The 60,948-nt window shown below is 45.2% G+C and overlaps 3 protein-coding genes and 1 long non-coding RNA gene across 12 annotated transcripts in view; 2 read left to right on the top strand and 2 right to left on the bottom strand.

Annotated features, from left to right (window-relative positions):
- Positions 1 to 1,957: 1,957 nt before the first annotated feature.
- Positions 1,958 to 27,253, bottom strand: PTPN11 (protein tyrosine phosphatase, non-receptor type 11). The gene is made up of 16 exons (XM_017814390.1): positions 27,162 to 27,253; positions 22,631 to 22,753; positions 21,349 to 21,543; positions 20,063 to 20,255; positions 19,193 to 19,309; positions 18,600 to 18,713; positions 15,154 to 15,250; positions 14,528 to 14,607; positions 14,234 to 14,392; positions 11,097 to 11,228; positions 10,273 to 10,427; positions 9,601 to 9,668; positions 9,305 to 9,456; positions 5,998 to 6,110; positions 5,673 to 5,774; positions 1,958 to 5,378 (listed from the first exon to the last, which is right to left on the bottom strand). Exons 1-15 carry the CDS (start codon positions 27,173 to 27,175, stop codon positions 5,705 to 5,707), a joined length of 1,782 nt encoding a protein of 593 aa, XP_017669879.1. The 5' UTR covers positions 27,176 to 27,253; the 3' UTR covers positions 1,958 to 5,378; positions 5,673 to 5,704.
- A 950-nt stretch (positions 27,254 to 28,203) lies between these two features.
- On the top strand, positions 28,204 to 31,617 carry RPL6 (ribosomal protein L6). Its single transcript, XM_017814449.1, has 6 exons — positions 28,204 to 28,484; positions 28,568 to 28,666; positions 29,112 to 29,255; positions 30,160 to 30,208; positions 30,756 to 30,940; positions 31,417 to 31,617. Exons 1-6 carry the CDS (start codon positions 28,251 to 28,253, stop codon positions 31,567 to 31,569), a joined length of 864 nt encoding a protein of 287 aa, XP_017669938.1. The 5' UTR covers positions 28,204 to 28,250; the 3' UTR covers positions 31,570 to 31,617.
- Positions 31,618 to 35,011: 3,394 nt separating this feature from the next.
- On the bottom strand, positions 35,012 to 47,212 carry LOC108496838. 5 transcript variants are annotated; one of them, XR_001874611.1, is made up of 5 exons: positions 46,995 to 47,212; positions 46,481 to 46,543; positions 42,194 to 45,527; positions 38,950 to 39,060; positions 35,012 to 35,155 (listed from the first exon to the last, which is right to left on the bottom strand). It is a non-coding gene; the product is annotated as an uncharacterized LOC108496838 (long non-coding RNA). The 5 variants fall into 5 exon arrangements; XR_001874610.1 differs by having other exon boundaries at positions 42,194 to 46,543; XR_001874609.1 differs by lacking the exon at positions 46,995 to 47,212 and having other exon boundaries at positions 46,481 to 46,978.
- A 553-nt stretch (positions 47,213 to 47,765) lies between these two features.
- The window catches only part of HECTD4 (HECT domain E3 ubiquitin protein ligase 4), a 70,306-nt gene continuing 57,123 nt past the window's right edge, over positions 47,766 to 60,948 (top strand). For 3 of the 5 annotated variants that reach the window (XM_017814248.1, XM_017814247.1, XM_017814244.1), the window contains exons 1-3: positions 47,766 to 47,899; positions 57,820 to 58,337; positions 60,627 to 60,716. In XM_017814248.1, the coding sequence (XP_017669737.1) occupies positions 58,075 to 58,337; positions 60,627 to 60,716 (353 nt within the window). In that variant the 5' untranslated portion in view covers positions 47,766 to 47,899; positions 57,820 to 58,074. Of the gene's footprint in view, positions 47,900 to 57,819; positions 58,338 to 60,626; positions 60,717 to 60,948 lie in introns of those variants that run through there. The other 2 variants (XM_017814246.1, XM_017814245.1) reach the window with 1 other exon arrangement.

The following is a 60,948-nucleotide window of genomic DNA, read 5'->3' as shown; positions in this document are numbered from 1 at the left end:
TTGGAGCAGTCCCCCTTCCTCCCTCCCTCCCCAGGCCTGGAAGGGATTATAAACCACCCAGAGATGGATGCAAACTGTTAGATGCATTCATAAAAAAAAAAAAAAATAAATCTTACTCCACAGGATAATCGCCTTAAACCCAAGCTGCTCCACATAGCTCCCGGCCTCGTTTGGATTCCGCTCGGACGTGGCTCCCGACCACGGGGCTCTGCCTCCTTCCTGGCATTTCCCTGGATTATCTCTGTGCTGTGCCATTGCCTTGAGATTAAGCTTGTTTTACTCCAAATTCAGCTGCTCTTTGCTCGGTGTTTGACCAGCACTGCTCATGTTGCCTTTATTCCCTAAAAAGTGGCAGGAGGGCTCAGTTCCATTTGCAATGCTCGGCCCCCAAAGTGGGATCGAATGGAGACAACGCTTTGTGGAACATTCCTTGAATAAAAACCTTCATGTCCCCAGTGGGAACATTCCCAATGGCTTTAAGAAGGATGAACCAGTATTGGTGGACCTAAAATGAGACTGATATGCAAATCCTGGGGGCAGGTGTTTGCTCCTCTGCTCCAGCCCAGAGAACAGGTAGCATTTCCCATTTGGGGAAGTGTCTTGTTCCAAGTGCTGGAGAGTCAGGAATGCTGAAAGCTTTTGAAGTATGGCAGGAGCAGCTGGCAGAGAGGAGCCTGGGGTGAATCCAACTCCAGTTCAAAGCACCAATCCCTCCTCCAAGTCACTGCACGGGGCTGGAATAAAAGGATCTCAGGAAACAGCAGAGCCCCAAAGACAAACAGTGCAAGACATGAAAGACTGAAGGAAGGAGCAGCAGGAGTGAGAGCAAAGCTTCTCTCCCTCACCCCAGAAGGACTGGTTGTAGTTCAGTGGGATGCGGATCAAGAAAGAACAGGATTGTCCTTTCTTTCCAGTTAAAACTGACTGATTATATGCCAACAGCAAAAAGAGAGGCCAATCCTTCCACATCCAGCTTTGAGTATGGAATCACAGGATGGTTTGGGTTGGAGGGATCATAAAGCTCATCCAGTTCCACCACCTGCCATAGGCAGGGACACCTTCCACTAGCCCAAGTTGCTCCAAGCCCCATCCAACCTGGCCTTGGACACTTCCAGGGATGAGGCAGCCACAGCTTCTCTGGGCCTCACCACCCTCACAGGGAAGAATTTCTTCCCAGTATCTCCTCTAAATCTCCACTTTTCTGGTGGGAAGCCATTCCCCCTTGTCCTGTCCCTCCAGGCCCTTGTCCAAAGTCCCTCTCCAGCTCTCCTGGAGACCCTTTAGGCACTGGAAGGGGCTCTAAGGTCTCCCTGGAGCCTCTCCCAGCCTGTCTCGAGAGCTGAGGGGCTCCAGCTCTCGGAGCATCTCTGTGGCCCTCCTGTTCCACATCATGTTCCACAGCCAGCTCCAAAGCAAGGAAAGGGAGGAAGATGACAGATGTGAAGGTGGAGCAGGAGCAGGAGGGAGCAGGGACACCCCTGACAGGGCTGGACACCCCCAGGGCTCCCAGGACAGGGAGGGCTGTACCTGGAGAATCTCCCAGGGCTGGCAGCAGATGGAGGAACATGGAGAGAAAAGCTCAAACACATCCTATTTCACAGGACTTTTGCTCCAGTGGCTCTCAGGAAACCCAGCTGCTCTCCTGCAGCTTCTCCTCCCGCAGGGGCTCCGCTCCCAACACTGATCCAGGCTGGAAAATCCAGGCCTAAACACCACATCCCTTGTGCCTGCAGCTGGAGAACACAGGAACTGACAAACCAGCTTAAGAAAATGATTTTTATTTCTTTTTTTTTAATTATTTCTTTTTTCTCCTTTTTTTTTTTTTGAATTTCTGCTGTTTACAGATATGTTTTATTTCTCATAATACAGCTTGGCAGCAATAAAAAAAAAAAATCCCACTGCAGCTGAACTAAACCCCATAAATACCAGCCCAGAAAACAATGGACAACCACCAATATTTCTATACAGGAACTATTATTTTAATGTCACATTTTGACAATGGTAAATGATCTACAGACTGTACGTGGGCAAAAGGCAAGAAGTGAGTCTTTTGAAACACCAGATGGAGAATAAACAGCTCATTATCAACATTTACATGATTCACATCAAATTGATGACATCCTAAATGTATTCCTTTTAAAGGATAGAAATTTTTCAATAAAATATTACATTTCATTTAATACTCTGGTACAATACTTCATACATTGCAGGAAAAAAAAAATAAATGCAAGGTCTACTCCACCTAATAAGAGGATCCTTTTTCATTAGTCTTTAGTACTGTAATAAAAAAAATCACAATAATGTCATAAATAAACAGGCTTGAAATTATTAATTATGTTTCACTATTTAAAAGGGAGAAATTACAAATTAATTTGCAATAATGAAGTTATGGGTAGAAAAATCAAAACCTGACAACACATTCTAGTACCAGCTGTGAATTCTCTCATCCCTACAACAAAAAAAGGAAACAGGTTTTGTATCTTTGTTAGCTGTGTCCTAGTTAATTGTGTTTCCAACACATATTTTAAGAGGGAAAAGTAAAGTTTGGTCAGGATTAATAGGAGAACGAATCAGGCCTAACAACAGTTAGCTGAAATTAAAGTTTATGCTCTAAAACATTCAGTAAATGAAGTTTGCAGCAAATTCATGCTGGCATAAATTATTGTGCCTTAGGAGTTGGGGTAAATTTCCCTTGTGGAATAAAGTCTTCTCCAAGAGAACACTTCAGCCCTGCATCCCTTTTCCATTCATTGATACAGAACAGGCTTGGAAATCAATGCTTAAAATGGAATTCTCTAAAAACCTCACTAGAAATACACAAACCCCACATTCACTGATCCCCCCTGAACCAAAGGACATTGCTCTTTGTTGCTTCATCTGCCAGAAAGCCCAGCTTGAAATTTATTTGCTTAAAATAATTTAAATTATTTCTCTTAATTATGCTTAATTTCTTAATTATTTTCCTTTAAGAACCCTCCATCTCTCACTGGTGTGGGGAAGGGGACAGATTTTCTGGTGCATTTTATGGTCTCCCCTCTGGTGTCACCAGGGCCCAACACTCCAGGGCAGAGAGGAGAATTTATTTATTCCCAACCTTTCAGATTCTGCTCCCCCCTCGCTGACATTCTCCCACCATATGCTCCCCAGGATTAATACACATTCTGCAGCAAGAATTCCCTGCTTCTAAAGACAAAAATTCAAAATAAACCCCTAAACAGCTCAAATGAGGTCATGAGGCAACTTCATGTTGGCCATGAACTGATTGCTGCTTACACAGGTCAATCTTTTAAGACACAACACGTGAACTGAGCTCAGCCAGTGGACATTGCCTCAGGATCCTTCTCTCCCTTCTCCTGACTTCCCCCCTGACTTCCCAGTTTGGAGCAGAGCAGCTCCAAACCCAAGCCTGGGTCCCACCTAGCTCTAACCTATGAAGTGCAGGATTTGTCTAACTCTGCACCAAGTTTGAGGCAAATATTCAATTGCTCTCTACAAATACCAGCACTTCTGTCTGATCCCTGTTCAGCAGGAGGCAGCTGGAAATAGGGACACAGAGGAAGGAGGTGATGGAGAACAGGCATCTCCCACCAAAATTAACAGATTCCTCTCTCATCATCATCTATTCAGACCTAGAAAGGGCACAAGTATTTATGACTAGAGTATAAGGCTATGCCAGTAAAACACATCTTATGGTATGCTGGTGACAGGAGTTCCAAAAATAAATCCCAAAGTCCCAAAAGACAAAAAGGACAAGAGGCAAAGTAACAAAATTCTGCTTAACATTAACGAAGCACCTTCATTCAGTTCAAACAAACTGTTCAAATATTTGAATTTGCAAAGCACTCTCAGGAAAAGGTAATGTAATCTCACACTTAACCTTTCACAAAGCTGTATTAATTACATTCCAGGCTTCAGCAGAATTCCGCCAGGAAGGCCAATAACACAATTCCATCGGCCCCGTTTCCCTGCACACGGCAGTTTGTGCAGTGTCACCCTGTGCACGGAAATGGAAATCATTCCTGAACACCCCTAAAGTCACAGAACTCCCCCAAAACCATGGGAAAAGGTGCTGGTGACACACCAGTCCCCACTCTTTGGGTTCCAAGGGGACTGCTGGTCCAGGGAACTGGACAGGGCGAAGTGAAGGAACCCAAACAAGTGGCAGCTCAGCAGACCTTCCTTCTGGAGTCTCTAAAGAGGCTTTTGGCTCATTGACAATCAGAAGTGGTTTCAGATTAACGTGATTTTTAATAGGGACAGCAAGTTCCAGGCAGCTCCAAAAGGCACTTGGGGTGGGAGGGTGACAAAGTCCTGCCTGGTGACACCCGGCGTGGCCTCGCTGCTGCTCCTGCTGCCCTGTCCCACTAAGGCAATTCCAGAGGATTCTTCCATGCACTGCCTTCCCCACACAACTGCAGTTTAGCCTTTTAGACCAGCACAAAGCCTTCCTAAAAATCCAGAAGGCTGCCCAGCTCCCACCTCCCCTGCAGAAGGGAAGGGGGTACTGACCCCAAGGGAACACTGGGTTACTGGTTTCACGGGTTTGATGTGCTGCCAAGGTATCATCATGCAACTTTTTAAACTATCTTAACTCTACAAGTTCAGTCTCTTGTTTAATAGATGAACACAGACTAATTAACACAGACAGTGTCCTCACAAACCACTCAGGTCTCCTGAGAGAAACAGCAACTTTCTATTCTGGGTGGAGAGATCATGGAAAAGAAACTTTGATGTAAAAGCAAGAATTACTCAAAAACAGCCCATCCAGCCACTCAGCTAAGTCAGAATCAAGCCACCAGTTATCACAAAAAGCACCTTCATATCAATAACTGCTCACCCCAGGAAGCTCAGTCTGAGTTTGAAATGTATCAGGACTAATTTGATCATGCAGTTGATTCATTCCCGCTGGTGATCCACTGTTTCCCAACAATCAAGTATTGTTCCCATCAGTATTTTACATTAGTGTAACGGATTTATCCACGTCATTGCTCTCCCCTCACCCACCCCCCCAACCCCTCCCCCCCCAAAAAACCCCACAACTGCTCAAATAAGGAAAAAACCCCCCACTAATAACCATACTGTGAAACAAAAATACTATTTAAAAAACACATGGATGACAGTCCAACAGTTTGCAGGATTCAAAACTGACTCTACAAAGTAGTTGTCTACATTGTAGAAGGGATTTCCTTTTATTTGGAAAATGAGCAAATCAAGTATTGGAGAGAAGAGATAAAAACCAATCTTTAGATGGTCTGAAGTTTTGCCTACTGTTGAAGGATTAAAACCGTAAATAAAAAGGTACCAAGCCCTCAGAGTTCACTGTTCATGTGAAGCTTCTTCCATCTCTTTCTTGACCTTTTTAAAAACCAGATTAATTTCTGGGAAAGAAAAAAAAAAGGAATTATTTAGGAAAAACCCAGCAGTTATTTCTTATTCTGACATTATACAGAAATGCTCAATTTTGACTTGAAAAAGGCTTAAACTAAACCCAAAGTTTCAAACCTGGCTTAGAAACTGTGTGAAGCCTTGGCAGTAGAAGGTGAGATTATTAAAATTAAATTGAAATTAGCTTCTAGAATTTAGGCAGGGATAAATCAGAAGCATTTTGGGCATTATTGTGTGTATTTTCCCCAAAGTCCAGGCTGGACACCCCCCACCCTGACCATACACACCTGCCTTGGCATGGGAGGCTCCGAACATCTTCTCATCTGAAACTCTTCTGCTGTTGCATCAGCCCCACATTTTCATATACTCTAGCACTATCTTCTCTCATTCTGAAATGAAACAAAGATTTAGAGTCCCAAGAATCCAGTTTGAGGAAATAAATGTATTGCCCACACAATGTAATTCAGTGACAATTATTTTGCTCAATTTGTTTTCAGAGCAAAGCCCAAGGCAACAGCCCAGGGCAGGTTCTGGGAGAGCTCAGCCTCATTTGAGGTCCCTGATGAGTCAGTAGAGCTCAAAACTTCCACATGAGAGCAGAGATGAACTTACTCTGGACAGGTTGGGGTCGGGGTGCAGGGTGGGAGAGGGCTCTGATCCCCACTCGTCTGGTCCGATAAAGAATATTTAATGTTTGTGTACTCGTGACCTTTCCTCTTGCTCTTCTGTGAAGCAAAACACACCAAAAAGCCAGGTTTGGAATTAATCATGGAAAACAGTCATTGAAGCAGTGAAGCAATTACATGAGTAACTAAGCAAGGATGGTTTTAGAGGGAAGGTTTGTGAGGAGACAGCTCAGTTTGCAGATACCCAAACATGGAGAAGACCTAAAGGTTGTCTTGAGCTATGGATTACAAGACCTGAAAATCCTCATTTTTCCACATTCCCCTTTCCACCACAACATCCCAACCCTATGAACCAGCACTTGTACTCAACCTTCATCTTCCTTGGCAGAAGAAACCCCACTTTCATTCTTTAGCAGCCAGTGGGCTCCCCACTGACCTCATTTCCAGCTTGGAGATGTGGCCAACGGAGTAACAACGCTGTTTGCAGGATCTCTAATAAAATAATACCTGAGCCCATTAGGTTTGATATAAAAAGCAGCCAAGCTGTTATTTGGATGGTGCAGCATATGCTCCAGGCTGCAGCCAATTGTGCTGGCACTGAGCTCCAGATCCCGACGCTCCACACGGGAACTACGCTGGGAAAGGGAGGGAATGTGGAGCTTTCCTTTTCCACACAAATATTCACAAGATGAATATACTACAGCATGGGAATTAAAGCTTTACAGGGTACTAGGTTTGATTTTTTTGTGTGGATTTGAGTTCCTTTACTGCTCCACCAAGTCCTGAGTAACTGGCCTGGCCCAATCTCACGACAGCAGAGGCTGTCGGAGCCTGGGAGTTCTGGCTCCTGAATTCCCATTAAGAACATTCCTATGGCAATGCAGGTTGAAGCTTTTCCAAGATGCTCTTCTGAAACATGCTCAGAACTTGATAAATTTGTTCTAGTGTTTCACTGAACTTCTCCCCTCTCTGCTTTTTCTCGCTTTCAAACAGACCCCCAACTCCCAATTGATTGCCTGCTAAAAAATAACATTTAAAGAAACACCAAAGGTTCAAACTCTCTGTATTTTACAGTGTTATGGCTACAAACCATAAATAATGCCAAAAATACTCTGGAGCCCCAAAGTAGGGCTGGATTTCTACCCAAACTGCACAATGAAGGGTAGTTCAACTACAGGTGTGCTGGGCAGTAAAAGCAATCTAAAAAAACCCTGTCAGATCTATTCCTTAAACTGACTGAAACAGATAAAAAAAGCCAAGAAAAAGTAGATATCTGGCTTCTCTTCCTTCCACTTAATTCACTGTAATCATCCTTCCTAATTCAGAGTAACAGAAATGTGGTGAGAACTTGTTTCCTGGATGCAAGAGAATATACATTTTCACAGGGAAAAAGCCCCAACCTAAACCAAATTCCCTTTGTTTTTCTACTATGCCTGTGGGAAGACAAGCAATATTTAACACAGCACTTAACTCCAGGAAAACTGAAGGCTCTCAGCATTGCAACGCTGGCAGAGCAGGGAAAGTCTGTCCTGAACACTAAGGAAAAGCAGGAATATCTCTGGGGAGGGATGCAGCTCCTCACAGATCCAGCTGGTTGTAAATCCTCCAGGACACGACACGTAATGTGACTTCCCAATTCCTTTTCAGAGCTGCCTGAGCTCATCCAGATGGGAAGCAGAGGGGGAACAGGACCCCACGCTGGTCCCTACAAAGGGGCTCTAATTGTTGGGTTTTCCCTCTTTGCAATTAAAGCAAGTGTAGAGAAGAAGGTTCCAGAAATTCAAGTTTCTCAAAACACAGTGTTTCATTCCCAAATGGAGTGAAATTTCCAACATTGTATCAATGAGACATTTCTTCTGTGCTCTCTCAAAACGTGCTCTGGAGCATTCCCAGTTCACCACATTCCTGCACACACCACAAGCTTTGGGCTGAGAAGCTTTACATTGTTTTGTTCCTGCCACCAGTCATAGGTCAAGACCTCCTGAACTAAAGTAATGTTTTATTTCCAGTTCCTTCAATACCTGAGCCTTCTGAGTTGGTAATGGATGAACCACAACAGAGCCTCATCACTGCTCCACTTGATACCAAAACAGCACTCAAACCTCATCACAGCAAAAAAGGCAGAGTTAAAGCTCTGCTTTGTAACTGCTACAGCAGAAAGGGGCTCAAAAGCTGAGGATGCAGAGCTTGTGGAACTACACACAGACACCAGGCAGCTCCAAGGAGAGGGGAGACAACAAAGCCACGGAAAAAAATCCACCTGAGGGATTTCTTGTTCTTCACTTCGTGTCTAATCACCACCAGAGCTCACAAGAGTGTCCTGGGGAGAGCAGTCAAGGCTCCATCCTCTCAGTGAACAGGGCAAATAATCATGTAGGGAAACACAACCTCAGCTCTGCCACACTCCAGAGAGCCAAGGCTGGGCTGGGACACTCCAGCCCTGAGCTGGGATTAACACCTCACACTGGCACTAAGCTGGGCTGGGGGTTTATCTCCTGAGCAGCAAAGCAGCAGCAGAGACAAAGATATTGAAATTCTGAAACAAAAAGGTAAAAATCCCAGATGACCAGAGGTCAGGGCACAGAACAGAGACAGAATAATGTCAGTTCTTTATTCCAAACCAGGTAACTCCTGTAAAACACTGTGTAATTTGAGTGAAGGAATTACTTTAACAGGAAGGGTGAGGTGAAGGTCTTGTGGTTGTCACCACTTATTCCAAAGCCTTTCCCATCTTATCACACCAAATCACTCCTGTAACTGCTTTTTATTGGACACTGCACTGCAAAATCACCACTCATCCCTCAACCTTTCAGTCCAATGTACTGGTTTCTTACTAATAAACTCCAAAACTGGAATTAGAGTGACCAGCATTTGATTATCTTGTCTTAGAAACACAGTTAACAGATTTGAAATCTCTTTAAAACAAAACAGATCACAAGGTTCTGTATTAATTAACAGACCTTTATCTTTTATTCTTCTTGCACAAGAAATTAGATAACATTAAGGAAATTAGAGATCTGGGTGCAGGGGCTGGGGACAGGGAGGATAGGAGAGGATTCCATTTAGTAATTTAAGGAAAGGATTCCACCTAATAAACTTAAGTCATTCTTAAGCACAATGAGTTGAAATGTAGAAGAGGGTTCCCAGGTCCAGCCTTTCCACCACACATTGGCTATAAAGTCAGCAGCCAAGCCTCCAAAAATCACAGGCAGCAAACAAGCAACTCTGCTCCCTGTTGAAATGCAATTTTATATTTGTTATAGTAAACAATTTGATACTCAGGACAAACAGACCTGCTCCTCCTCGATCCTGCGCTGGAGGGTTTCGATGTAGTGCTGCACTGCCATGTAAATAAACCTGTACTGGGCCTCTGTCTGCACCATTCCTGACCTCTGGGATCTCACCATCTGGATGGTCTTTGGAACATCAATATCACAGTCCACACCTGGGGAGAATCATCACAACATTAAAACAGGAAAATAAACACGCCAAGGTTGTAAATCACCGGAATCCTCTGTCAACAACACTCCTGTGGTTTTATCTGATGTTTCTGTCAAAGTCCCACAGGAAAATAAAAGGGGTGACCCACCTTTTTCTCTGATGATGTCAATAAGAATATCAATCACAATGAACGTTCCTGTTCGTCCGATCCCAGCACTGGAAAAAGAGAAAAAAAGGTTATTTGTTCTGCTCTTTCTGAACAGACCCCAAAACACCAATCCAAGGAAGAATCTCATATTAGGCTTCCAAATTATAGCCAGACTTAAACCACACAGCCAAAAGTGACCAGAGACCTCCTCAGTCTAACATGGAAGAGACAGAATTCATTAGGATTTTTGTACCTCAGCACTTTTAAACATCCCTGAATCAGAAAAAAAAACAACAAAAAACATAAGGTCAGATCTAAGATTTCCTTGCCTTATAAAACATCTCTCATTTATAAGCCCAGACTGAGGAGAGCCCTCCCAGATGGGATGGGATACTAGCATTTCCCTGATCCCACACCTGAAATGTGCCAGCCAAGGTTCCACCTTCTCATTCAACACCAGAAATCCTTATTTATACAAACAAGCTCACTCTGAAAGTCAACTGCTTCATGTGACACCCCTCCAGAACGTGACATTGTGCAAAACAGAAAGCAAAAACACCTGGACAGATGGAATTCCAAGCAGTTCCAAGGGAAAGTTGTCCTTTTTTTAGAGGTTTCAGTTCCCCAGGCCAAAGAGAGGAGCAGCAGGAGAAGCTCAGCCCATCACCTCACCTGCAGTGGACCACGACTGGTCCGGCATCAGGAATACTCTCCTGCTTGTGGTGCACCTCCTCCAGGAAGTCCAGGACACCGCCAGGATCGCTGGGAACGCCGTGGTCGGGCCAGGTCCTGAAGTGGTACTGCCAGACTGTTCTCTCTGTGTTCCCCTGGGAGGGACAAGGCATGAAAACAAAACCCTTCAGAACAAATCCAGCTAAAGGAGCATTTATGGGGCAAAGCTGAGTCAGATGGGAAGGTGGCACTTCCAAATCCAACCTGCTGCTCAGTATCCACAACTCCTAAAGGAGGGAATAAGCCAGAGCCCTCCTGGCCTGACAAGTCAGTCACCAAATCCTGATTATTTGCTTCTCACATGGTTTGTTCTGCTCCCTGATCCAAATTGTTCCTTAACAACTCTAATTCCACACTAACTGTTTCCTTCCTCACCTTTTTATCCTTCCTTTAAGTGAACTTCCTACACACTGGACCCACACACAACCTTTTCTTCTGGTGCAACCACCTCCATGAGGGGGAACAAATTCCTGGCTGGATTGAAGTGTGATCAGTTAAAAGCATCGTCCCTCTTTACACATTCCCTCCAAGCTCTGCAGCAGAGCATCTCCTGCCAAAAACTGCTTAGGTAGAAGAATCCTCAATTATCCCAAGGACAAAGAGAAAGATGGATGGAACTAAACGTGGAGCTTCAAAGAAAGATAGGGCTCAATTTATTAATCTCTTGGTGCTTTTATTGATTCCAAAGAAAGGGTCGATTTGTGCCAATTTTGGGGGGGGATCTGCAACCTAAACTGAAAGGACAGAGTTACTCTCACACTTACCTGCCCAACTTTAGAAAGTTTAAGTTCTCTTAGTGTGTAATCATGTGCTGCGCTCTCCTTAACGTTCCGGACACGCATCACCCCGTATTCCTTCAGGGAATATTCATCAGGCCAGTACTTGACACATTTACTCTGCAAGATTTAAAACCAAAAAAAAGCAGCACAAAAGGAATAATCAGCCAGAAAAAAACCGGCTGTTTTGCAAACTGCTTAACATATTTCTGGAGCTTTAATTTCAGAACACACAGAGGACAATTCCTCCCACCAACTGCTGACAAGGTAAAGTGCATTTAAGTGTCTCTTCTCCATAACAACCACTGGATGATTTCAAACAGGTACAGGCAATTTCTCCTCTTATCAGCTTTTGTGATCATATTAGGACCTGCTGTGCCTGGATAATTTCAAAACCCGAAGATTAAAATATTGTATCTCCAGGTTTCAAAACACTGAATTCCCAGCAGAAAGCTGCAGCCTTACAGGTTATCCTACAACCAAAACCCACCAGGCTGAAAAATAAATACAAGTAAACCATTTTTAGCAGAAATTCAACTTGGATGCTTGCTTTTCCATGCCTGCTTTTCCATGCCTTGGAGCAGGAAGGACTAACACAGGTCTAATTCAATCCCCAGGGAACTGCTCCCTGGGCAGGGCACTGAAGCCTCGTGTGCCTGTGGCTTCTGGAATGTAAAGCTTTTGGTGTTCTGCTTCTCCATCCAGATTATCTGTGGCCAGGGATATATTCCATCCACTGAGGGATGGATTCACCTATGGCCACTTGGATTTGGTTCCTGTGACAGGTCAGGAAAGAGCAACTCCAGGGAATGCAGCATGAAATGAGAAATTACAGCAGGTGCAGCTTCCAGCAATGGCAAACACAGCCCAAACACCAAGTCCCACAAAGAAATATTGTCTATTTGCAGCTCCTCCTGCATATTTATGAGAAAACACGGCACAAGGAAGTTTCTTCTGCCAACCCAAGATAGAGGAAGATGGTTGAAAACACAATTTGCAGCCTATTTAGGCAACAAGCTGCTTTTGTGTTATTTTTGCCCTTCTTTCCCTGTCATAAGGGTAGAAACTAAAGAAAAGATGTTGGTCTTGGTGGGTTCCAACATAAATAACTTGCAGTTTCAACACAGAGCTCTGAACACGAGAGCAGTTGGTAGAGCAAGTCTGAACAGTGACATGATGTTAAAATTAGCTTTATTCTGCCAGAGGGGTTGCATTTATTACTGACTCCATGGATTGGCTCCAAAACCCCACTATTTTAATTTGTAAGTATTTGCTGTTTCTGCAGAACTTGCTGCAGAGCTGAGATGCCTCTCAGTTCCTCCTTTCCTTGGGCAATGTGCTCCTGAATTTCAGCTCTGGTGCAGAGAGTTCTCCTTCCTGCAGGTCTGAAATCTTGGCCTGAGATAAAAAAGCTTTGCTTTTCTGTCAGGACTGTTATTTGCAATTCTTTAAGAAGTGAAATATGCAGCAAAAAACAAAGGGTAGAGAAAAAATCATCAATGCAGCACTGATGGAGTGATCAGGCATTGAAGTGTTTTCTCCAGCAAACTTTGGGAAGAATAATGGAGAAACTGCAGAGGAGAAAAGGCCATTCAGGAGGTTATTGAAAAAATAATAAATGACTTGAAGAAAAGAGAGGTGTACTGAAGGTAACTCTTCCAAAACAACCCCATAATTTATTTATTTTCTTCCCAAACAAAGAACTAAGAGGGATGTCACTGGAAAGGGGGAGCTTCTCCCTCCTTCAGTGCATTCTCAGGAAGGAAACACAAATCCTGTCCCTTTATAAGGGGATGAATGGGCAGAAGTTTAAAAGGCTAAAAAAAGGATTCACAAGACAAAGTCTAAACCAAATAAAGGCAGCTTTGACATCTCAATTGGGGGGAGAAGCCAATAAAATCCACTATTTGTCTTCAGTCCATACACACAAAGCTTGTTCTTGTAACGGGGGTGAGGAACCCCTGCAATTATCACTCACCCCTAGAAAAACTTCTCTGCACTTTTAATTTGGCTTTTTTCCCAAGTGATGCTCCCCTAACAAGGTACCAGCTTTCCATTCAGAACCAAATCAGGAAATAGTGAAAAAGGTAAAAAGCTGGACAATGGTGATGGCAGAAGCATAGAAAATTAAAAAAAAAAAAAAAGGAGAGAGAGCAGAAAGTGTTTATCAAACAGAAAAAGGATCAGAAGCACCAAATTCCAAAGATAAATCCATACAATACACAGGAAGCTGTGTGTGAGTGCTGCCAGGATATCAGTGTTCAACTATTTCCTATTCTTTCCTGCCACATGTCTTTAGGAGCCAGAGGACAGGGAGCAAGAGGAGATCAAAGGTAAAGGGAGGTTCTTGGGATAAACCACCGCAGGTAAGTTTTGGTTTTGAGAGCATTAAATCCTGCCAGAGCAGCTCCCAGGGGGTGGACAGGAAGCTGTGTCCATGCAGAACAGGGCAGGCAAAGCACCTGACTCAGGAATAAAAGTGCTAAATCCCACCTGGCTGGGGATTCCAACCAGGCATTTCCAGCTGGAATCACCAGCTCAGCACAGAGTAATAAGGTTTTCCAGCCTAGAAAGTTGAGTCAGAAGAGGGAACAGCACTGGAGTAACGTGACCTGAATAAGATGAATGTGGGGCAACAACTCTCACATGATAATGTGGTTTTTAGGTAAGAAACATCATCTCTGTTCATCTTGTAATACAAAAGCCCCATAATTCTGCTTTTCCAGTGAAGTCTATCCAGGCTTGATCAGCTGAAATAAATGGCAAGACCTCTGTTACAGGAAGAGGGAGTTTACCCCTCCAAGCACACAGAATTCCTGCCTGGCTCCATCTCACATTCCAGTGCCTCATTCCCTGAACAAGTTTAAAATACACAGATTCACATTCAGTAGACAAAATTAAATCAGTCAACCCTTAGAAAAGGGAGGCCTGATGGTATGACAGGAGGATATCCTCAATTCCCACAGGCACCAATAGAAGAAGGACACTCAGCACCTTCCAGAGCTCCAATGAATCTGGTGGCACACCAGATTCCAGCTATAAATCAATTTATCCCAGTCACTTTAGTCCTTACTTGCCCTCAAATGCCATGACCTTTCCCAAGGCCAGTTTGAGCCTGATTTTACCTTTCCTCTTTCCACTTCTTTTGTGGTCATAACAATAACTCTGGAATTCTCCTGGAACACCATCCTCCAGAAATCATTCACTGTGTTCTGTAGGCAACCTTGAGTAGCAATGTAGCTTTTTTTTGGCTTTGAGTTGTTGCACTTGGTTTCAAACTCAGGCTAGAGAGAAAAAAAAAAAACAAACAAACAACAGTTCAGCAAGTGGTGACAAGACTCACCTGAATTTAGGTGAATATGATAAAGAGGAGACATGGGATGTGCCAAGAAGGCTCCTGGAGGTGGGGATATACTCACCATAATAATATTAGCATTGATATAGTCTGAAACAGGTTCATTGGGATCCCCATCATGGAGAACAACTCTGGTGTGATCAACTGGAAGAATATATACGGATGTCAAGCACTTGCATCCTACACTTGTGAACACACAGAAGCCTTGAAGTTGTCAAACTCGGTAAATTAGTGATTAGAATATTCCAGACTTCCTCTTTTGCCATTTCTTGCCATGACAAGCTCAACCAAAACAAGGCTCCACGTCCCCTGGTAACTCAGGAGCACGTGGACAGTCAAACAAACAGCCTCTGGATTTGCACACTGCAGTTTTGTCCAACAAATTAATCCTCTTAAATTTAAGTATTTCAGCTTGTTGAATAACAGTTTAGGGGATGGGAGGCTTTGAAATGAAAGCTGAAGATAAAAGAAAACAACAATTGGGGATGGAAATACGGGTATCTACAAAGTGCAAGTGTTGGAACACAAACTGGAAATCACACGGGCTCCTTCTGACAACATAAAGGGGGAAATTATCATTAAAGAGAAGCAAAAGCCCAGTGGTGCTTAATGAACCCTGTGTTTGGGAGTTAAGAAAATAAAGCCTAGAAGGGCAGCAGGCTGAGGTGACAAAGACAAATCAATACTTACAGGGTAGGATGTTTTTGTATCTATTTTTGTTCTTGTTCTCCTGGCGCTGCCCTTCCTTACGGCTGTAGAGGAGTTTGCATTCCTGCTGCTGCAGAGTCTGAAGGGAAACAGCACAAAGACCTGGCTCAATAAAAGCAGGATGGACTGTTCACTACCATCCCAGCAATCCCTTCTCCCAGAGAAAGGGGGAATTAGGTAAGTACAAACAGGGTTATCCATAAATCCTTCTAGTCCAGAAACACACCCAAGTGAGGATTTCTCCCGCTGGGAAGGAGCTCGTTTCTCAGTTCCTGGTGCACAATTAATGTGACAGGGACAACAGCAATTCCATACTTTTCCAGCCATGCTCCTTAGTGGCATTTCTCCCTATTTCAGTGAAGCTTTGCTCCAGGTTTTAATCCCAAAGCAGCACTGGCCTGACTTAAAGGAACATTCAGGCTCTAGAAGCTGCTCCCCCTGATTATTCCCACCCTTAAGACTCTCCCAGGCATTTCTTTTACTAAAAGCTTGGCTATGTCAGGCACATTTGCTCACTCCTGTTTCAGTCCCTGTTATTGTTGCTGCCTCACTTAATGACCTTGGACAATTAGGCTCATCCTAAAGGCAAAGGAATATCAGAGATGCAAAATTTTACGCTTGTGAAGCAAAAGACTGAAAGCACATCCCTCTAAAGCATTTGTTGTGGAATCCAAGCAAAAGTTAAACTTTTCAGCAGTTAAAAAATTGAAGCAATTAAGTGTGTGGAAACCACAGTTTCAAACCCATCTTCCTTCACAGAGTTAATTATTATTGCTTGGAGCCTCCCTGAGGAGAGATCCATGAGCAGCAGCGACTCCTAACAAGCCCATTAAGGGATGTACACAATGCAGCCATCAATCTGCAACATCCTCCTCGATTCCACTGCAACACCCAAGCACAAAGCTCCCCAAATAACCATTTTTCAGAAGGAAAAACATTACAAGGACTGTCAACATTTCTGTCTGCTGGTTCACGGGACAAGAGGTACATTCTTGCCTGAAGACAAGTAATTTATAACCACCATCTGGGCTGGCAGCTCATAAACAGCACAGACAGAGATCCATGGGCAACCTGGAGTTTGCTCCCTGCCTCCAGCCACCAAGGTGGACAGCTGGAGCTTCCCTGAGGTGAGAGGAAAAGGATGGCACTAAAACTGCCAGGAGATTGTTTCATTTCCAAAAAAACCCAAGGTTTAGTGCTGACCTCACTAACAGCAGTTAGTTAGCTAGAAGGGGAAAGGGGAGAGCAAAGTCTCACAGGTAAAAGCTTTAATTTCTTCCATTTACTTTTCCTATAAGACTTTTCCTGGCTTTTAAGGACCCACTGATAGATCCATTACAAGACAAAGTTATTCAACACCAGAGGTCAGGAAAGTCCTAACTGTGAATTAATAGCTCAGTTATATTTAATAGAGCAGCAATCCCTTCCTGAACTCATCACACAAGAGAACCCCTCTCATTAATTCAGAGCTCCCAGCACCAACTACAAGGAGAAGACAACTGGGCACATTTTTTCCTTTTTTATGCCCTCTGAATAAGAGCAAGACATGCTTAAGACTTCAGGAAAGCCAACAGACACCCTTTGCTTGGCTAATTTGGAAATGCTGGGCTAAATCCCACAGCAACCACAGGCACAATGTCTGTGCCTGTGTCATGATACAACAGAACACACACTAATAACTTGGCCAAAGCAGGTAATTCCCATATGGAAGTCCACTCAATCTTCCCAACCCTCCAGGCCCCAGGTCCAAGTTCATGTGTTGAATTCTGCAAGGAAAGCAACTCAGAGGTTGAGGCCAATTTACCTCCAGTCAAAGCTCACAAGCAGTGGATGAGAACTGCTCCCATGGGATCCCCCATCCCACTGTCAGGGGAAAGCAGATGCTCAGGGCCCAGCAGTGGCCAGAGCAGGGATTGTGACCATTCAGCAGCCCTGGCTCAAGGACTGTCCCTCCACACTGGGCACATGGGGAGAGGAGAAAGCCTAATCCTCATTTTATCATTTCCCAGTGCCACAAGTTCACCTTCTGATATTCCACCCACACTCGTAGTGAAATGTGTTACCCCTTTGGTAACTCTTCACTTTTCATGGATTTCTTTCTCCCTTCCTGACAATAATCTCAGAGCACACTGGTCAGCACATTCAGCTGATGGATATCTCTGATCCAAAAGGAGTTTCTCCAAACAGCATCACAGACCAAACCAGCCTCTGGCACAGCCCAGCACTTCCCAGTTTCCTGTTGCCATCTGCTGGTGGAATTCCAGACTCCACCGGTGGTTTCCTTATGTGTGTGTGTGGTATAAACCAGTCCATGATACAGACCCTGGAGTGTTCCAGGACGGGTTGGACGGGGCTTGCAGTAACCAGGGCTAGTGGAAGGTGTCCTTGCCCATGGCAGGGATGACATGAACTCATTGGAAGGGACCTTAAAGCTCATGTCATTCCACCCTCTGCCATGGGCAGGGACACCTTCCACTAGCCCAGGTTGCTCCAAGCCCCATCCAACCTGGCCTGGAACACTTCCAGGGATGGGCCAGCCACAGCTTCTCTGGGCAACCTGTGCCAGGGCCTCACCACCCTCACAGGGAGGAATTTCTTCCCAACATCCCATCTAAACCTGCTCTCTTTCAATTTGAAGCCATTCCCCCCTTCCATTTACACTCTTTCTGGGAGGAAATTGGAATTTGGAATTGGAAACTGGAATTTTGGCTGCAGGGCAGAAATAAAACACCAAAACAAATCAAAAACAGATCTCTAGAAGTCCAAGAAATAAATTTAATCAATGCTGCTTCCTCTCAGAGCTTGTTACCACTACACAACAGCTTTAAGATCCCCAAAAATGACCATCAAAAGGCCAGAATGTCCATCAAAAAGCCACAAGGAAAGGGCGTTTACTGACTGAAAAATCCCATGGGATTTAAAGCCATGGCCCCCAACTTGCCAAAGGAGGAAGGAACCCAATGGATTGTCCTGGTGGGCCAGTGGCACAGGAGGCTCCCTCCTGGTGCAGTTGGGAGGATACCCAGGAGGGATTGTGCCAGGTACTGGATGAATAGCACTGAAGAACATCATTAACTCTCAGACTGAGGGAAAAAGGCAAATATTTCCCTCCCCAGGGGTGAAGCTGGTAAAATTTAAACACGTGGAGATGGGAGCTAGACCAAGGATCTGAAGTGATGAAAGTAGCATTGAAGAACATCATTAACTCTCAAACTCAGGGAAAAAGGCAAATATTTCTCTCCCCAGGAGTGGAGCTGGTAAAATCTAAACACATGGAGATGGGAGAAGAACAGGGATGTGAGGTGGCAGAGGGGGAGAGGGAAGTTTGTTACTGCCAGGAAGACAGTAACAAACCTAAAAACCCTAAAAAATCTTAGCTTTTAGTAGTGTGGATTTAATCCCACAACCCTTGGAATGCACTGAAGTACCTCAAACTCCTCCCAGAAGCCCTGCTTGACTTTGTCCGTGGTCTCGGCCAGTTTGCTGAGCTCCCGCACCCGGCTCTCGATCTCGGCGGCGTTAATTCGGGTCGTGTTCAGGGGCTGAGAGACACAGACAGCAGAGGCTGAACAAACAACTACTGTGAAAAGACAACTAAAACACAGTCCTCTAAGCTAAGGATGTTTTATCCAGGAATTCTTGGATCCAAGCACCTCTTTGACTTCAAAACTTCGGAGTTCACGCAACGAGGGGCAGCGAGGAAGGGACAGTGAGCAAGTGCTTTTAGAATCATAGTTTTTACTTAATACATTAAATCCCTCATTTCTGGACTCTCCCTGCAATCCCTGTGGACCACAATGACACTGGGAAGTTCTGACACGTCAGAGACAAGTTTATCCCTTTACAGGCTTAAAGGAAATTGTTTCCCATTTAAATGACTTTGTTTCATGAAGTTTAGCTCTGCATTTTTGCAATAGGAAAGAAAAGGTCTTGCATATGGACCTTGCATATGAAAAAGCTGCACTTCCACAATATATTCTGAAGGTAGCAGAGCTCTGGGGTGTCTTCTCCATTCACTCACCTGTTTGAGCTGCAACACTGTGCCCAAAGTCTCCACCATGGGGTTCTTCTTGTAATGTTCCACCAGGTCCGTCAGAGAGTCAAACTTCTCCCCTCCACCAACGTCGTATTTCAGCTCCTTCAAAGACAGATGCTCATCAAAACAAATGCACTTCCCACAGTGACACCTGCACTGACAGCACCTTTGGGCTGTGCATCATAGCAGAAATTATCTTTCAACCAGATGGAGAAGACTCATAAAATCCTTCTAAGGGATGGCAGAACCTCAATAACAGAAACACACACACTATGGAGGGCATGAACCTTTTGGTCATCTCATTGAAAATCAGTTTATCTGGGGTTCAGTCAGCTCAAGATACTGGAGCTACAGGATGAGAATCCAGGAATTAGGAATTTGAATTGATTTCCAAAGCTAAATGTGCCCTGAAAGGCTGGTACTGCCTGGCACCTGCCTATTTTAAGGAAGCAATGCCAAGTTATTTTCCTCAATGTCGTAAATGCTACTACTAGTCAACCACAAATCAAAGAGGGTTTCTTAAAAAATAAAAATATTCTGGTAGTTTTTACATGGTCCTTGTAGGCCATTTCTACCTCCAAACTATTTCAGTTATTGCAGCTTAGTTGTTTTAATACAATTAAGTTGTTGCACTGCCTTCTGGCATAACAGAAGTAATAGAAAATGACATAAAACAACCCCCGATGGAATTTTGGTGCTGTCACATGAGTCCATTGGATCAAACACCTGATTTGTGTCACCCACAGGGAAAGAGGGATGGATCCAGCAATCCGTGGAGAGGTGGAAGGTGAACCTCCTGTTCAAACCCCACAGCCCATGGAATTCTCTGCTAAAAGGAGCCTGTGGTTTCCATACCTGGCAGTGGATCATGACATGTGTCACCTTGGATTTGCCATCATTGCTCTCTCCTTTATCATCTCCTGTCCTCACAGAGAGGACAAAGTCCCCAGGGTGGCTCTGGCTCTCCCGCACAAGGAAACTTCCATGTTTTCCTTTCTCTGTTAAGAGCTTTTCAGCTTCTCTTCCAGAGAGATGTCCATGAAACCACCTTTAAATAAACATACAGAGAGAGACCCCGCTTATCATTCCAGCCATGGCTGAATCCACTTGTTCCAATTATTTATTATAAAATAAAATCCTTGTGTTCACTGAACATTGTCCAGCTCTACAGGAAGCCTCAGTTTATAAAAACAATATATAAAATCAGCCTTGGAAGTACATGCACGCACAGGAGCGAAGACAGAAACACTTCAAAGCATTTCCACAGGTGCTGACATTTGAATTTCACACACATTGATTTGGATCCTTCACAACAGTCCCAGTGGATTCCCTGGTGTCCAACAAACACCAGCTCACATTGCAACCTCCTCCTCAGCCAAGGTGTTCATTCTCCTTAATTTCCTTCATGAAGCCACACTTTCCTGATAAACCTGTGGGAACTTCACATCTTTGAGACCTTACCTTTCCATCCCATTAGGAAGTGGACAGGATAATCTCAGCAATCTCATTTCTTCAGGAAATAAGGCCAAAAAACCAGCAATCCTCCCCACCACTGTTAAATACAAGACACTCTGAGTAGTGAGAGAACTTGTGTGGATATTTTCCCTTGTTCCTTCACTTCCAGGGATAAACAGATACCTGCTGGCCACAGAGGTTTATTTCTGACACCTCCATAATTCCTCAGGTTTAACATCTCAGGTTCTCCTTATTAACCACGTTCCTCAAACCGGGATTTGAGGAATTTGAGGATTTGTATGTCATTCACATTCTCACACTGCTAGAGTTATACAGTTATAACTAGAACTATAAAGTTATGTCCAGAAATTGACCTGGGAATTCCTTGCAGCTTCAGAAGAACTTCTACAATAAAACATTCTCCTAGTTAAAATAAAGGGAATTATTCCCTCCTTTTAGGTCTTGTATCACACAAGGAAGAATGTTGAAGGAAACAGGTTCTGAGGCTTAAATTGCTTCACCTTTAGCCATGTTTATTAACCTACTTTGCAAGGAATCTCCCAGAAATTACTCCAAGACAGGGGCCACCCTTTCCTCAAATGAAGACTGGCTGCAGTGTTAGGAGGGACACAGGGCATTTATTAAGAAGCAGGTGGGCCCTGACGTTCCACCACCACTTCTCTGACCTTTCTGATGTAGGATCAGCACAATTCAGTGGATATTTCAACTCTATGACATCTCCATTCTTCTCCTTGAGCTGCCCATGGTGTTCCATGTAGTACTGGACCAGCTCAGCCAGTGTGGCAAACTTCTCTCCCCCGTACAGGTCATAGTAGTCCCCTGTGTTCTGGATCTTGATGTGGGTCACGGCTCCAGTTCGTCTGGTATTGGAAACACAGGGGAAAAAAAAAACCACAAATCAGCTGATGGCAAATCAATCCCTTTTATATTTAGTGTTCTGCTGCCTGAGCTGGAGAAATCCATACTCACATTTGCAGCACTTTGCAACTGAATATTGCAGAGGAGCAGAGTTAGTGCCCCTCTGAAGTCGCTTCAGACACATTGCAGTGGCTTGTCTGTCCAGCAGCCAGGAAAAATAGGAAAAAATATCATACTGAAGGGATCCTTGAAGCCAGTGTAAGCTCTGCAGCCTCACAATCTCCATTAGGAACCCCTCAGAGCCCCAAAATTGCTCATACAAGCACAAGGGTGGAGGGGTCAGAATTCAGCATTCAAAGAGACCCATCAGAGCTGGATTGCTCCTTTCCCAGAACTTCCCAGCAGCTCCTGAGGTCCCTCCTCAGAAAACAGTTTTGCTCCCACAGTCTCCAATATTAAGGAAGAACAGCTCCCTGCAGGATTCCCCTCCTATGCCTCAAGGCCTGTTATCTCAGAAGCATCCAAGCACCAGAATTCTTATCACCAATCCCACTTTTCCCTTTTCCTTTATCTACTTCCTCTTGCTGTCCTTTCCCCATCCCCACCACTGGACACACAGGGGACAACTGGCACAAAAGGCCTATTTTGGAAGCTGAAAAAGCATCACAGTTGCCCTCAAAAACTTGCTGACTTTTCCTGTACGAGGAGAGGCTGTAGAGCATTTCCTGCATGTGCTTGATCCCTAATTCCCATCATCTCTGCTGCTTCCAGATCGTTATCAAACAGATTTTTAAAGGGCTAAAAGTAATGTTGTTATCAACCTACTTCTGCTTCCCCTGAACCTTTTTGTCCCTCTAAAACCAGAATTCACTCCCCTCCAATCTATAGTTTCCCCAACTTGGGTAAAATTTGAGAACCTCGGCAGGGAAAATGGGAGGAAAAGAAGAGGGAAAAATCAGCATTAAAAAGTGATTTGCACATTATTTCACCTCTTACAAGTAGTTCATCCACAACTTTTTCCCTGCAGAACAGCACTAAATGAAGACCTTTATCAATCTGGGGAGAAGGAGTGAAAATATTTCAGCTCACCTGACAGAGAGGGTAAAGTCTCCTGGGTTACTTTTGCTGGGCCGTGCCAGGAAGCTGCCATCCACCCCTCTTGTTAACAGCAGGTTTTCTGCCTCCACCCCAGTAATATTTGGATGAAACCATCTAAAAGAGATTAAAAATAAAGAATCTCAATAAATAAACAGAAGATCTTCTGGTTTTCAGAGTTAACTTCCACAGGATTAAACAGAGCGATCCAACGGCTTCAAAACGAGGAAGGGCTGAATTTTGGTGCTAAATTAATAAAAATCTCCATTCATTATTTGTTTCATATTGCATTGCAATTTTATGTATTGGCAAGAGAAGCTCTGAAAGGGAAAGAATTCCATTCATACATACTGGGTTAAAATGGTATCAAAGACACACAACATAAACACAGACCAGAAGTCCTATTTCCTTACTCCAGGAAGACATGACACACAAAGAAACTCAGAGACAAACAGGAAAAATACCTAAAAATAAAACAAAACATCCCCTGTGCCACTTGACAACATTTTAAAGGTTAAAAATGCAACAAAACCTCATGTTGTAGGGCACAGGCTGAGAAGGGTCAGGAAGCGACTCCACTTGAGAACAACCTACTCCTCTTCCACCTTCGCCAAAGAATGCGGTGCTGGGGTCGGATAAATCCCACTTAAATACAACCCCAGAGGAATCTCAGATTGATCTTCACCACCCACAAAGGGCCCTGAATGACTAACACAGAGCCAAGGCTGGATCTGGGCTGTGGCCAAGAGGATCCATGTCCCACCTCTGGCATTAACTTCGGACAGACTCATCCGGAGCTGTTCCATGACACACCTGCCTTTGCTCTTAGCCGGAATTCCCAAGTTTCATTACACTCCTGGAGCACTAAACAACATCCCTGTGCTCTGGATGAAAGGCTTTGTCACAATTGTATTTGGCAATTACGAGACCACCTTTAATTTTCAGAATTAAATCAGGAAAATCCTCATCCCTTTTCCTTTCTCTCCTTCTACTGAGCGGGAAGAACTGAGGTTGCTGCTCTTGGTACAGAAAGTTTTGGCTTCTCCAAAGTAACCCAGAAGACTCCATAACCAGTCTCTTTACAGATATAGGAGTGTTATAGCTACAAAAAATTCCATAGCATTCCTGAGCCTTCCTGATCCAGTCAGCATTTCATGCAAAATTGCTAAATCAGCAAAATATGAGAGTGCAAATCTAAATTTAGGACTATTAATTCAATTGCTTCAGCAATTCCTTCTCTACTGAAAAGCTGACAATATTCCCACCAAGGCTTCATCCAGCCTGTTCTCTTCAGAAATGGATTTTCATGGAAACATTCTGAAGAGCTTTAGAGATTCTAGAATATTATTAATTAATTATATTTATTAAGTAAATTATTCTTCTTGTTCACCTTGCCTTTTTTGCCTAGTTAATAATATTCTGCTTACACTGAGAAAATCTAGTGAAAATTCCCTATTTTGCACTGAAAAATAACAGAAAAATCAAAACTATGCAGCATGGGACAGGAGAAAATATTAAAATACTTCCAAGTTATCACAGCAGGTGGGGATGAATTAATTAATAATGCTACATTTACGTAATGACTATTCAAAGGTCAAGAAAAGGTCTGGTTTGATGCAGTGTCGAAAACCAAACCACACAAGCATCAGTACCTGGGGTGAAATGAACATTAAATAATATATTTCAGCATGACAGGTAATAGCTGATGATATATTTACAACACTTCCATTCCCAAAATTTTACTTTCATTAGGAGAAAACAAAAAAAATCTACACAAAAAAAGTGCAGCAACATTTTGAACAGTTCACAAGCTTTCTAAATATGCACAAGATTCAAGGAAAAACTTTGCAAATTTTTGAGTTCATATAAAAAAATATATAAACATACAAAGGAAGAATTATTGGAATTAGTTTTCCAGGTTTATTATATGGTGACATTCCATAAACTTTAATTAATAGAGTATCTTCTGTATCTTATAAATTCTAATGCATCTGGAAGTAAGTGTACACGAGCTGTTAAAAAGATGTGGAAAAAAAAGAAAAATAATACTTTAATGCACAGAGGGGACCACAAATAACTTGTTATTTAACAAGTATTTAAAGGAGAGGTTAAAAAGATGATACACTGTGTAAAACCTCAAATCTCACCCCCAAACACAAAGCAATTCCTACTGAAGATGCCAAAGCCAAGTAGCAAAGCCAAGCTCCACCTGGGAGGGTGACAGGTTTTATTGCACTTTATATAACTTTGGTTCTGATGGCAACTTGTCCTCCTGCTCCCTCATCTCTGTATTTTTGGCTTTGAGTAGGAAGGTGCATTTGTCAGGCACCCCAAATAGAAAAATGGGGGTGTCAGTGATCCCTGCTCGGCGGTTCCGGCCCCGGGACCAGGATCTGCATTTGAAGTGCTGCCACCACATGTGTCCTTTGAACCTTGGGCTGCATCCCTTCCAAAAAAAAAAAACTGGAGGAGAGAGCACACACCCCCCAGTAACACAACCCCCAGCCAGGACCTTCTCCTGCACTTCCTTTTATAGGGATGGAATGTATTTGGGGCTTTTTATCCTGCTTTCCCTCTCCAGTCTCCCCCAGCAGCAGGTGCAGAGCTCTCCCAGCCAAGGGCAGTAAATACAATCACAGGAGTAACACAACACACACAAACCCACACTCTGATTAAACTGGCTCCTCACCATCATTCCCAGTAGCAATTCCAAGTCAGGGGTCAGAACACACCATTCCCAGTCCCTTATTAATTTACAAAGTTGGTAAAAGAGCAGGGTCCCATTTACAAAACTCAGGGGCATCAGCTAAGCAAGGAACCTTTTGATGAAAAATAATTCACGGTAGGAAATCCAGCCTTCCCACAATTATCCCTTTTTTTGTAATCGTGGTCCAGAGAAGACCAGCAGGATCCGTGCTCCCCGAGTCCCACACTGCCAGCACATTCCCTCTTACCAAATGAAGAGAGAAAAAGAGAGAAATCAATACAATTTTCCATGCTGGCACTGGGTTTTTCTAATCACCTTTCCAAGAGCAGGAGAGATGAAATCAGTCCTGTCTCAGCTGTCACAGCCCCAGCACTCGGGAGCCACTGATGGGTGGGTTAATTACTCCTATTTTTAGGCTCATCAGTTGATATTTCTCAGCTTTTTTTTCAGTCTCCCTCACAAGTCACAATTTCAAGCTCTGAGCAGAAGCAGTGTTTCCAAAAGTGTTTCCAAAAGGTAACTTGTATCCTTGTTCTGCCAGGAAGGATACAAGTTGTCAGCAGGGCCATCCAGAACACCCAACATGCACTGGAGATCCTACATACGTCCAAAAAAAACCCAAATCCAACTATAAAGGGCCATGCATTGAACCCAATCCATACAGATCCACCTTCTTAAGCAGGACAAGAAAGAGGACAAGTCACCATGAAGAAATTAGAGTTTAATAGGTATTACTTATTAAAAGAGGTGAATTCAAGAGGTGAATCAATCGAAGCTGTGGCTGCCCCATCCCTGGAGGTGTTCAAGGGGGGTTGGAACAACCTGGTGTAGTGGAAACCCTCATGGCAAGGGGTGGAATGGGATGAGCTCTAAGGTCCCTTCCAACCCAAACCATTCAGTGGTTCTGTGAATCTCAGAATGGGTATTAAAAAGGACAAAGACGTTTATATTCTTTTCCATGACAGTAATTCCTCTCAAGTCTAATATTCACCTAAACCTCTCAGCCACAAAGGACACTTACTGACAGACAAACACCAGATTACCTTAGGGATACTGAGAAGCTACAACAAAAAAAAAAGCTGTTTATCATTGTGGTTTTCAGCTCCACAGGGTTTTGAAATTAACGTGAGTGTTGATGACAAACGAGGAGCCCAGGGAGGGGGCTCAGGAACACTCACTGTACAGCTGGGTCACCTCTGAGGATCTGGAAGTCCCCAGTGCCTGTCCCGTGATGGCAACACGAGTCCCCCCGGCCCCGGCACTGGGTGGGTGCCACACACAATGAATTTATCTCTCAACTCACGGGAACGTGGGGAGACCCCTCTGAACCCCCGAAATCGGTGGGACCGGGGCAGCTCCGGCTACTGAAGCTACATGGACGCCTCGCCTTCCCCCGGACATCCCCCCGTCAATGGGCGGGGGTGAGGGTGCAGGAGCGGGGGAACTTCCCGGGAACGGGAGAGGTGGGAGGCGCAGGAGAAGGGGGATCTCCCCGCGAACGGGCCGGGAGCGCGGACATTCCCACGGGAAACGGAGGGGTGGGAGTTGGGGGGTGCAGGAGCAGGGTGATTCCCTCGGGAACGGGCGGGGTGGGGGGTGCAGGAGCGGGGGGATCCCTCCGAGAACGTGCAGGGTGGGAGGTGGGGGGTGCGGGAGCAGGGACATCCCCCCGGGAGCGAGCAGGATGGGCGCCGCCGGAGCGTGTCCCGGGGATCCCGCCCGTTCCTGGGGAACCCCCCCGTGCCCGCAGCCCCCCGGGCGCGGTGGCGGAGGCTCCCCGAGGCTCAGTGGCCCCTGCGCTCCCCCTGCCCGCCTCACCTCCGCGATGTCATCTTCCCGCGGAGCCCCGGCGGGTGGCGGTGCCCGGGCCGCCCGTGCCCGCCCGCCGCTCACATCGGGGTCCCGGCGGGGCCTGCGGGGAGCGCGAACAGCGGCGGCCTCGGGCCCCGGAGCGCGGCGAGCGCGGCGCGGCCCGCCCCGCGTCACCGCCCGCGCCGTCATCGCCCCGCGCCGCGCCCGCCCCGCCCCGCCCCGCGGGGCCGCCCTGCACGGGGGGCTGCGGGACCCCCGGCACCTCCGCACGGAGCCACCGCAGTATCGCCCGCGCGCGGGGCAGGGCGCGGAGGGGGCCGTGCCCCGAACTGAGCAGGTTAAGCGGCGGAGGCACGGCGAGGCCCCCGCCCATGCCGGCGGTCCCGCAGCGCTCGGGGGGGCGCGGGCGCGATGCCCCCTCCCCGGTGCCACGGGGCCGCCCCGGGCAGCGCGGGCGCTCCAGGACTACAAGTCCCGTGGTGCTCCGCGCGGCGCGGTGACGTCCCGCGCGGCGCTGGGGTTACCCCGCGCGGCCCCGGATGTAGGTCCCTTTCCCCCCCGGAAGGTGAGGATGGCGGAGCTCCGAGGGCTCGGCGGGGGCCCCGCGCTCCATCCGCCGCCATCCGCGCACCCAGCGGGCACCGGCGCGGCCCGCAGCCCTCGGGGGATGGCGGGGGGCCGTGACGGGCGCGGCGGGGGGAGAGGAGCGGGCGTGTCGCGGCTCTGGGCGGGCCGGGCCGCGGCGGGATGTGGAGGCCGCGCCGGAGAAGCGGGAACGGGCTGGGCTGGGCCGGGACTGGGGCTGAGCGGGGCTGGTCCGTGACTGTCTCGACTGTGAACACCCGGGACAGAGGCGGGTGTTTGTGTGTCCACGGGCTCCCCACCGAGCAGCGCTGGGTGCGATCGGTGAACTCGTCGCTGTTGTAACTAGCGCGGAGCAGCGTTTTGCAGGGAGCAGTGGTTGCTCAGCCGCGGCTGTAAAGGCGGCTGACAACTGTCAGAAAGGTGTAAGGGATCGTTTCGATTCTTTTATTTTGTTTCTGTCACTCGAAGTGTGCGCACCTTGTACTGAGCCCTAGTTTGTGTGATCCTCAGATGGCGGGTGAGAAGGCGCCCGCGGAGAAGAAGCCGGCCAAGAAGAAGGCAGGAGAGAAGAAGCCGGAGCAGAAGCCGAGCCAAAAGGCAGCCGGGGACAAGAAAAAGAGGGTGAAGAAGCACCATGCCAGCAGGAACCCTGTCCTGGCCCGCGGCATCGGGCGGTATTCCCGCTCCGCCATGTACGCCAGGAAAGCCCTGTACAAGCGCAAGTACACGGCTCCAGAGACAAAGGTGGGATAGGAAACACTGTGTTTGAGCCACCGGGGTGCCTTTGGTTTGAAATGTCAGGAGTTCTCCCTGTTCTTTGCCTACAGATAGAAAAGAAGAAGAAGGAGAGGCCCCGTGCCACCATCACTAAGCCAGTGGGTGGAGACAAGAACGGAGGCAGCCGGGTGGTTAAAATCCGGAAAATGGTATGGAAAAGCAGTGGGATGCTCATGGTTTGGGGCTGTTCTGGGTAACCTTGGGCTGGGTGATGAGCCTCTTGTCTGAGGCAGCTTAGGGACCTCAGGCTCAGCTGTGTTTCGGTGAACTGTTGGCAATGCTCACCTTGAGATACAGATCCAGGGTTCTTGGGAGATGGTGGAATTTAGGGTGGGAATTTAGGGAATGGTTGTAGGCACGAACAGCTTCTGTGCTGTTGCTGTGCTGAGGTGGAAGCACACTCAGAAGTACAGAGCTGGCTGCAGCTTTCACTGTGCACCGTTGCCTAGGAAACACTCCGTGTGTTCCTATCACCGGCTGCAGCAGAAACAAATCCTTTAGAAAGCTGAACTTTGGGAAATAGAGAGAATCTTGGTGAGGGGTTTCTGCCGTGTGGAATGCAGGTGTTAAACCACGTTGCTGCTCTCCCTTCAGCCCAGGTACTACCCCACGGAGGACGTGCCCCGCAAGCTGCTGAGCCACGGCAAGAAGCCGTTCTGTGAGCACAAGCGGCGGCTCCGCGCCTCCATCACCCCGGGCACGGTGCTCATCCTGCTCACCGGGCGGCACCGCGGCAAGGTGAGCCCCCCTGGTGCCCCCCCAGCCCCACAGGGAGCTGAGGTACCCCAGATCTACCAGCTGATGTCACTGGTCAGCCGCTGGGTGCAAATCCATGGCTTGTGTCTGGATGCTTCCCTTGCCCGGCCGTTAAGGGATGCAGATTTTAAATGTTTTTTAAATTAGTGTTTTTCTGCACAGAGCTGGGAGTAGGACAGGCTAATCCAGTTGCTTAGACAAAATTAAAGGAGTCTTGCTGCAGTGCAGAGCAGCAGACCCAGGTCATATTACTGTTGCAGCAAAGGCAAAACTTAGTCTTTTAGTAGCTATTGCAAAGAAAGAATAACATTTTCATTCTTAATCTAATTATTAAGGTAACAGTTGATTGTTATGTTTTATACTTCATCTTAATAATGGTTAACTAGCATCCTTTACATCCTTTATTTTCTTGAACATTCTTGCTTTATGTCACATTACATAAAGGTTGTTGTTCAGAGAAGGCAAACTTGACCAGAAACAGTAAGACATAGCTGGGGGATGGCTCTGACCGTGCGATGTTGTGATGCCTTTCTGGGTTTTATCCAGTTCCTGCCTTTAATTCATATAAAGAATTTTGGGGATGGGATGGCTGTTGCTATCCTGTAGGATGGGCAAAGAGTAAAACCATAGTAATTGGGTTTGCTCTGCCTTGAGTGATGAGGCACACGGAGAGTCCCAGAGGAGGTCCCTGGCAGAGCTGTGCTCATGGAAGTGCTGTAGTTTGGATCCCAGGGCGGCAATTCCTCAGGTTGCACAGCTGCACCCACACCTGGAGCACTGTCAGTGCCTGTACCAGTACCAGGCCTAGTTGGGCACAGTCCCAGTTTGGCTGTGGTACTGGAGTGCTGGCACCTGAGAGCTGATGGCACATCTCATTCCTTTACAGCGTGTTGTCTTCTTGAAGCAGCTGGACACTGGCCTTCTGCTGGTTACAGGTAAAAACATTTACATACTTGTGATATTTTTGTTTGGTTTGGGGGTTCAGTGGGTTTGGGGTGGGTTTACCAAGTTCAAGTTTGTCTCTGGGGTCAGTAGCACAACCAGTCTGCATGTGGGTGCTTTGGCACGTCATGTGTTCATGGGACAACATGGAATCACGTTTTGTGGTGGAGTCCCCATCCCTGGAGGTGTTCAAGGAATGACTGGACGTGGCACTCAGGGCTCTGGACTAAGTGATGAGGTGGGGATGAGTCACAGATTGGACTCCATGGTCTGGGGAGGTCTTTTCCAGCCTGAATGATTCTGGGATTTGTGACTTTGCTGGAAGGTGGAGGGGAGATAATTAAGCTTCAGCATCTGACTATGTAGAAGAGACCGGGAAGCATTTTTTGGTATTTCTAGAGGGGAAGGGCTTTAAATGTTCAGATTTTAGCTGTAGGCATCTCTGAAGGAACTAGTCATCACATACACTACAAAAATTCAACTTCAGAGCAACCGTTTTCACCAAAAAAGCTGATTTTGTTCTCTTCCCTCTGCCTTCAGGCCCCCTGGTTGTCAACCGTGTCCCCCTGCGTAGGGCCCACCAGAAGTTTGTTATTGCCACATCTACAAAGGTTGATCTCACTGGAGTGAAAATTCCCAAACATCTCACTGATTCCTACTTCAAGAAGAAGAGGCTGCGGAAGCCCAAGCACCAGGAAGGCGAGATCTTTGACACTGAAAAAGAAGTAAGAGATGTGGTGATTCATTGATCCCGAATTCCCATGTGACCCCAGGCCAGGCTCCAAGGGGGGAATAGCAGGGAACAAACAGCTGGATTTTAAGTGGCCCTTAATCAAATGAGGTGATGCCATTAAAATAGATTAATACAGCACTGAGATAAAACCCTGCTAAATTTGGGGATTCTTCTCTGCTTGTACCTCAGCAGACCAGCAGCAGGGATTATTCCAGTTAAATAAATAAATATAAATCTCTTTTTTGAGCGAGAAACACCTTTCCTGGTTGGATCCTGCCAGCAGCATAAGCCAAACAGTGGCTTCAGTGCTGAGCTACCTCAGGTCTCCCACCCCATTCCCCTCATTTAGAACAAATGAAGATTTCATGAGAATGTCAAAACTTAGGGTTTTCCCTGAATTTTCTCCTCTCTGCAGAAGATTCTGAGGTCATTGTGCAGGATTTTCATGTTCTTCTCTGTGCTTTGTAGAAATACGAGCTGACGGAGCAGCGCAAGGCAGACCAGAAGGCCGTGGATTCCCAGATCCTGGCCCGGATCAAGAAGGTGCCTCAGCTCCGTGGGTACCTGCGCTCCACCTTCTGCCTCTCAAATGGAGTCTATCCTCACAAATTGGTGTTCTAGGCCTTCTGAAAGCACCACATTAAATTCCAAGGGAAAAAAAAGCAAGGATTTCTGGTGTGTTCATTGAAATCTGTGATGGCATGTGTTGCACAAGGCTTGCTGTGCCTGATTTAACGGGTAGAAAAGTGCCTGTGGCATGAAATTCTGAGGGACTACCTGTAATGACCAGAACTCTGAGTGTAAGATTTGGGGTGTAGTAGTTTTGGTTGGTTGGGTTGGGTTTGTTACATTTTTTTTAACTATTTAATATAAGCAGAAATTCAGCTTTCTTAACTTTGAATGAGCTGGGGAGGGATCCTGAAGAGATTTTCTTTTGGACATAGCAGATAATGCTGGGTTGCCACAGTGCACAATAAACCCCAGCCTAATTCCTGCTGACATACTTCTCTCCATGCTTGCTGTGCTGAAACCAGGGCTTTGGTGGGGTTTTTTTTGTGGAGAACCTGCTCTGTCAATAAAACTTTGCAGGTAACTCAGCATTTTAAACCTTGTGTGCAGCTCTTGAGACGGTGTTTGACAAACAGCTTTGATTCCTCACTCACCACATGAACCTCAGCAAATATAGAACTTTTTAGAGGCATTTCAGGAGCTATGCCTTGGATTTTAAAGTAGAAGCACTGGGAATACTTGAGTTTTGCACAGTAACTTATCCCTGGAACCATAACAAAATTTGGAGAGTATGTCCCTTTCCTATTCTTTGTTTATCCTTGTGGGATGGAATGCTGTTAGTTGGGAGGAATACCACCTGCTTAGATCAGAAGGCAAATCCTTAATTCTGTAGGCTTGGAAATTGGTTGAAAAGCTGTTTCTGTTAAAGGGAAGTATTTTTCTATCCTGGGAGACTTCTGGACTCTCAGTAATTTTTCCTATTTCTAAAACTTTTTGAAAGTGAGTTGAAAAAGTTAGTCCTGTGTGTTTTCTTGATCTGTCACAGTCAGCAGAAATCTGGAAGAGGATGCCTGGGTAGCAGTAGCTCTGCTCTTACAAAAACCAGGGATGTACATATTAACAAACCTGGCAGGCTGGAGCTCTTTCTTAGCCAGACTTCTGCAGGAATGGAGGATTATGTAACTGCACCATCTGGCTGCCCATTAATTCTGAGCTCAGAGTAGCCAACAGGGTCAAACTTGATGAGGAGTAAGAGATTTCATCAAATTCATGCAAGATTTATGAGAAGGGGATGGGAAAGGGAGCAACACAACCCTGTCTGAGGTGGGAGCTTACAAGGCACATACTGGCCACGCTCGTTGGGAAAGAGGAATTGGGCTTTGAGTGCTCCAGAGGCAGTGGAATAACTCAGACACCTGCAGAACACCTGGCTGGCACCCAGGGGCTACAGGTATTGGTACAGCTGGTGCTGGGGGGTGTTAAATGTGTATGGAAGTAACAGCACTGATTACTTAGACCATCTTCCTCTGGATAATTAACAGGCTGGGAGAGCTGAGGGTGTTCACCTGGAGAGGAGAAGGTTCCAGGGAGGACTTAGACCCCCTTCCAGTGCCTAAAGGGGCTCCAAGGGAGCTGGAGAGGGACTTTGGACAAGGGCCTTGAGTGACAGGACAAGGGGGAATGGCTTCCCACTGCCAGAGGGCAGGGTTAGATGGGATGTTTGGAAGAAGTTCTTCCCTGTGACTGGTGAGCCCTGGCACAGGTTGCCCAGAGAACCCGTGGATGCCTCATCCCTGGAAGGGTTCAAGGCCAGGCTGGACAGGCCTTGCAGCAACCTGGTTTAGTGGAAGGAGTCCCTGCCTATGGCAGGAGGTGGGACTGGATGAGCTTTAAGGTCCCTTCCAACCCAAACCGCTCTGGGACTCTCTGTAAGTACCAGGAGGTTCAGCAGGGGGAGGCAGTGAGCCGGCTGTGTCCCGGTGCAGATCCCTGCCCTGGCTGTGTGTGTGTTTCTGTTGCTCTGTGCTGTGTTCTGCCCTGTGTTCTTTATTTTTCCCTGTCATTTTGTCTATGATGAGTTACGTTTTCTGTTGTACTCGGTTTGCTGGATCATGGGTATAGTCAGAGGATTTTAAGTTGATGGGAGATTTTCTTGCAGTGGTGGGACTGGCTTGTTCACATAAACAACTCCTAAAAAGATACAAAAGGTTTGCACACATCTCCCTGCTGCTGCTCAGGTTAAGTCCACTGATACTGCCAAGGAAAAATTTTAACCCAATATGCTTAGAAAGCTCGGTTAAAATAAAATTTGTATGTGGGAACACTTATATGGGAAAAGCCCCATTGAGCTAGTGGAATCAGAATAGTTTGTATCAGCACGGGGTATTGCAAGGTCTGCAAACCCAGATTCAGTCACACAAGTTGTGGCCTGAGAGCAAACTGAAGGAGGTACTACTGCTCCAGTCATTCCCTTCCCCTCTGGGAATGGGGAAGTTGCAATAACAAAATACCCCTGTGGGTTTGCCTAAAAACACAACAGTGTTCTCTGTAATTAATTACTGGTTACCTGACACATTCCTCATCTGTGTATCAGAAGACATGAAGTGATACCTGCACCCATTACCCTTGTTTACTGGCAGGGGAGGCTTTGTCTCCCAATGTGCTGTCAGGAAGAGGTTTGGAAATAGGATCCTGGTATGGAGCAATGGCCTCACGTGCTGCCCTCACCTTGGTCCTGTCACCCCTGTGGTGACCAGGAACACACCCTGCAAGGTGGGCAGGGAGGGAGGGAGGGATATCTCTGTGCTGCTGTCAATCCCTGGACTGAGTCACAGGGCCCAGCTGGATGCTGGTGTCACACAGGGATGTGGGAGCAGGCCTGATGGAAAATTGGAACACCAAATCCTGCCTTTCCGGGGCTGAGCAGCTCCTTGGGCTTGGAGACAGCACAACCTTCATCTTCCATAAGGAAAGGCAGCCACTGGACAGCTGTGATGTGTCTCTCTCTAAAATATTTTCCTTGAGTGCTTTGAAATCTGCTTTATTCCTGAGCTGCTCCAGGGTGACAGATGGAAAACAAGAAAAACAAATACTGTACAGGTGACAGACACAGAAACAAAGTGAACATTCCGAAGGATTTTTCACTGTCCACTACCTGGCAAATCCTTGCCCCACATAAAGAGCCTTTGTGTGTGCTCTGCCCGTCCCACAGCCATTCTCATTCCGAGCATGCAAACAGTTCTGCAGTCCTGGCTCGCTGAGTCATTGCTTTTCCCTGTGCAGCCCCCACAGAAGAAGCCAGAGCCATCCAAAGCCTCCCTCACCCAATCAGAAGTGCTGGAGATGTGCAGGGCCAAAAATAGTGACAGACTCAACCACAGCAGCACTTCATTAGCATCAAATGTGCTCTTTGCTTCAGCTGCCTAATAAAGTGATATGTAATTATAATAAAGCATCCTTTGGAGAGGAAAGAGAGAGGGATGTTGGCTTTCCCAGGGAATTGGTAATAAGATGTGATGCCTTGTTATCTCCAGGCACCTGTTCTTACCTGTGAGATGTGCAGTGACCCCGTGGGTGCAGTTCCAGCCTGGCTCTGTCCAGCTGCTGTGTCAGGAACAGTCTCAGGGAGGCAGCCACTGGCTTTGCTCCTGGAATGAGGATCCTTTGGGACCAGGATCCTTAGGAGAAACAGTCTTATCTGCAAGACAAAGTACTTTGCAGTGCCAGGTTTGTAGAGAAGGTTACTTTGGCACACATGGGTTTAACTTTAATTAAGAGAAGATGTCTGTGGCTGGAGTGTGAAGGAGCTTTTACAGGGCTGCCCCACCTTTTGGGACTGGTGGTGAGAAAAATATGCCAAATTCCCAGATGTCCAGGGATTGCTCAGTTCACCTGTGCTATAGAAAGTGCCTTGTCATGGAGAGGCTGAACCTTTTTCCCCCACATTGCCACCTGATCCCTGCCCTTCTTGTCATAGTTTGCAGAACTGTTGTCACTGGTGCAAAAAAAAGTCGCTCTGGATCTCCCCACAAGCTCAACAAAGAATAAATAGAGTTTGGGGACAGTTTTTTTGTCTTCACCCGGAAGATGATGTGCTTTAGCATCAGAAAATGGGGGCAAGAGCAGCTGAGAAGAGCTGGCCTAGGCAGTGTCTCTCTAGCAAAACCAAGATGATTCCTTTTGCCCTTCTCCAGGTGCTGATTCCCATCCCACTTTAAATGATTCCAGCATTAGAAACCTCATCCAAATAGACTTTACTAGTAGAATTTGTTTCAGATTCTCTGTATATTCTTCTTTCAGTACATTTTTTTCTTATCCTTCAGTAGAGGGGCTTCCTGATCTCTCCTTATTAAAATCAACTGGGTTTAAAATAAAAACTGTTTTTTTGCAGCTCCTAGAATTTTATCAGCTCTTACTCTGTTACCAGACAGACACATGGACAGCTTAGTCTGAGATCTAGAACTTCACAGGACAGCCATCTAAACTCCACTACACTTTCTTCCATCCTTATTGTTCTGAAGCAACATGTCACATAAATCCCAATCCTATGGGTACAGAATTAAGAGCTTCTGCTCCTGTTGTGTTTTGGGAACAGCATCTGAACTTCCCAGCACCTGTTAATTTGATTTCTCCAGTTCTCCTACATTACAATCTGCACTAAGCACTTGATAACTCATTGTTTAAGCAATTAGAACAATTAAAGCCTTATTTTTATAAGTATCTGATTCCTGTGTTGTGCAGGAAGCCACTGATTGAGCAAAGCCAGCCACTGTCCCTGAGTCACGCCTGAGGGTGGGTCTGGAATGGTTCCATGTGGAATTTGACACATGTGCCAACAAACAACCGAAAACATTCTTCCTTGTTCAGCTGCTTTTCCATTGTTTGTTGTTTGGGGTTTTTTAGGGGAGCAGTTCTGACCCTCTGACCTATGAAGAGTCAAAAAACCCCCCATGTTTGTCAGCTGACTGCCTTTTTTGGCTAATTCTTTTCCCTTTTCCCACCATTATTTCAATATTTATCTGGGAAATGACTTCACATGATAGATTGCACACAGAGCCAGCAGCTTCTATGACCTAACCATGGTTCACACTATACCAGACATAAGTACTTATTAGTTGTAATAATGATGAGGAGAGAGGGAGCATGGTAGTCAAAATAGTACTTGAGATTCAAGAAATTCAATCTTTTTCTGGGCTCTATTGATTTTTCTGTGGGATCCTGAGCAAGTAACTTAATTTCAGCGAAGTCAGTGTTCACACACTGCAGAAAGCAGAGATACTTTCTCATATCAAGTCTCAAGAAGTGTTTTAAACTTCTGCAGGGAAAAAAAATTATGTCTATGCTTTAAAGTACATAAAAGAATAAAAGGTCTTTGCTTGGATGACACTGAGGAGGGAGCTGATCCATTATTCTAATCTTGTTCTAGTGAGATCATATCAACATTTAATACTAAAAAATACAAACATTGTGTTGTGTTGAAGACTGGCACAGGTGACAGGAGAAATCAATGTTTTCACAGTCCTGTTTATCCGTTTCAATGCTGCTTTTTTGCAGAATTTAGTCCATTTGATTTGTACAACTCAAATATTCAGAATGTCTGGTGCCATTCTGTGCTCCTGCACTTTGTCCAATTAGCAGTTCCCAGTGCTTTGCCTGCAGATTATTTTTAATGATGATAATAACCAGCTTTTCATACTTTACATCCACTGAGCACATTGGCCTTGTGACACCCAGCAGAGGCAAAAAACTGCCATTAGAGCACCAAGAAATTACACAAAGGTAAAATCATCTATTTATCCATTGAAGCAAGTCAGTGAGTGCAGAGAACCACACCAAGGCTCTAAATCTCGTGGAAAAAACAGAGACTAAACCAGAAGCAATTTCATCTTCATCTCTTCTGTCAGTCCTACCTAATGCAGAGGGTTTTCACTCTATTGACAGATGCACTTAGGATGTAATTGTTTTTAAAATTAAGGCTTTTCAGGTATCACCATGGGCAGTACATGGTATCTTATTGTTCAAAATGCCCATTTTCACATGAGGAAGTAAAATACAAGCTAAAACGTACAAAAGTAGTGCCAATTATGTCCTTGATTCCAGAGGGAGGAAGGTTAATTTTCACAGCAAGGAGATATGAAGACCCTAAAAGAATGATGCACCTTCAAAATGTTCCACTGGAGATGTCCAGGTATCATGAGCATTCCAGTTCCTGGTGTGAATGTCCTGCTAAGCTGAAGGGAAGATCTGTTTTGGGGAATTTCATGGAAATTGGTGAGTAACCATAACTGTCCCTTCAAATAAGCACAAAAAAAATGAACAAATGCCCCTCTAGAATCAGGGAACTGAAACCACAGCAACTCTTGCTCAAATGAGAGGCACATGGCAAAGCTTCTGTACGTTGCACATTATCCACATGGCTTCCCTGAGCCTGACCCACAGTGCAAAAAGGGCATTTGAAACCTGAAGCTTTGTGTTTGTGTGAGAGAAAAAAGCCCAACACATGCACAGAGCAGGGACACAGAGGGAGAAAGGGGAAAACTGCATTTTAAGGCTGCTGATGCAAAAGAAAACTTCGAGAGGGCTTTTTTTTTTTTTTGTCCAAATCCTGGCTTTGGTCAAAGCAATGTGCACAAAAACCTGTGGTTTATTTAATCCAGTGCTCTAGGAAAAAAGGCTTTCATGCTTTGTAATTAAACAGGACTTCATCAAGGCAGTATCTCACATCCTCCTGTAACTGTCTTCTAACACAGATGACCCATTAATCCCCAAACTGCCCAACAGCTTGAATAAAAAATATAAATTAAAATAATATAAATAACATTCTGTGACTTGGGTTTATCTGCAATAAGTGCTGATTTCACCTAAAGGGTGTCCCAGCATGATCCAGTCAGTGCAGCTGCTCCTGAGGATTTATAATATAGAATTTCTGTCATTCTTCCCACTCTTTCACCCTGAGCCTCAACTTTTCATGTCATTCAGTTGCCACCACACCAAGCCTGGGCAGACTGGGCAATCAAGCCTAATAAATGGCTTTTTAATGTGTTTGCCCTGCACAGTGAACAGCCACATGAGAACAGTCTGGCAGACTGGAGCACAATACATAGAGTGTGGTCCCTGTGTTGCATGTGCAGGGCTGGGCTGATGTTATTTGTCTGTGAACTAATGATCTGATGAAGGGGGTGATGCTGGTGGAGTCCTCCAAGCAGTGGTGGCTTTGGCTGACTGACAGCACTGCTTTTGGGTCTTCTGTTGATTGATTGTGAAGTAATTTGAGTTGAAGGGCAATTCACTGTTCTTCATGGTTTATCTGTAGCAATGTTCTTTTTAAAGAAACACTGTGATATTGTTAAGCACAAAATCAAGGTACATAAAACCATTCCAGAAAAGACTGACTTTTACCTGCCAGGACCAGGATTTTATAAGCACAATGCCACTCCACTGCAGCATCATAAACTCAACTCTATAACATTCCAAACGAAGAAACTCTCCTACCTGTAACAGCATGAAACGATTTTCATCCATCCTGGCTTCACCTGCAGGCCAGTCCAGCCCAAATCTGTGGAATGATGAATTATTTGGCCTTTACTGGTTTGTGCCATCTGGCTATAGGGAACAGAGGGAAAAACAGGTGAGTCATAGTGAGCATAAGAAGACTGAACTCTCACAGAAATCAGCAGCATCCCTTCACTGACAAAACCACAGCAGACTTCTAGAGCCCTTTTTGTTTGTCTCCCTCGTATTTATATCCCATCAAATTGTTCACTCGCGGTGACTTTATTGTATAATAGTTCTTACTCTTCCTTTAAAAGCAGATTCTTGGCTGGAAGTAACAAGTAAGAAATATTGAAAATAACAAGTAAGAAATATTGGAAAGAACAGGAGAAATGCTGCAAGAAAGAAAGGGAGGGGAAGAAGGCACTGTGGGAAGAGCACCTTGGGAGATGTGGGCACTTACAGCTTCAAGACAGCACCACACAGGGAGCAAAATTGTTCTCCCCAAAGGAAAAGCCACTCCAGTTTGCACAGCATGGCTTCAGCTCTCAATTAGTGCCTTTCAGTCTTAAGTTTGTTTTGAATGCCTGTCACCACTGAAGAGAAAATCAGTACAGACTAACAGTTGCTCAGGCCAGGGATTCACTGCCCTGCCTCCCTTTCCTCAGCAAAAAGGGTTGTTAGTGCTGCAGTGCCTGTGCAAACCTGCTAATTAAGACTTCACAGTCTTGGAACTGATTGATGAATTTCGAGTAAAAGACAAAGATGACAAAAGTTCAAAAGCCACCTCATTTAAAATTCTCATTTGAAATCTGACTTTGGCTCTTTCCTTTGGTGTCCTGTTGTTTCAGACTCCCCAGTGGTCCCTTTTTAACACCGTCTCCTTACTTGGAGATGTGCTTGTGAAAGGTGAGTCAGTTTTGGGTGAACAACAGGCAGTGAGTTGGGGGGTTTATTCCCAAGATTTCTCCCAGCACAGGTGGCTGAATAGATTTTTTTGTCAGGGTTGGCACAACTCGGTCTAAAATGTAAAAAACCACCTCCAGCCTTTTGCCATAACCAGCTGCCTCAGGCCTTTCCTTCTGGGTAACACCTACAAAACAGGGCTGGTGGACTCAAGCTGGAAAAATTCTGATTTTTGACATCTCCTACAGGTCCCTCTGCTTTCTCCCATCCATGGGCTTCCTGAAACACAGTGATGGGTTCCAAATTCAAATACAGGCGGTGCTTTGTGTTTTGCTTTCAAGCAGTTCTGTTCAGGAAGATTTTATTTTTCGGTGGCTCTTACAGCTGCTACAGAATTCTAGGGAATGAGGAAAAATCAGTAGTAGAGACAAATTCTTCCCAGTCATAGTAATTCCAGCTTTCCACCCACTTACCTCTTCATACATTTCATTTTACTATATTTATTACATGTATTTTAAACTCTCAATGTCAAAATATTACTAACCTTACTGTATGATGGAGTTAGACTGAGTTATATGAATGAAATTAAATTAACCCAATATTTATAACTTTTCCTAGATAGCTTAAATTTCTAGTACTCAAAAAAAGCTATGAAAACTTATAATTTATCTTACTCCTAAAGCATTTTTTTTGTAACAAACCAAGACTTTTATCAACAAAAAACGAAAAAGCCAAGATGCACTTGCTTCAATTTTTTGATTAGTTCTGCTTTGTCACAGAGGAAAAACATCCTTATTCGGGACTGAAATGGAATAATTTGAAACCTGCTTAGGGTATATTGGGTATCACTGTAGCAGGAAAATGCTGAAGCTTGACATAAATATTTATATATCTGTGGTTCTGATGGGATGATTGGGTGTAAAAAGGATGTAAAATGGTATTAGGATACATGTATTATAACTTTAAAAATCTCCTCTGTTGACAGTAATGATATAAATATGGATAAATAATTATAAATAAAATATAAGCTCCTGTAGGTGTCATAACAATATTTTTCTGGAACTCTACAGGGACCATCCCCAAGTGAGTTTCGATGCTAAGGGAGATTTTAAGAAAATGTACAGCTGGTAGAAAACTTACCAGAATTTGAAATCAACTCATCCTGTGAATAAGTCATATTTAACCAAACTTCAGATGGAAAAAGAATGGAGAAAAATGTTAAACCAGGTATTTGGAGTTTTCATTTCAGTATTCATTTCATTCAGCATCACTTCTGAGATGCAGCTACAGCTGCTCTCCCCGTGCTTCCCTTTTCCATCAGGTTTGGGTGGCGGGAACATCCTCATCCTCTCTCGGGAAGTCTGAGGCAGGTTTGACAAATGCTTCAGTCAGAGCTGAATGAACCTTCCCGGCAGGAGAGGGAATCAGGCACAGCCTGGGATTCACTGCTCCCACCTCCCATAGAGCTGGGAAGGGATTCACATCCTCTTTGCCTCTTCGTACCCAGGAGATTTAAAATTGTATCACGGGGCTGTGACTCCACGTGGCACTTACACTGACTTCACTAAAATGAAAGCTTTTAAAATTTTGATTTTTAACACAAAATAGAAAAAAAAAATAGAGAATTTAGCTGTCTGCCCTGGAACAGAAGATATATTTGAATAACGAGGCAATGCTCCTAAAAGAGAAATCAAAAGTCTGTGTGTTCTGTGTCAGCAACTGGAATTCTTTCTTGGTGTCAATAAATAGCTCTCAAACAAGTGGATTTGCAGGATTAGTATTTCAACCAATTTACTTGGGAAATTAGAGAAAATTATTGAAATGTAGAAACTCAAATTATTTCTTCATAGTCAAGGAGAAAATCAGCTTATGACACTTTTTCTTTCCAAGAGTTTAAAATAAAATTTTAGGTAAATTAAAGGGTAAATATGAAGTTAGAGATGTTCTGACAAGGGTATGTGTTGTATTTGTGTCTGAGCATCAGCCCCACCTTGGTGCAACTCAAAATCACTGCTGTTCTTGCAGCAACCATTGATCCAAAAACTTGCCATTTTTGGAACTCATTTTCAGGAACTAATTTTAAACCCCTCAGATCTCAGCCAGGCTGTCACAGACCTTGTGAATTTAACATTGCAAACCCCGAGAAACACAAGTGGACCTTGTAATAATTTGTATGAATTATATAAACCCACCTGGTTACATTTATATCTTCACAATCTGGAGCAGAATATTGTAGCAGAGTGTTTTTTTTTTCATTTATTTTTCCCTCGTGTTACTGCACCAGTTTTCAGAGAGGTTGAATTTTAAAACAGCACCGAATAGCTGTATTTAAACCTACCTATTTTTGGATATTAATAATGAGCCTTCTGAGACATTTGAGATTCAGAAATTCAGGACAACCACTCAGGGATCTGTTCAGCTCCCAACCACTCTTCCTCACTGATGGGTAGCATTTAGATCCTTCCCTCCATGAAAGGCTACTTGAGTAAGAAAATGAGACACGAGATTAGGGAGAGCAGTGTTAAATGCCAGCTTGCTTTGCTTGTGCACGTGAAACACCCCAAACAGAATTGAAGTGGAAGTTGTTATTTCATTTACAAGCCCAGAATGAGGCAACAATATCACCCAGCTGGAGGGAAAGCAGAGAGGACACGGAGACACCGAGCAGTAGAACTGCATGGAAGACAGGAATCTGTCTGGAACATTTCACATTGGTGAGGCTTCATCTAAATAGCAGCAGCTCAAGGGAGGTGTGGACAAGTTGGAGGAAATCCCAGAGGAAGGATGAGACTTCCAGAATACGTGGCCTGCAGAGAAAGTTTGAAAGGCAAGGATTATTTAGTGCAGAGATGATGGACAGGAACTGTGGTCACAGCTCTCATGGGTGAAGAAAACTGCACATGAGAGGAAGGAAATAAACTGTTCTCTGGGCCTGAAAAAAATGGAAAAATGAATGAAAAGGCTTAAATTGCAGTAACACAAGTTCAATTGTGGATTAGGAAACTCCCTGACCGTGATGACAATTCAACAGCGGAAGAGATGGAACAGTGAGTTGTGGCTGCCCCCTCCCTGGAAGTGTCCAAGGCCAGGTTGGACGGGGCTTGGAGCAACCTGGGATAATGGAAGGTGTCTCTGCCCATGGTAGGGGGTGGCACTGGATGGGCTTTAAGGTCCTGCCAACCCAAACCATTCTGGGATTCCATGATTTCATGGATGCAGGCAGAATCTCCATCCAGATGGGCCAGGTGTGTCACAGGTAGTGCAGTTACAGCTGGGTAACAGCACTGCATGAGGTTGTCTCTAAGAAAACATTCCAGCATTTTTATTAGAATTCTATGGTTTACATTTGTTTCCTGCCCAACTTCAGTAAGGCTGTGTTTGCAAGGTAGTGATTCATACTCATGTTTTCTATAACAAATGATCTGTATTCATTTTAATAAAAATATCTTTTTACTTGTTCTTCCTCCCTCAATCCCACCTTGAAATCACTCATCCTCCAGCAATTATTGCCCTTCTAAATGAGAAAAATGGGAATATTTTTCTTTTGCAATTAAAATACATTTCTGAGGTTCGAAATTATTTTATTTCACTGTCTAGTTTGTTCCTCTCCTCTGTCAAACACTGTTTTTTTCCCCTTCAGTCCTTTCTAAGTTTTACTTGGAGAAAAAAAAATGAAGGAACTGTATTTTTTAATCCCAGTTAGTGTGCCAAGAAATGCCACCATTCTGTGCATAGTGGCCTTATTAATAATGGCATTCAGGCTCCCTAAATAACATGTACCGGGATTCAGGGGATGGAAATCTGGTTATTGCAGCCCACGTGAAAACAGCAACTATTTCTTCTGTTTCACACATTTCTTAGTGTCACAATGGTCATTAATACTGGAAGTGTCATTTCTAAATGAACAGAAAGATGCACAGCAAAGCCTTAAGATGAAAAGGATGTTCACCATACAGAGCTGTTAATATAAAATTAAACTGGAGGGTGAGGCAACGTTGCCTTAAATCCCATTACATAATAGGCAAATTCCAAGCAGGAATTTCCATGGGCAGCTCACAGGACTGAATTTTTCCCCACAGACCATGAGCATGTTCTGGTAAATCTCAGTAACTGTGAGCACAGAGAAGCACAAGGACACAGGAGACCAGCACAGGAAGGAGCTTATCCCAGACTCCTGCCACCAGAGGCAGAGGTGATGACAGCAGCTCGAGAAATGCTCAGTATCTGCTCAAAAATAATGAAAATAACTAAAAACAATGAAAGCAAAAGACTGTTTTTCTGTACAAGCCTGTTTACAACTTAAGGATTTTATTCCCTCCACTTGATTTGTGTCACAGAGTTATTCCAGTCTGTTTTTTTAGTCTCCCATAAAGTAGTATAAGGTTTCTTTGTAGTTCCTGCTGTACCCCTCTGACTGCACATTGAAGTTACAGTGGCTGACGTTTGCTGGTGACAGGCAGAACAAAAATATTATATATTTTTCATTATATTACACAACATCTCCTGCAGCAGATGCCAGGCAAGCTGCATGATGTTTATTGTATCCATAACAGCCCTAATATTGAAAATTTCATGTAAAAACCTATATCAGCGTTCCATGCTATGTAAGTTTATAGATTGTCCTGTTAATTCCTGAATGGCAGGCACTTAAAATAATTTAGGAAATTACACTTACTAGTAATTATTTTATTTGCCTGCACTGAGGCAGGACAGGACACATTTCTCAGCTTTATGACATTACATGAATTCAATAACTGATTTTTGAGTCTGAATTTTCAATTCAAACTTAATTGAATTCAGAAAGAACTCCACATAAGCAAATCAATAACTATAAAATGGTAAATATTCCCTCTGTTCAGCGTGGGATAATAATGTGGTTGTGCACCTCGTTCTGTGCCTCTCCTGCCGTGGAAGCATCCAGAGCTACACTCACTCTTCCTGGCTCTGAGTCAGCTCCTCATTCCCATACAAGGCCTTGGTTTGTATTTCAAGGCAGAGGGTTGAATCCACAGCTATATCAAACCTGGATCCTCCATCAGGGAGCTACTGTGGCCACCATATTCCTCTGGGATAAAGCAGTCCAGAAGGCCTCAGAAGGAGCATGGGAGAGCTGGAGACAGAGAATTTTGAGCCTGTAGAAAAGTCCTTTGGAGAACAGACACATCCAAAACTGTGTAAAACGCTGCAAATCCCTTCTGTTGATGTCCTTCCTGATGCGAGCTTGTGAAGGGAACATTCCACTTTACTCAGCTCTATTTTTATTGATTTTATGGAAGATACTCAACTAGTACCATGATAGTATCACAAAATCTAAATATGGAATGTTTTTTGGTGTTACTCCCACTAAAATGTACAAACACTTTGTGTTTCTCTTCCTCTGTTCCTGTCGCATGTGAGTGAATGAAAACAATGTAAAACTCCTACTCTGGTAACAAAACAATAACAATAACACCCATCGCTGTCTCATAACAAAATATTGTGACTAATCTAACCTTGGCAGCTTTTCCCTTCTTCCAAGGAGCCTTCAGCTTCTCTCACCTGCCAGAACTCAGCTGCCACGTCCCACCTGCCATAAAATCTTCAAATCTCAGCATTCCCTCTCCTCTGAGTCCTCTCAGGGCTTCCACGGGAGGATCAGGGTCCATCTGCAGCCCTTGTTCTCTGTGTTGTGTCTGGACCAAAAATAATAGATGCCCATGAAGTTTCTCCCTCACAAAAACCTTTGATGGCAGCTCTCCATACCCTCCCTGTTCAAAAATTACTCCAGCACAGAGGCAAATAATATCTATTTCTATAATAAAACTGGGCCTGGAGACTCTTCTACGCTCCAACACATGAATGGCAGGGATACCAAATACAGTGTACTGAGCTATCACACAGATCTCTAAATAACTGGTTGTACGAACTTACCTGAACCCTGTTTGAAATGAACTGGCCTCAAAAACAAGCTGCACAATTGTGTGAGTGCTCACATTGCTGAATCAGGGATACAAAGAGGCTTTGCATGGGTCCTGTGTTGAGTAGTCATCCATTACATGGAAATAATGCTTCTTCCCAACCAAATTTAATAGGACATAAAACATTGGAGGTAGATCTCATCTTACTCCAGCTCTGAATAGGCTTTTCCTCCAATACCACAGTACATTTGTTATAATGCACTAATATATTAAATAATTTAATCTGATCAAACAGGTAAATAAATGCGTGGTGCTCCATCTCTGGTTGTGCACAGTCACTGTTCCACGAAAAGCAGACACTTGTAATGGGAATCCCCACAGCAATTATACACTAAGAATATTTAACATTTACCATCACGTCTCTCTCATTAGCATGATCTGTCTCACCAGTACTTTGCTGAACATCCAGGTACAGCTGCCTGTGACACTTTGTGTCTCTGAACAGGCTCAGGTCGAGGTCTGAGGCAGCTGAGGGTGAAATTAGGCTGATGAAAATGGGGAAGGTTATGTGATGCTGTCAAAATGAGAGGCTGAGAGACAGAAAGATCAATTTTCTTTGCATCCCATTTTTTCCACGCATACTGTGCTGTTGCAACCCTTTTGCTTCACACCCTCTGGCATCCTCATTGCATGGATAAATCTGGAGGTATGGATTTTAAGGGACATACCTGTTCACTCACAAGTCCTTTGGGAAAAAGCTGCTTGAGAGGTGACAGGATTCCCGTGAGGAGCTGACAGAGAGGGACAAGGCATGGAGAAAGGGAGATTATTCTATGGGGGAGCAGACAAAATACGGGTGAGCAGAGGTGCAGGAGGGGAGAAACAACCCTGTGGGGAACGTGAGGGACCAAGACGGAAAAGAGTCTATTCAGAAGGGCTGGGTGAAGCTGAAGAGTGAAACCCTTAGGGGAATGGTGGCCTCACCCTCCCTCGGGGTGAGGGGCTGAGGGAGCAGCTCTGGGGCTGAGGAAGCGGTGGCGGGAGATGGGGAGCTGAGGGGAGCGGCCATTGCGTGAGGGAGCGAAATCCCCGGGGGGCGACCCTGGGGGAGCGGGACAAGGCGCTGAGGGGGCATTCCGGGGGATGTGAGGTGAGGCGCTGAGGGGAGCGCCCCTCGGTGCGGGTGAGGCGCTGAGGGGAACGATTCCAGCGGGCTGAGGCGAGGCGGTGAGGGGACCGCACCCGGTGCGGGTGAAGCGCTTCGGGGAGCGCACTCGGTGCGGGTGGGTCGCTCCCCCCGGTCCGTGTGAGGCACTGACGGGACCGTCCTGCGGTGTAGGCGACGCGTTTCCCCCGGTGCGGATGATGCACTGCCGGGACCGTCCCGCGGCGCGGGTGACCCGCTCCCCCCGCTCCCTGTGAGGGGCTGACGGCCCCGTCCCGCGGCGCGGGTGACCCGCTCCCCCCGCTCCCTGTGAGGCGCTGACGGCCCCGTCCCGCGGCGCGGGTAACCCACTCCCCCCGCTCCCTGTGAGGCGCTGACAGCCCCATCCCGCGGCGCAGGGGGTGCGGCGGGACCCGCCCTGTGGGCGGGGCTCGGCGCGGGGGGCGTGTCCCGGCGCGAGGGGCGGTGCCCGGCGGGGGCGTGTCCCGGCAGGGAGGGGGCCGGCTGTATTGTTCCCCGCGCGGTGCACGCCGGGCCCGCCCCAGCCCCCAACATGGCGTCGCGCTGTCAGCGGTGTGTGTGAGGCGGGCGCGGGACGCGGGGCTGCGGGGCGGGCACGGCGGCTCCCGGGGCCCCCCGCACCGCCGCCGCCGCGGTGGCAACGCGCCGCTCCTCGCTGCTGCCCGCCGCGCCCCGGCTGTCCGGCGCCCAGGCCGCTGGGGACGCGCCTGCCCCCGCCCTGCCCCCGCCATGGGCGGGTAGCGGGACCCGCCTCGCCTCAGCCCTGCGGAGCCCCCCCGCCCTCCGCGCCATGGGGTCCCCGGCGGGAGCCTCGGCGGCCGCGGCCACCGACTCGGCACAGTGGCTGTCGGTGAAGGAGGAGACCATCTTCCTGCACGACGGGCTGATCCGGGTCACCGACCTGGCCGAGCTGCCCAGCGAGATCATTGGGGTGGCCGAGCCCGGAGACACCGAGCTGGAGGTGAGGCGGCCTCCGAGCCGAGGGGGGACGGGGCAGGGTGAGGGGTGAGGAGGAGAGGGATGCCCTCGGGAGAGGGGACGGTGGTAGCGAGGCCTGAGGCGAGGAGGATGGGGGTGGGGGTGCAGGGAGGATGACTAGGGGAGGATGGGGGGCCGGGATGGAGGATGGGGGGCCGGGATGGAGGATGGGAGATGCGGATGCAGGACGAGCCTTCTGGGGTACGGAGCCAGCCGCTGTCGAGGCGTTCTGCTTGTTTTAAGGCAATGTAATTTATTTCAAATAATAACGAAAGTGGAGCTGGGCTGGAGGGTGGCGAGGCACTTATGTCAATGGTGGGTGAAGTACTGGGCTCCCTCCTTGTTTTGGATCCATAAGGTTTGGAATTCCGAGCCGCACTCGTGTATTTCAACGTGGCCTTTGGCCCATTTATTTTCATTGAAGGCTTTGTATCTTTTTGCTATCACTTTTGGGCGGTTTGTAATTGATGAGCCTTACAATAAGATGCACCGATGGTACTGAGGTGCCCGGGTGTTTTATTCAGCTGTTGCCAATGTTATTTATTAGAGAGCCGGGAGGGCAGCCCGGATTTTCCTTCCAGCTTTTTCCCTTGCCCGAAGTGCCGGTGGTTTTGGCTGCAGGCAGGCGGTGCAGCTGTTTTATCTTCGAGGAGACGCTGAAGGACTGAATGTCACGGATTATGGGTTGCATCTATTTTGTAGGCTGCATTTTTTTCTCCCTCTGTGCCTCCCTTCTCCTCTTTCACCCCGCCCTCCTCGCCGGCGCTCTGGCTCCCAATGACACAGGGGCTTTGTCAGAGGAGCTGAGCGGGGTGAGCCCAGAGGGGCCGGTTCTCAGGAGCTTTATCTCCGGGCTCTGCTCGCTCACGGGCGTTTTAGGCCGAAAAACCCTTTTAGCGAGGCTTTAGTGCTGCTGAGCAGAACCCACGAGCCAGTCCTGACAACATCATTGTTCGTCGGGGGACGTGGAGTTTTATGGTGTTGGGGAAAACTTCCCACAGCCTTATCAAGGGAAGAGGTTTTTTGCCGAATGTGCGTTTTCGGTTCTGTGTGAGGTGACACTGGGAGCTGGGGTGGGAAAATCGGCTGCTCCCATGAAATGGATGTTGGCAAATATCACATGAACAGGAAAAGAGGTACTTTTAAGGTGGATGACTTATCTCTGCGTGTATAAACACGGGATGATTCTCCCTTGTGATCAGAGTCCACTCTGGCTTTTAGTGCAGTTTGTGTTCAGGAAAATATTTTGACTCTATGACATAGTTCTAGAAGCAGCACTGAGTCTAAAATCTGTGTTATTCATGTTATATCATCATAAAGTAGGATATCCTTTGAAAACCAACCCAAACCTCATTTTAAGATCTTCCAGCTAGGCCAGAAGTCTGTTCTAGCCTGAAACTTGACACGTGGCTTCACTTGACAAACACTTTAGCCCTGGAGAATTGTTTTGTTAGTGTAGGAATGTTAAGAAACTCCAGTTGTTTGGGGGAGATAGGGCCGGAATTGGTGTTGCTGTGGCTTGTTCTTTATGACACTTTTATAATCAGTGTTTCAGCAGTGCCACTGTTTCACATGCTTTTTCCTGTTCCAGAGATATTTTTTCCCCGTTGTGAATGTTTTCAGCACAAAACTTTGAAATAAATAATTAAATCAGACTTTTTGCTGTGCTGCTTATTTTGATAAGTACTGACTTTGACTTATTTTGATCTTTGTTCTTAAGTCACAGAATATTAAAGCCTCTTATTGCCTTCCACTGGTAGAATTGATGATCACAAGTGACTTATTTCTCACATACTGTATTTTGGTTTACAGTGTTTGAAATTGAGGGGGAAGGGTTTTGTTTTTTTTTTAAAAATTAAATTTCAAGTGTTGTAAATATAAATTATTTAGCTCATATTTTTTTCTGCCTTTTTTAATGTTGCTGTTTTAATGAGGGGCTACTTTGGTGCTCTGGAATGGCTTTGAGGAGCCATTTTGTGGCAATATGTGCACACATCTCATTGAAGTGTGGCCATGCCATCAACTGCTCCACTCAGGAGCTCATTTGCACTGTTTCTACTCCTCTTTGCAATGTAATAAATATCTTTGAAAATGGTCCAGATAGAAATCTCTTGGGATGAGCTCTTGGACAAGGGTAGGAGATGCTGCAGCTGCTGCTTTGATTAGTAAACTTCTTTAATTCACTTCTTGGGCTTCATCAGTGGTGGTCAGAACCCTGAATTTCTGCCATAAAGTGCTTAATTAAAAATGTATACTCTTTAATACTTCAATGGATGTTTTTTGGGTGGAGATGTGTGTCATTCTGGTCTGTTTTGCTTAAATATCCCTTATTGGGGAATAATGTCAATGTATTTGGATGTGTTTCCTTTGTCCTTCTGTTCAAAGGTTTTGGCTATTTATAAAAAGAAAAGCAGAGGGGAAAAATGTTACAGTACTGGACTTATGCCAAGAAAGGCTTATGAAAAACTTATTATTTTGTTATTTTGACTCCCATTCAACTTTTATTTATATTTTATATATTTATATACATATACATATATTAATGGTAAGTTACAAGACAATTAACCTTCTCGTTCACCTGAAAGTAACTTATTCTAGGAGTATGTTTAGTTTTAAAGAGTGTGGAGGTTTTTGGTTTGTTTTTATTTTTTATGTGATGATATTTGCCAACTTCTTAGACTGTCTCAGCATATTTACAAATAACAGGGGCCCTTCTTTTCATTTGCTAGAATTTTGTAATGATATGGATGTAACAGCTGCTCCTGGCGTGGGTTTCCCACCAAAATCCCCTAGTCAAGAGAGACCTGGATTAGTCAGTGATTACTTGAGCCTTTGGACCCTTGTTTTAAAGCCTTTCATGCAGAGAAATGACTTTCAAAGTGCAAAGTCTTCTGCTTCTTGGAGACAACCTCCTGTGACAGAGCTGGAGATGTTGCCATGACATTTTGGCCGATCAGTGCCCACCCAGGAGGGACAGTTTGGTGGAGGAAGAGCTGGTCTGTAATGTGGCACAATGGAAACGGCAGGAGTGGCCTGAAGTTGTGTCAGGGCAGGGTCAGGTTGGATCTCAGGAGAAGGTTCTTCCCCCAGAGGGTGGTTGGGCCCTGAACAGGCTCCCCAGGGAATGGTCATGGCCCCAAGGCTGCCAGAGCTCCAGGAGCGTTTGGACAACGCTCTCAGGGACAGGGTGGGATTGTTGGGGTGTCCTGGGCAGGGCCAGGGGTTGGACTGGATGATCCTTGTGGGTCCTTTCCAACTCAGCAAATTTTGTGATTCTGTGAGTTCCAGAATCTTCCCAGCCAAACATCTTTCATGGATACAGTAACCCTGGGAGTGGGGGGAGAGTTTGTCTGAAGGTGGAGAGGTCCCTTCAACCAGGGAGATTTAATCTGCCAATGCACCAGAGTCAGTACAGAATCATGGGATGGTTTGGGTTGGAAGGGACCTTAAAGCCCATCCAGTTCTACCCCCTGCCTTGGGCAGGGATACCTTCTACTATCCCAGGTTGCTCCAAGCCCTGTCCAACCTGGCCTTGAACACTTCCAGGGATGGGGCAGCCAGGGCCTCACCACCCTCACAGGGAGGAATTTCTTCCCAATATCCCATCTGAACCTCCTCTCTGTCAGTGTGAAGCTGGCAGGTGTTGCTCTGCACTGTAAATGGGTATCTTTACTCAAATGTAAATTTAAAAAAAAATAGTAAAAACTAAAATAAAAATAAGAAAAAAGTTGTGGCCTTTCCTCTTCTCCCCATTGTAGCCTGGGAAGACCCTCCATGGAGCAGTTGCAGAACTGAAGTCCAGAGCTGTTTTGGCAGCTCTTTTAGTGCCAGTCCTGTGACTGACTTGTGTTTTCCATAAAACAATTTAGACTCAAAGGGTTCTGCTAAACTTGAAGCTTTCACCCATTTTCCTCCCAGACTAGAGAAAACATTTTGTCCCTTTTCCCTGTTTGCTGAAGGAGGGAGCAGGTCTCTGTAATTATCTAGGTCAGTGCTTCCCAGACCTTTCTGGTTGTGACCTCACTTCCATCTACAAGCCTCACCTCTGTCAAGCTGAAAGTCCCTAATGCACCAGCAACAATTGAGTCTTTCCTAAGTGGGTGACCCCTCTTGGGGTCGTGACCTCTGCCTTGGGAACTGCTGATCCAGGCATGTGTCAGGCTTGGAACACCCTCCTCCTGCCTTGTGCATCCCCTTCCCCTTCAAATACTCCAACATTCCTCTTCCAAGGCTTTGAATTTATTCAGCTTCCATGATATGGCCCACTGTGCCTCTTGGCTTTTTATTTTTGAGGTCGTGTTTTAGTTCTCCTTGCAGGAAAACATTAGAAAACTTCTAAAGGATGATTTTGCAAATATGTTTCCCAAATATGGATCTTGTCACCAGTTGCAGCTGATTAATTCAGTGATCTGCACTCTCAGATGTTTAAATTACAAAGATTTTTCTTTACCTTTTGTAGATATTTTCATTTACTACTTGAGTAAGAGCCAAAGAAATATTTTAATGAACAAACAAATAAACAACCCTTTGCTTTATGGCATTTTTATGTTTACAGCTTGCTTGTACTCTGTAATTCATCTCAGATATGAAGGTTATTTGGGAAATTTATACAGTTGCAAAAATTATTTAGAATAAAATTGTAAGAGATAGATGTGTCTTCATGCTTATTTCTGAGCAATTAGGTTTCTAATGCTTTCACAAGGGAAAATAGTTCCTGCTTTTAGCTGAGTTGTTAAAAAGCTGTGCTGCTCCATACAGGAATCAGCAGAGGCTTTGAACAAGGTGATATGGTTAAAATTCCTTGGAGCAGAAAAAATTAGAACAACCTTGAAACTTGTAGTTTTTGACTGCAACACTAAAGCAGGATGGAAAGCGCAGCAGCTGCTGGGAACCCGTAAAATCTCAGTATCTGAAACATCAGGGCGAAGATGTTCCCATGTATTTATACATTTTACACGTGGTGTAGCAAGGAAGAAGTTTGTAGAGGGTTTAGAAAAATGGTATAGAAGAGATCAAGGTGGTGTTTGGCTCGGTATCCCAGGAAGTGCCACGAGCAGGGATTGCTGTTCCCAAGCCCAGCGACGTGGAATGTGAGACAAGGAGTATGGACACAGTGGTGTTCATGGAGCAGTTGGAGTTTGGTTGTGGATCTCAATCTTCAGGGTGCCTTTAAAACTGTCACTTGTGCTGTTTCCCTTATAGAATAATCCATACTTTTTGTAATTCAGGCTTTTTTACATTGTTTTATTGATGTTTCTGGAGACAAAAGGACCAAGTAAACAAGTGGTGCTGCTTGTATATCTGTACAAGGGAATTACCTTATACCTGTAAAGGGGTGTTAGAAGCAATGTAGTTAATTTTTTTCATGCTGCTGTTAAAGATACTTTATGATTTTGGGGTTGTGTCTGCTTTTCTGTCTGGTTTGTTCCTCTTGGGAGATGGGAGTAATACTTGTTTAATACTCAGGAGGGTATTAGGGGTGTAATTGGTCCTGGTAAATGTACCACCATCTTCATCTTTGTGTGAAGGTCGGCCAACTGAGTTCTGTAGAAAAGGAATTAAATGCTTTTGGGAGATTTAAAGGCTTCTCTTTCCAATATGTAACTTTAGGAAAAAAAACCCACCTTTGTGAGCAGCTTCATTGCTCAGAATTCCCTGTGTAGTAGAATTAAAACAAACCCCACAGGCACTAATGCTGGCACCAGGGAGAGGACAAGGGGCAGGAATTTTAGCCAGAGGAAAAAGCTGCCTTTTAGTGGCAGCTCACATTTAAATTTACTTAATGGGGTCATAAAACCTCAGGCTAAAACTCTTTGTGTAGATTTGTGTGATAATTATAATTTTTACTATCAATAGAGAACCATGTTACCCTGATAATGGTGAATCAGCCACTGCTTTCTGAAGCAAAATTGGGGAAAATATTGTTTACTGGGAAGAAGTACCTGGTTAATGTTGTGTAGTAGGATGCAACAGGACAAATATTGGATACAGCAGGAATGGTGGCATCCTCCCCTGGTGGATCTAAAACCAGGTACCTTTTGTGCTTCTCAGTGTTTAAAATGTCAATAACCAGCTGGAGTGATGAAACTTTGGACACATTATTTTCTAATTAAAATATTTATTCAAATCGATTAAGAAGGGTAAACAGGGAAATAATATGTAAGGATAAGATGCTGCAAAATTAAAACTAAACCTCTTACAAATACAGTTTTTAGTTATATGTAATTAGATAATTGAGTAACTCGTTTTATGGCAAAGCAGTGTGTTTGTTACATCCTCTTCATCCTCTTGGACTGCGTTTAAGCCTTGGCAGTTAAAAATGTTTGGAGCTGTGAAGTGATGGGTCAGTAACTGGCTCAGGTGCTTTGCTGGGCTGGGGTTGTGTCTGCCCTGAGATCTCCCCAAGTGCTGGGCAGGGAAATATCGAGGCACTGACGAAAGGGTGCTGGAAGTCAGGCCCAAATCAGAGCTCCGGTGTAAATCCCAAGGCACCAAGAAGGCAGGAGGAAAGGGGATTTTAGCTCTGGATGAGTGAGGAATAGTTGTTTGTTCACTGAGGTGTCAGAGAGTCCTGGACCTCTGTATCTGCAGGCCAAGGAATCTGCCCTCGTTCCAACAAAGAGAACGGTCAGATCTTCTGGATAGGAGGAGAATAAACTGATCTGGGGAGGAAAGGTTAGATTTGGGATCTAAAAATGGAGATTTGGCTGAGTCCAGCATTTACAGCCTGAAGAAACTCTCTTTGGGGGCCAGCCTGGGGCAGGAGGTGCTGAGGGTGCAGGCCCCACACCTTGGGGCATTCCTGGTGGATCTGCTGGGTGGGGATGGGGAAGACCTTTCTCATTTAACCTTCATACCAGTTGTTTTAGCACGGATTTTCTGTTTCCTCCCTTCACCTGTGTCTTTTATCAGCGTTGGGAGTTGTGTTGCCCATTTCAGAGTTGTGAACTGGGGGGCTTCTTGCATTTTATTTTAACTTGTTTTGACTTCAGATAGCTTCAGGATAACAAGCTTTGCCTGGAGATACAGCAAACTGTAGTCAGAGTGCTGAGGAGACCTTGGCAAGGGCTGGGATTCCTCTGGGAAGTCTTTAGTGCACCCAGAGGGAAGCAGTTAAATACCTGGCATGGCCCAAAGGAAGCTCTGTCATAGAGCTGGGGTAGGAAGGGCTGTGTTTGGCTCACCAAGGAGAGCCAGAGTGGATCCCTGGTGTGTGGTGGGATCTTGGGAGTGTGTCCAGACCCTAAAAGTTCCCAAGGTGTTTGTCAGAGCCTCCCTGGGAACATCTGGGCTTGAAGCTCCTTTTAGGAGGTAGCTCCAAGTACTGACCTCAAGTAAAATGTCTTTTGAGGAAAACAGACTTTAAGATAATTTTCTGCATTATCCTGTGTAGCAGATGACCTCACACCTTTCTTCTAACATTATTCTAATATTCTCTTATTTTCTGGAATTGCAAATGCCAACTTAGACCTTCAGATGATGTTGAATAATTAAGCTTTTTTTCCACTGGTTCCATAAGCTGTGTATGAAAACCATAATGTAAACTGTGTTATCAGAAGTCTGTAAGTCCCATTTTGGAATGGTCTTGTAAATGTGTTGGAGCTGATAGACTTCCTGTATCATTTACCCAAATTAGTGCTTATTTCCTTCATGAAAGACCAAAGCAAAACACTCTTAACAATTCCAGACAGACCATACTGTGCTTATAAAGCAAATTGTGAATGTGAGATCAGTGAGAAAATAAAACTTCAGCAGGAAAAGGCTTTTCATCAGCATATCTGCACATATTTGACACTGACTTGCCTTGATTGGTACAAGACAGACTCAGAGATGTAGAGCCAAATGAAAGAAAAAATCCACCTTCCTGTTAAACTGTGGGACTTGAGGAGCAAGACATGTAACACCATGTAAATCACAAGTTTTGTGGTTGTTGATGTGGTCAGAGCCCATTTTATTCTCAAAATGAAAGCATTCATCCCCTTTCCCCCCTGACTTCTGCAGCTTGTTGTCACTTAGTTGAAAATCCATCCAGTTTAGTTCAAGAAAATCAAAAGCAAACTGTTCTAGAAGGTGATTCCATCTATAACAGGAAACAATTAAGCTTATTTTTGAGACAGCAGAACACACAACTGAACATGAGGTGGTTATTTTAAATGTATAATATGTGGGTTAGGAATTAATATTCCTACTCCCTATGAGAAATTAATTAAAAGAGGTTCATTAGTTTTAAGAAGCTCAATACAACATCTATTCAAGTGTAATTATGATGTGAATTCCTTTAAAGTGAACTTTTCATGACTCTAGTGGTGAGTGTCCTCCTGCAAAGCTGTTCCATTGCTTTTAGTGTGGAAATGGCAGCTGTGATTTGTCCTGGAGCGTTTTAATGAGCTGTTCAAAAGTCTCCAATTAGATATAAACATTTATTTCATGTTCTGTGTCACTGCTGCCTGCAATTAAAAACCACAAACCAAACAACCTTGTGTGACATTACCCATTGCAGCTCTTTGTCTCTCACTTTCCCCTTCCCAGATATATAATATACTGGGGAAAAAAAAATATATTTATTTATTAATTAAGTGGGAGAAAGACAATTTTACAGCATGAAAATACCAGAGTGTTTGGGGGTGGATGAGATGAGTCATTGTGGCACAGGGACACTGGATCCCTTTGGACACTGGATCCAGAGGATCACAAAATGCTTGGCTCATGCCTTTCCTTGAGGTTGCCACAGCTCAAGTGACTTTGCTGATCTCCACTGCTGTTGTTTGCTGGAGGGAGAAAAGTTGTCTGCAAATTACTTAAAATTCTGAGTTTTCCCGGTACCAGGCTGGTTCTAACCCATAAATATGTTTCTGTGTCATGGTTTACTTGTTTTCTGTTGTTCCAGCTTTGTCTCCAATTTTATTTAGAAGTGCCAAAAAGGGCTCTTTCTTCTGTCTGAAATGATGATGAGGAGACTTTTAGGTTTTTAAACTAAAGCAGCAACTGGGAATATTTTGAGAAAGGTGTAGCTAAATGCAATATGATAAAACTGAGGAGGGGAAAAAAACAGGGAGGGGAGAGAGTGTAACAGAACTCCTGGTTCTCTGGAGAGAACTGGTTTGTTGGTTTGTTTGTTTGTTTGAAAAGCTCCAAAACCAGAACATACACGTTCTTATTACACAAGATTGTTGACCTATTAGTTTTCATAGAAGGGCTCTAAACCCCTGGGACCCTCCAACCCCTCAGTACTTTTGAAGTTGTTAGCAAAATTGCCTCGATCACAAAAGAAAAAGCTCCAAAGGAGGCAAGTGTTTCTTTTCCCAGAAAAGAATTTCTCTACAATTATATTATTGTTGTTTTAGTGTCACGATTGAAAGTTTAAAAATCTCCATCAGCAACCCCCAGGGTCAGGTTCAGTGAGGATGCTGACTCAGCAGTAACAGGGTCATAGAATCCTAGAATAGTTAAGGTAGGAAGGGACCTCTGGAAATCGTCCTGTCCAAGCCCAGGTTCAGTGAGGATGCTGACTCAGCATCCCAGAACAGTTGGGGTGGGAAGGGACCTCTGGAGATCACCCAGTCCAACGCCCTGCCCAGGCAGGGTCACCTGGAGCAGGTGACACGAGAACTCATCCAGGTGGGTTTGGAGAATCCACATCCTCCCTGGGCAGTTCCAGTGCTCTGTCACCTCCATGGAAAGAGATTCTTCCTCATGTTGAGGTGGAACTTGTGTTTTAGTTTGTGGCCACTGCTCCTTGTCCTGTTGGGCACAACTCCATTGCATGTTCTTTGGATCCAGTGTAACTTTCTTTATACCCAGAAATTAAAATACCCCCCAAATGTGTGCAGGGAGCAGCTGATCTGGAAATCACACACAGCCATATGTGTCTTTTTAAAATAAATACCCGCTTTTCCTTTCCAGATCCTGTCGTTCGAGACCAAGAACCCTTCGGAGCTGGCCGAGCGCTTACGGTCCGTGTGTGGGAACCAGAGCAACGCCTATGCCCGGCTGCTGGAATACCGGCTGAACGCCCTCCGGGGGCTCTGGAACGCCCAGCGCCAGCTGGCCCTGGAGGAACAGCACGACCGGGAGAGCTCCGGGGACGAGGAGGCCCTGGCCCTGCTCAAGCGCCAGGGGCTGTTACAGCAGCCGGAGCAGGCGCCGTTCACCTCCCGCATGGGGCTGCTCCTGGTGTTCCCCCTCATCCAGTCCCAGAGCAGAACAGACCCTTCCCTGTGTAACATCACTGCTGAGGTGCTGCTGAACTGCCTTCGGGACTGCCAGCCCTTGAGCCTCACCAAGGAACCCGCCGACTGCCTCAACGGCATCGAGGCCCTGCTCTGCTCCTGGCTGGAGGACACGTCGCCCTCTGGCCAGCACATCCCCTACAAGCAGAAGGAAAATGCTGCTGCTGCCCTAGTTGCCTTGGCTTGTGCAAGGTAAGGAATGACACAGAGAATTGTGGAATCCTTAAGGCTGGAAAAGGTCTTTGAGGTCATCAAGTCCGACCATTAACCCAGCGCTGCCATGTCCCAGAGTGCCGCGTCCATGTGGTTTCTGAACACTTCCAGGGTCGGTGACTCCCCCACTGCCCTGAGCAATGAGAGGGAATGTTTTCATCGTGGAGGAGAGTTGTCTCCTTTTCCCTTTGTCCTGCTCCTTCGTTTGGCTGGAGAAGGTGGCACTGCCAGGTTTTGGAGCAGTTCCTTTCAGATTTGATTTTGGTGTTGTCTGGGAAATATTTGTAGGTATTTTGTTGCCAGTGGAGAGTTCAGCCAATGTAGGTTGAATTATTCCCTGCCCTGCATGGGTTTGGCACAACATCAGCTGATTGAGGATAAATTGGCCACGATTGATTTTAATAAAAACCTGCTTTAGGGGATGGGACTTGGGGAGAGGAGGAGGAACACACAAAACTTGTACAAAGCCCCATGAATGTGGGTCTAAAATCACGAGTAGCCTTTTGAAAATCTTTGCTTTAATGTTTCTCAGGTTGCTGCCTTGTCTGTGAAGTTCAGCTCTGATTTAAGATGTTGGAGTTCTCCAGAGATGTCATAATTTGCTTTAGGAAAAGGTTTATTCAAGTAAAAACCACTTAATTTCTAGTGTACTTGTTCTAATGAAGTCAATGAGAAATCTATGGTATGTGGCAAATTGTTCTGCGCTGACAATTGCCTTATCTAAAAGGCAATGTACTCAAACATAGCTCAGATAAATTGGATTTGATAAACACAATCACATTTATTTTTTTTCCCAGATGTCAATTTGTGGGAAATATGGGATGTTCTGTTGCAGCTGAATTTGTAGAAGAGCTAAATTTCAAATAGAGCTTTTGAAATGAGGGTTGATCTTATATTTTCTTTGCAAATCTGTCTTGCCCTGCTTACAGAGTTGTAATATCCTGGTGTGCTTTGTTCACCTCTGAAAGCCTCACGCTTTTCCTCTAAATATCTAAGTCATGTGCTGGGTACCATGAGGAAGCCAAAAACCTTGAAAATGAGACTATTATTGACATTCCTGGTTGCAATCTTGGGTTCTTCATATTCCTAAGAATAAACCCACAGGGTAATTATATTGCTTTAAATAATTAATCGAGGTGCTTTTTAAAGTGTTTGGTGTCAGTTTTCTCCTGGCTGAGGTTTATCAGTGAAAGCACAAGAGCTGAAGATGCCACTGAGGAAAACAGGGGAGGAGGAAAGTTTAGGAGCTAAGGCTGACCACGTGTGACTGGAAGCACAAGGCTGGATTCAGCAGAGTGCAGGGAAAGGATCTCTGCAGCTGATCACTCGTGTTTCTGAACAAATCACTGCAGAACTGACCATGCCTAAGGCACAGCCAAAATTCTCCTGCTCAGCTGGGCTGTCATGACTGGAAATAGTAATTCAGAAAATGCCTTCTTCCCGATAGCCTTTGAAACAGAAATTGTAAAAGATATCTTTTTAAAGATTTCTAAATCTCTTTATTTCTACATAAAAAGGGCTTTTGTACTATATTAACATACAGATTTCACAAGTTCTCCAAAAAAAAGTATTCATTAAATGAACAGGAATTTAATTAGTTACGAACTCCATATGCTTGTAAATGCTACAATCAAATTTTAAAGCAACGCTTTTAGGCAAGATTAGAAACAGCTTCTCCTTTGGTTGAATTTTGTTTCCAGGGTTGTAGTCCTTATATACATTTAAATGCATCACTTCAGAAGGGGAAAAGCTTCCAAATTTGGGTTTGTGAGGGGAAACTCATCCTAATTCACAACTTCTTCAGGAGGGACAGCGGACGGGCAACTTCAGTCTCTGCTCTGTGAGCAGGGACAGGACCCAGGGAAGGGCTGGAGCTGTGTCAGGGCAGGGTCAGGGTGGATCTCAGGAAAAGGTTCTTCCCCCAGAGGATGGTGGGGCACTAAACAGGCTCCCCAGGGAATGGTCACATCCCCAAGGCTGTCAGAGCTCCAGGAGTGTTTGGACAACGCTGTCAGGGACAGGGTGAGATTGTTGGGGTGTCCTGGGCAGGGCCAGGAATCGAACTGGATGGTCCTTGTGATCCCTTCCAGCTCAGGATATTCCATTGTTCTACAAAAAAGAAATACAAATAGAAAAGAAGTCGATGCCATATCTTGGCTCTTCTCTGGTGGTACTGGGTGTTACAGTGTCTGTGGGTGCTGTTTGTGTGTGTGGATTCAGTCTGGCTTCAATAGACATCTTTAATTCATGTTTCTCTTGTCCTTTTAGAGGGTCGCTGAAAACCTTTGTTCATACAGTGCATCTATTACAGAAACAGACTGAGCTGGGGTCCCTGCCTGTGGCTGATGTTCTCTACAGGTTTGTAGTGACTTTCCTCCTTGGGGCACTTTTCCATCAGCTCTGAAAATGTGTTCAGTGCATTTAGGGATGAATGTCTTTAAATGTGATTAAATTGCTTCAGAGTTACAGAGGTCTAGGAAAGATGGAAATTTAGTCATTTGCAGGAGACATTAGAAAATCAAATATAAAAGCATCTACTGATTGGGTTTGGGGTGTTAAGATTTTAATTTTTAATTAAATATTGATGATT

This window comes from Lepidothrix coronata, unplaced genomic scaffold (assembly GCF_001604755.1).
Source record: "Lepidothrix coronata isolate B3197 unplaced genomic scaffold, Lepidothrix_coronata-1.0 Scaffold44, whole genome shotgun sequence".
NCBI classification, from domain to species: domain Eukaryota; kingdom Metazoa; phylum Chordata; class Aves; order Passeriformes; family Pipridae; genus Lepidothrix; species Lepidothrix coronata.
Note: the sequence above shows the minus strand (reverse complement) of the source record. Positions and strands in the feature narration are given on the sequence as shown.

Coding starts and splice junctions, on each gene's coding strand:
- RPL6 (XM_017814449.1), top strand. CDS start 28,251: ATGGCGGGTGAGAAGGCGCCCGCGGAGAAGAAGCCGGCCAAGAAGAAG. Junction 28,485..28,567: donor ACACGGCTCCAGAGACAAAG/GTGGGATAGGAA, acceptor CTTTGCCTACAG/ATAGAAAAGAAGAAGAAGGA. Junction 30,941..31,416: donor TCTTTGACACTGAAAAAGAA/GTAAGAGATGTG, acceptor TGTGCTTTGTAG/AAATACGAGCTGACGGAGCA.
- PTPN11 (XM_017814390.1), bottom strand. Junction 10,428..11,096: donor AACTTTCTAAAGTTGGGCAG/GTAAGTGTGAGA, acceptor TGTCCCTCCCAG/GGGAACACAGAGAGAACAGT. Junction 9,457..9,600: donor TGACATCATCAGAGAAAAAG/GTGGGTCACCCC, acceptor GATTCTCCCCAG/GTGTGGACTGTGATATTGAT.